This window comes from Ochotona princeps, chromosome 20 (genome assembly GCF_030435755.1).
Source record: "Ochotona princeps isolate mOchPri1 chromosome 20, mOchPri1.hap1, whole genome shotgun sequence".
Lineage (NCBI taxonomy): Eukaryota > Metazoa > Chordata > Mammalia > Lagomorpha > Ochotonidae > Ochotona > Ochotona princeps.
The window spans coordinates 8,207,793-8,261,847 of record NC_080851.1 but is presented as its reverse complement, the minus strand read 5'-3'; the positions used below and the strand labels follow the sequence as shown (position 1 = coordinate 8,261,847).

The 54,055-nt window shown below is 39.7% G+C and overlaps 1 protein-coding gene across 1 annotated transcript; it reads right to left on the bottom strand.

Annotated features, from left to right (window-relative positions):
• Window positions 1-18,368: 18,368 nt before the first annotated feature.
• On the bottom strand, window positions 18,369-49,056 carry PTTG1IP2 (PTTG1IP family member 2). Its single transcript, XM_058678158.1, has 8 exons — window positions 48,740-49,056; window positions 39,380-39,426; window positions 32,484-32,577; window positions 31,133-31,226; window positions 27,834-27,892; window positions 25,799-25,864; window positions 20,681-20,729; window positions 18,369-18,386 (listed from the first exon to the last, which is right to left on the bottom strand). The coding sequence occupies exons 1-6, from the start codon at window positions 48,888-48,890 to the stop codon at window positions 25,851-25,853; spliced, it is 459 nt and encodes a 152-aa protein (XP_058534141.1). The 5' UTR covers window positions 48,891-49,056; the 3' UTR covers window positions 18,369-18,386; window positions 20,681-20,729; window positions 25,799-25,850.
• Between the last annotated feature and the right edge of the window lie 4,999 nt (window positions 49,057-54,055).

The following is a 54,055-nucleotide window of genomic DNA, read 5'->3' as shown; positions in this document are numbered from 1 at the left end:
AAAGAGAATTTAAATAATATCCATTGTTCCTGAGAATGTAAGAAAAGAGGCATTCTCAGAAATTTTGGGTTGGAATTGCTCAAAACAATTTAACCAGATATAATATTAAACAAAAACCTTTTAAAATATGTGTACTATTTGATCTGGAAACGCCACATCAAGGAATTTGGTTTAAAGAAATTAAGTTAAAGTCCATAATGATGTATGCATAGGGCTGTCCATTTTTTCTTGCTATTAATACTCTTAAAATAGGAAATAATCTGAATATTATTTTTAATAAGCGGTTAGGTACCTTTCCAAACAGCCATATAGTCAGTTATCATACTACTGTTACACAACACAACCTAACACAAAAATTGGTTGGCACTTATACAAAATAGAATTACTAACACATTTGTAAAATTTATGGTAAGGTGAAAGTTCTTAGAATAAACTTTGTGTAGGTGATAATAACTTCAGAACCACAGCTCCCAGACATAGAAAGACTACCTTATTACTACACATACAGCCTGATTTGCTTTGAGATCATAGTTTCTCTTACAGTAAAAATAATCCTGTGAATTATAAATGGCTCAGTTAATTTTGGCAAAAAAAAGAATAAGTGCTCCCTTTGGAAATAACCAGTCCATAAGGGCTTATGATTTTATTATTTTAGAAGTGAACTCTGTCCTGATTTTACAAGATCTTGTCTCTTCTTCCCTTACTGAGATCTCTAGGGAGGGGGCACTTTGCAGGGCATGATGGCTTTGGGGATAGAACTCTGGTTCCAAGTCCTTTTTTGTTGGTCCCTACCCACCCTGGGGGAGGGGGTGCCTTGTGGGCTCTGTCCACTACAAGTGTATTGCTATTCAGAATGAAGACATTATAGTTATGCGCAGATGTCCCTTGTGGATGAGTTCATCAGGATGATTTGTCAAGACAGCAAAAATGTCAGAAGCAAGGGGAAGCATTCAGCTCTTAAGGTACAGATTTGGAAGACATCACCTCAGAGGAGATGCAGAAGCTTTGGGGCCTGTGACAATAAATCATGATCCCAAGTAGAGTTCCAGGGTCATATTTTGTTCAGAAGTCACATGAGTAACAGGATTTTCTTGAAAAATCATAGCACATGACAAGATACAGAACATAAATTCTGCAAAATGCAGTCCCTAAAAACTTAAAAAAAAAAAAAAAAGTACTGCTAACCAGCAACCACAGCGTTAAGGTAATGAGCCTCATGTTATCTTTCACTAGTGAATTGGCCAAGGGGGAATTCAAGAAGGCTGGACGCCTTTGAAACTGGGCTGTTCCTATGGCAAAAACTGCTCAATTACATGTATTCTTGAAGGAAACTCTGTGAACCAGGAATTCCTTCACTGAGAGCATTTCCCCTCAATGAAAGAGAAAGGAACACTCTCTGAAGATTGGTTTGACCTGTGTCTGTGGGGATGGAAGAATGAATGAACTGATCATTGAATGAGCTGATGACTGGTTGGGTGGGCGGAAGACATCTTCACTGACTGTGAAAATGAGGAAAGGCCTCCAGAAAAGTTACTCCCTTAGGAATATACAGTTAATTATTCACTATAGGGAACAAAAACTTCTTGAAAGCCAACTGCTAGTCACTGTTAGGCAGTGTTCCTGAAGTAAATGTCCTTGACTTCATCAGGTTTTCAAACTAGAGGAAGAAAGATAAAGAATTAATACATTATTACAGTCAATACAAATTTTTGAAAAATTATTTTTGAAGAGAATAAGCATTATCTAAAGTTTTATTTTAGATTCCATTAAGTTAGAGATAAGTTAGTGTTGTTCATTTTTTTTCTTATATGAAGAACATTAGCCCCTACCCACAAAGTAGAGAGAACAAGATCATATTTAAAATTATTTAGTACTGGTTACACTGCTTAACCGATTGGCCAATTTTGCTGTCAAAAAGTGAGAAACCATGACTTGCATTTGAGGATCAAATAAAAATGTGCACTGGTTTTAAAAAAATAATGTAAACATTTTCCCCTCTATATAAAGCATCTGATCTACTGGAAATACCTGTACTGTAAAATTCAGCATCAACCGTGCTGTTTTGAATAGTCTATCACTACTGTATTAAGCTGCCCTCTGGTGGATTTTAACATCTGATATATATTATACTGAATGCACCATAATTTGCTTAATATCACATTCAGTCCCATTTTAAAATTCATTTATTTATTTGGGAAGTATACAGAGACAGAGAAAGCTCTATACCTCTGGTCCTCTCTACAAACGCTTGCAACAACTAGGGCTGGGCTGAAGCCAGGAGCTGGGAATTCAGCCTCAGTCTCCCACATCGCGGCAGTAACCCAACCACTTGAGCCATCATCACTACTACCCAGGGTATACAGTAGCAGGAAGCTGGGGTGGGGAGCAGGGCTGGTATTGAATACAGGTACACTGATGTGGGACACAGAATTCTTCACTGCTCTCCTACTGATTGATATGAACTAGGCTGAACCTAACTGGCCGTGAGTCGTTCTGGGATTACATTAAACCGTTGAATGCATATAGATAATGGTTTGCATCTTTCTCTACTATAAAGATATCAATGATAGAATTGTTTAATCTTTTAAATGTAAAGAATGTTTGAAAGTATGATTAATGTATATATGAAATGTTATCACATACCACCCAGTAAATACGCTCAATTTCTACATGTCTGTTAGATTTTAAAACTGGAAAAAGAATAAAATGTGCAGTGTGTAAAAAATACATGGGTTTTAAATTTTTTTGTATCAAAATAAACTTGTCTTTTAATCTCCCCAGTATCTAGTTGTCCCAGCACTGATGAAATGACTTTGTTCAAGTTTAATTTTGCCAAAATTATGTCAAGAAACAGGAAATGTTTGAAAGATTACTTCAAAAGTAAATCGAGAGTATGAAAGGGTACTTGACTCATACTTGAGTCATTCTTTGTATTCACATAACAAGCATACAAAGTGACCATTAGTATTTCTTTTAAAAACAGAACCATCATAAGTATGAGTTTATGACTGTAAGTTATATTATCTGAATGAATCAACAAACTATTTCATATGGAAAAGGTACTGCAGTAGATCCTAACTATTTTTGGAAAGTTTACACAACATCTCTGTTTCACAATAAGTGCCTTTAAAGGCAAGCAAAAAAAATTTTTTTTCCATTTTGAGGTAGTGATTGGAAAATTTGAGTAGGCCTTTTGACTATGCTAAGACAAAGTTAAAATCTCTTTTAAATTGGAGAGTTTTAAGGATGTCAAGGAGTTCAACTGCAAGCAATGACATACATTGGACTGAAGCAGGTTTAGGAAAGGGTGATGGGACAGAAGCTAGATGTTTTCCTGTCTATATTCCTCAGGGGACATAGGGCTTTGTTGGAACAGCAGGCAGGCACTTAGAAGAAGGCATAACCTGGGGTAGAAGGCATGAGCCCGTGGTTGGGCAGATGAACTGCACCTGGGCAACATCAAGGAACAAAGTTAAGGTGAACACACTCTCATCTCTTAAAGTCTCCACTCCAATGCCTGCTTTTTGACATGTGTTTCTGTATCATAGAGCCAAACTATGGCCAGGCTGCACTTTGAAAATTAAGAGAGGCTGTGTTTAAATGTTGCATGAAAATCAAAGGTTAAAAGTCAGTTATCTCTAAAGGAAACCCATGACAAGCCTAAACAAAGATCAGAAAGGGCCCGGCGAGGTGGCATAGTCGTTCAAGTTCTCACCTTGTATGTACGGGATCCCATATGGGTGCCGGTGGCCCTGCTTCCCATCCAGCATCCTGCTTATGGCATGAGAAAGCAGCAGAGGATGACCCAAAGCTTTGGGCCCCTGCACCCACATGGGAGACCTGGAAGAAGATCTTGTCTCCTGGCTTCAGATCAACTCAGCTCTGGCCATTGCGGTCACTTGGGGAGTGAACCATTGGCTGGAAAATCTTCCTTTCTGTCTCTCCCCATCTCTATATATCTGACTTTGCAATAAAAATTTAAATAAATCTTAAAAAAAAGAATAACTCCACAGACATGAAGCACTAAGTGGTTGGTTCAGAGGTCAAGTTATAATCCCACTTGTGTGAAGTACCATTATTGATTAGGATTTCTATTTTCAAGGAGAAAATTCAAATCTAAAGAGGAATTAATTAATTAGACAAAGAGTCAATTCACACACATGATTTAGCTCTTGGCAAAAAAAATCAAGGGAAAACTAAGTAAGAGCTTGACAATAATTCTCCAGCATGAAAAAGCATTCCTCATGGGGGTGAGTCATTTCAAAGAGTGCCTCTCTACCTTCAGCATTCATGCAGGCAACCTGGGGGTGTTGTTAAACGAAGACTCCAGTTGGGTAGAAGTAGCCTGGGACCAAAGAGGCTCCATCTTTAACATAGCCAGAGAAATCGTCCTCAAAGCCTTGCTCCTGGGTCAGCAGCATCAGTACCATTTGGGTGTAGGTTGGCATGCAGAGTCCCAGGTCTGTAGGTTAGAGCAAACATCCCCAGGCCAATGGGGTCAGAATGAAAATTCGTGAAGTCTATTTCCAAAGCATTAAATTAAGAGCTCTAGAGGAGGGAGCCAAAAATTCTTGACAACAAACCCTGCAGATCTTTCTGATGTACACTCAATTCTGATGTACACTTGTGAACTATACCTCTGTAACTACTTATACTGTCAATAGTCATGTGTGGCCATTTGTAAAATTAAAGCAAAACTCTATTCACCTACACAAGCCATATTTTAAATATTCAATAAAGAAGATCACTTAACAGCTCACAGATGAGGAAATTTTATATACCATTTCCTCAAATAGTCTTAGTTTATACAACTACCCCTTGCTAACTATTAATGATAATCACTTCTGACCTGGTGCAATGGCTCAATTGGCTACTCCTCACCTTACAAGTGCCAGTATCCCATATGGGTGCTGGTTCATGTCCCAGCTGCTCCACTTCCTATCCACCTCTCTGCTTGTGGCCTGGGAAAGCAGTGAAAGATGGCCCTATGCCTTCGGACCCTGTTCCCAAATGAGAGAATCAGAAAAAGCTCCTGGTTTCCAGTTTCAGATTGGCTCAGCTCTGGCCATTGCAGTCACTTGAGGAATGAACCAGCAGATGGAAGATCTTTCTGTCTCTCCTCTCTATAAATCTATTTTCTAGTAATAGCAAATACATCTTTTTTTTAATGATATTCAATGTCATTCTCAAAAAATGCACTAGATTATTAATTAATTCATCATGTCATACGTAAGCTTTGATACAAAATGTGATTTCTTGTAGAGGTCAGTGGGAAGATATTGAAGAATTTTCAGATGGGAACTGCCATTTTTAAAACTGTTTTAGAGCAACTGCTTATACTTCATAGAGGACAATGAATTTGACACTAGTTAGAAAGTTGTTATCTGCTTCCTAGGTAAGAGAGGACATGTCCTGGGCCACAATTTTAACATTGTAAACAGAGAGAAGTGGTCAGAACCATAAAGTATTAGGAAAGTAAAACTGATAATAACTAGGTCTATGAACAAATGGGAGGCAAGTTGGCCACTTTTCTGGCTTGAGCAAAAACAAAACCAGCCCAAATAGTAATGTAACTTGCTATGATAAGAAGGCAAGAGCAAAAAAAGAGGAAGATAAGTTGTGGTTAATTTTGTGTTTAGTTCTGTATTTGCTGAGGGAAACAGTTGGACATCTGTGTCTTGAGTTGAAGAAGGAGTTGAGGATGTCAGCTGAGATTCACTGAGAACTAAGATGCCCAGGTAGAGTGTAGAGAGTGAAAAGTGAGGAAAACCAGGCCCTGAGCCCTGGGAAATGACCGTAGTGGAGAAGGCCTGAACTGGTTCATGGCTGAGAAGGAGGCAAAGAGATCAGTTGGAACGCTTGGTGGGAGTGTCCATAAATTCAGAGGAAAGTCAGATGGCCCTGAGGGGGGGGAGGGTCCAGCACCATAGCATTACAGCCAAGAGCAAGTTCTCCAACGTGACTTTATAATGGTTGCCCATCACTTTCTTTATGGGCACATGAAAGCATGAAAAACTGCTGACTCATACCAGAATTCATGCGACCATAAAATTAGACAAAATACCACCAGCTTTGGAGTCTGAAAAACGAACATGCCACACACAGAGTTTCGTTTGCTGCAAAACTCACAGGTTAGCACAAAATAGGCTAAGCTACCAAGTTTTTTTCTTAGTTGCCTGCCCTGAAATTAACATTTTCAAACCAAACAAAATCCATCAGCCATAGGACAGGACAAGAAAGCAATTCACCAGTGATTCTGGAAAACTCTGCCTCAAAAAGTCCCTAAGATGAAATCTAAGGAAAAACTCATTTGCTCACTTCGGCAGCACGCATGCTGTGTAAGTGCCACATGCTAACTGATTGAGCCACTAGAGCTCTAGCAGCACACGTACTAAAATTGGAATGCAAAAAGTAAAACCAAATTAAAGCTCCACTGCGATAATTCTATCACATGCAATTTTGTGCCCTATCCTAAGAATAAGGTGACAGCTTTCCCAAACTGGGGACATCAGGAAGCTTAGGGATGCTGTGTGTCCTCTGCCAAGTGAGCCAATCATTAAATCAGCTGTCTGGATGTCACTGACCTGAGTTTTCAGTGAGTGGGAGATGACTGCCTCCCAAATAGGCCTGGATGATCGCTTGATATGACAAATGAGGGAGCTTTAGTTTCTCACAGGTGAAAATCCATCCTAACACAGGATTGCTCTCAAAGCAACATATCCTTTCCCTATCATAAAAGGAAAGGAATTTCATCACAGAACATTTTTAAATCTATTCGTTCAGTTTAAACAGCGGGCCTTTGTAGCTTTGTTAGAGTCAGAGAGACACAAAAACAAATATGACAGATAAGGACCTTGCCCTGGGTGGGTGGGGAGAGTAGAAGAGCGGAGGCTATTTCCTGGTGAAAGACACTATTAAGTGAAAAAGCGTAATTTTAGTTAATGAAAGAATGAACAGGGTCATGAGTTGGAGAATGACTCCTGCATTTGGTGGGGAATGGGAAAGGATTATTCCATGCTCAGAGAAGGGTCTACATGAGGTTTCATTTAAGCTGAGAACGGAACAATAAGATGTGCGGAAGACCATTCTAAGCAACAGTAATAACTGCTGCTAGACTCTGAGCAAAGGAGTGATCTCAACCTATGTTAGAGACTGAACAAATCTTTTTTTTTTTTTAAAAAAGATTTATTCAGTTTATTACAAAGTCAGATATACAGAGAGGAGGAGAGACAGAGAGGAAGATCTTCCATCCGATGTTTCACTCCCCAAGTGAGCCGCAACGGGCCGGTGCGCGCCGATCCGAAGCCGGGAACCTGGAACCTGCTCCAGGTCTCCCACGCGGGTGCAGGGTCCCAATGCATTGGGCCATTCTCGACTGCTTTCCCAGGCCACAAGCAGGGAGCTGGATGGGAAGTGGAGCTGCCAGGATTAGAACCGGCGCCCATATGGGATCCCGGGGCGTTCAAGGCGAGGACTTTAGCTGCTAGGCCACGAGGCCCAGAGACTGAACAAATCTTGCATGTCCTCTCTGATGTGCAAAATACAAGATCAACAGATATGTAGATAAACATGTATATACATATATTCATGTAGACAAACTGTATCACGTAGGCCAGCACATCGAGCAGTGAGGAGACACTACACTCTGCATCTCTATTCCAGAACGAAAGATGGTCTCCCAATGAACCGCTACATGTTTATGGACAATAGGATGCTGAATTTTCTATTCATTTCTATAGCTACAGTGTTGTGTTACACTTTAATATCAGAATGATGGACTTGTGACTGTTGTTGAAGGGTTATACTTTTGTAATAATACAGGGGAAAGCAGTAAGAGAGAGATGGGGAGTGTGAAAAGGGAAATCCCTGAACCTAAGGAACTGTATCATGAAAAAAAAGTTAAGAAATAAATATAAAAAAGAAATAAATCTAGAAAGCATATAAATTAAATGAATTCCCCTTTTAAACATTTGTAAGATTACCTTGCTTTATGGATTTTAGAACAGGCAGATCAATACCCTTGATCATAACGCCTTAATTGTATTTATCATACTTCATAGCAATATGCTATTGCCAGAGAACCATATAATCCTTGTGGTAGCAAGTTCCAAGGCATATTAAGAACTTTATTAATGACTATTCTTCTTAAAACGTTTATTGTAAAATAGAAGTGCTCAACAAATTTGGGAGACACTATCAATAACTTTTTAGCACTTTTTATACATGACCCCTTGTTTTTTAATATGCCTCCTCTTTTGTGATAAGACAATTAAAACACACGATATTATCAGGCAATTGCACAGCTGACAAATTACACAGAGAGAAAGAAAAGGAGGGGGGAAAGAGAGGTCATCCATCCTATGGTTAACTCCCAAAATGACCACAAAGGCAAGAGTTGGTGCAGTTGAAGCCAGGATCCAGGGGCTTCACCTAAAAACCCTCATGGATGTGGTGGCTCAAGTAGTTAAGCCATCTTCTGCTGCTTTGCCAGAGGCACAAATGGGGAGTAGGATTGGAAGTTACATAGTCGGAACTCAAACCAGAGCCCGTATGGGATGTCACCCTCGCAGGAAGCAGTTTAACTTACTATGCTACAACACCAACCCTAAACACTCACTTCTAATGGAAACTAAAACTGGCATTTATAAATAATTTAGGACTCTTAAAAAGAAATAACCCAGTGCTGCCATAATGTGAGGAATTGGAGTCAGACTGAAGCGCTTCAGGGAGCATGGTTGCTTCTACCTGGTTTGCTCTGCCTCTGGTCTCTTACTCGTTGGTATCCACTTTCCTGTTTCCTTCTCTCTCTCTATGTCAATCTTTGCTGCTTCTGTGCATAGCACCCTTCTCTCACCACACTACACAGAGCACTTGCTGTTATGGTTTCTGTGGCCACTAATTAACCATGCATCCATTTGCCCTCTACTCACAGAAAACTGTGCTTTCCCTGGCTCCATGACTACCTTGTCTGTAAAGACTACATTCTGGGGCATTAATCGTGGATTTGTGAACTTTTCACCAGACAGATGTGAAAAGAAAAAAAAATAGTGCGACTTTCAGGCCGTGTAGAATGTCCATTTCCCATTGCTCTTTCCTGTTGGTTGTAAGGTGGAGGAGTTGCTATGATGACGGAAGCTGCCCTGGTGACAGCAGATGATGGCCAACCACCCAGGTAGAAGATCCAACTGGAGTTCCTGGATACTGGCTTCAGCCGGCTCCAGTCCCACTGAGGACTCTCTCTGCCACTCTATCTCTATCATCCTACCATTCAAATACATAAGTGAATACATTTAAAATATATACATATATGTATTGATAGAATGATTGATAGATGGAATATTGTTAGGACTGAACTGCGGTCCATTAAACTCAATTGTCGAAGTCCTAATCCCTAGTACCCAAGAAAGTGACTACACATGAAGGTTAAGTGAGGTGACGGGGGTGTGTCTTGATGCAATATAACTGGATATTCATAAAGGACACCTGGACATAGCCAAGCACCAAGGAAGCTCATGTGAAGACCAAGGAGAAGACAGCCGTGTGGAACCCAAGCAGAGAGGCTTCAAAATAAAGCAATGCTGCCAACACTTCGGCTTGTTGTCTTCAAAACCACTCAAAAATAAATTTCTATGGTTTCCATCACTATAGCCTATGGTTCTTTGTAAAGGCAGCCCTTGTAAGCTAACACAATGACACAAATGATGGAGAGAGTTTAATAGGAAGTTTTTTCTCTTTAATAATAAAAGAACTGGGAGATTAACCATCAGGGAAAAACAGGCAGATAGAAAATCTTTTATTCAAGAACATGCCTGCTGTAATCACATAAACATAAACTTCATGGAAATCAAAGGGTAAAAACTCAATGCTTTTGAGTGTGCTGATGAAAGTGAATCACTGTAGACTTTGGCAATTGATCAGAAATCTAATTGTCACTGAGAAATTCAGGGGAAGGATTTGTTTTCTGAATCCCAAGAACTTGCAAATTGCACCACTCACATTTCCCACAATAAAATGATTGCTTTAAATAGAACATTCTAATGGAGCAGACAAGCAAGTTCTTGTTCAATCACAGAATTTGACGGTATGCTCACACCAAAAACACAAAGTTTAATGAGGTAAAAACCCATAGTTGATTATAAGTTAGAAGTGTTCAACAAGTATAACTTTTCATCAGGAATTTTATTTAAAATAACAAAAGCCTACTTTAAAGAGAAAAATATCCATGTGTTACTGGAAAGCTAAACGGATCCTCTGTCATAACCATAGACAGGAAGTGAGGCTAGAGCCAGGAACTGCAAATCTGTCCAAGTCCCTGGCTACCCTTGTGTGTGGAGTGGAGGTCAGGGGGAGGGTTGTGCTCTGAACACTTCTCCTTCTTTAATTGTCTCTTTGCTCATTGGCTTTATGCTTGTCCCCAACCACTTCCTTCTCTTCCTTGTCTTTCTTCTCTGTGGCCAAATGTGGATGCAGTGGTACATGGTGTATGAGCAGAGCAGACACAGCCTCATCAACCAAAGCTGGGGAAGGCATTTACTAGAGAACTATGGAAGGCGTTTACTAGAAAACTACTTCTATGCCCTCAAAAAGTTAATTTCTGAGACTTACGGTATCTGTTACAGAACTAGAATTCTATGTTGAACCTTTTTAACTGATATGAGACAGGCCATTTGGAATAGCAAATAAGACTGTTTATATGCATACGTATACCTTTCAAATTTTGAATACAACCTTCTCAATTGAAAGAATTATTTTGCAAAGTTGGAGTATTTAGATCCCTCTTGAACACTTAAACTGCCTTTACTGAAGAAACTGATGATGAATTATACTTTCAAGACTACACAGTTCACTAAGTTATGTAAGTCTTTTCTTTGTGGTTTGTCCTGACACAGCATATTTTCAACTGGCTCAACTCTCGGGTGTTGTAAATTTAGCAATATTTTCATGAATAAATGATAGCTTGGATATTTATAACTCCTGTTTTAAACTAGGAAGGCACAGGAATGGTACGTAGGCAAAACAAAACTGACAGGGACGGGAATTAGCACTAGAACTATAGCTCCCCATTTCCACCAGAGAACCGGGGAGGAAGACTTGAGAACTCTCATATGCCAAGGTTGGTAGGTTTAGGCCAAGGGAAACCCCACAGTATTAGGAACTACTGTGTAGCCCAGACATGACTCATTCGCACACCATCCAAAGGCTGCCGAATGTGATTCCTCCAGCTTGCAAATGACAGAAACCTCAACCCCAACTGACTTCAGGAAAAAAAGACAAATGAATTAGCTCATATAATTGGAACATTTAAGAATAGCATCGACTTTAGGAGTGGCTTATGTAAAGACCCACATGATTTAACCATAACCAGGTATCTCCATTTTTAAATTTTGCTTAGCTCTCTTCTGCTATCTTGGGTTTACTCTAAGAACATACCCTAACTAGGGCCGGTGGCGTGGCCTAGTGGCTAAGGTCCTCGCCTTGATCCCATATGGCTGCTGGTTCTAATCCCGGCAGCTCCACTTCCTCTCTATCTCTCCTCCTCTCAGTATATCTGACTTTGTAATAAAAATAAAATAAATCTTAAAAAAAAAAAAAAAAAAAAAAGAACATACCCTAACTTCACCACTGAGAGATGAATGACCACAAGTGATACCCTCCCCGGGCCCTGCAACATTTAAGGCTGCTCTTCGGCTCTCCTTCAGCCAGGTCTCTTGCTATAGGGAAAGAGCCTCAGGGACCAAAGGGTCATATATCCCCTTGGAACCTTCTCACACATTCTTCTAGACCACACTGAAGAATTTACTGCCTAATGTCTTCAAGCAAGATCTAGGACCTGTGTGAGCTTTTTTTTTTCTGGAATCTGTTATCTTAGATTTAGACAAAACTGCCACTGTGTCTACTTTTGGATCTCAGGGTTAGTTGTTGAGGGTGTGGACAGAATTTGGATGAACAAGCTGGATGTTGTATGAGTCTTTCTATGGTGCTAAACTGAGGCAAGAACGAAAAGAGGAGATAGGCTAAGGCATGTGTGATCTTTTCATCAGTCATGTTCTAGAACGCAGCATGAGGACTTGAACATGACCTTCAAGGTCATTATGAGATCATATTTGTCCAGATAAAAAGAAAACAATTTGTTTAATGTCTTAGGATTTTTACGTATTTGGATATATGGTTCTATGTTTAGGACATAAGCCTCCATTTATTCTCTTGCTGTGTGAGCTGAAATATCAGGGTCAAACCTGATTCAATTACAATTTTTTAGGTTAAAATTTGACCAAGCACAAGGTAACAGCTATCCTAGAATTTCCAGGGTAAGTCTTGCTATTTTCTCTGGGTAATTTAAGGTTATATTCTTATCTCTAAATCAATCATTATGCAAATAGGCTCAAGCACACTTGGGAATCAAGTACACTTGATATGGTTTGGGATGGAAACTGACTCAGACTAAAATGAAGGGTTAGAAGAAGAGATGGATTTTTACATCAGGTGGTCAGATACAATATTGGAGAATTTTGTCTGGCACTAAGTTCTGGGATATTGTATGTCTTCTCTTACAAAATGACCTCATTAATCCTAGAAAGAGGGCCATCTCCACATCTCCATTAGGTAGAAAGGTGAGACTACAGACAGGGCACTTAAGGCAGACACCACATCCATGGATAAGTCATAGGTAATGGGAGGAGAGAGAAATGAATGTCATAACTCAGTAGGAGGGCCCACGTGTCTAAGGAACATCAGAGACTGAAGGCTTGTCAGACAGACACCTGTTGAAGTATTCCAGAAACTACATGTGATATAATGATCTTGTAGACAAGCTGCAGAACGTATGATTGGATAGAAACGGGGCTGGAGTATACGCTTCTGTCGGTACAGGGCAGTCACTAAAAACACAAAGGTGGAAGAGCTGAGGCAGAAAAGTAGAGGCCGGATGTCACTAACATTACTTCCGCAAATCCTGAGTGTAGACAGAGAGGAAGATCCTCTGTCCATTGATTCATTCCCCAAACGGCCACAATGGCAGGAGCTGTATCGATGTGAAGCCAGGACCCAGGAACCAGGAGCCAGAAGCCAAGAGCTTTTTTCGGGTCTCCCACGTGGGTGCAGGATCCCAAGGCTTTGGACCATCTTCAACTGCTTTCCCAGGCCACAAGCAGGGAGCTGGATGGGAAGCAGGACTGCGGGGATATGAACCAGTGCCCATATGGGACCCCGGTTCTTTCACCTCGAGGCTACTGTGCCAGGCCCAGATTTTTTTTTTTAACTATGAATTCTTTACATTCTTACACTTTTGGCTTCTTTCTCTGTCTTTATAATCAATGCTAAGTTGCTGTCTTTTAAAAATGCCTTGTCAGAGACCAGCCTTGTGGCATAGTAGTTTGAGTTGCCACCAGAGGTGCTAATATCCCATATGAATACCAGTTGGAGTCTTGGCTGCACCACTTCCAATCCAGGTTCCTTCTCATGTGCCTGAGAAAGCAGCAGAAGATGCCTGAAGTACTTGAGCCTCTGCCACCCATGTGGGACACAGACGGAGTTCCTGACTTCTGGCTTTTTTCAGGCCCACTAACACCTACTTTAGCCATCTGAGGAGTGAACCAAATCATGAAGGACCTCTTTATCTCCTGTGTCCTCCCCTGTCCCTCTAACTCTGACATTCAACTAAATAAACATTAAAAATAGCTTGTCATAATCAAAGTTTTTTGTTGTTGTTGTCCTCATGACACTGCAAAGAAAAACTACCGCAAACTAATCCAAATAAAAGAATAAGCAAGAAATAAAATTTCACTACTACAGAAAATCACTCAGCCTGAAAAGGAGATTATAAGAAACACAGACAAAAAGAAAGAAACTAATAAAATTAGAAAATAAGTATCAAAACAGCAATAGTAATCAACTGCTAATAATTACCTTAGGAATAAAGAAGTTACCCAATTAAAAAAAAATGAGTGAATGAGTACAATAAGCAAAACTCAACTATCTTATGCTTAAAATAAATTCACTTTATCTCTAAGAATATGTACACGTATAAATGAATAGACTGAAAGTAAGTGGATATAGTAAGATATCCCATGCCAAAATAGCCCTCTTCCTACAAAAGCTGAAATAGCCATACTTATAGCAAATAAAATTCTCTTTAAATCAAAGGAATTTTAAAAAGCCAAGTAAGATCATTATATAAAGAGGTCAACTCAGTAAGAGAAAATATCAGTTATAAATATAGACACAGCAAATGTTTGAGCACACAAATATATAAAGTAAATATTAATAGACTTAAAGGGAGAAACAGATTCTAATGTAAAAATAGCAGGGAGACTTTAACACTATAATTTCAGCAATGGGCAGATCACCCAGGCAGTAAATCAACAAAGAAACAGCAAGACTTCAACTGTACTCTAGGCCAATCAGAACTAGTACACCTCTATATACATTCCATTTTCACAGAAGAGAGCACACATTCTCCCGAGCAGTCCATGGCATATTCTCCAGGATAGATCACATAGTAGGTCACAAAATTATTCTTAATACATTTGTAAAATTGAAATAATATTGAGGGGTTGGCATGTAGCCTAATGGTTACAATGTTGTTTAGGCTACCTGTGTCCACACATCAGAGTGCCTGGGTTCAATTCCTGGCTCTGGCTTTCAGTTTACACGAGAAGACAGCAGGAACAGCCCAAGTACTTATGTTGCTGACACCCATGTGGGAGACCAGGATTGAGCTCCTGGCTGCCAGCTGCAGCCCTGGCCCAGTCCCAAGCACTGGGTAGGGGTGGCGTTTGGGGAGTGAACCAGGGAATGGGCACTCTGCCTATTTCTAGTTTTTCTCTCTCCCCTCCATCTCCCTTTCCCTTCCCTCCAGTTTCTAAAGCAATTACAATTTTTTTTCTTAAGTGCAACTAGGCAGAATGTGTAAGATTACAGAATGAAAAGCACTGCTTCGGCAATAACTTGCCAGGCATGTTTTGAGGAGGAACTGTAGGATTATGTACACTTGAGTAAGCAAGTGGATGTTTTGCTTTCCTGCTTTCTTCTTACAAAACCATGTTGGCAATTACAAATGTTTATGAACATTCATTGATTTTTTTCTTTCTATTGTAACGGTATTTTAAAATCAAATAACTTCTGTTTATAGACCAGAGCAACAAAACATCTTTCTTACCAGTTAGAATTTGTATCAATAGTGCATGATGTCCAATGGCATTGTGTTAATATTTTGCATACATTATCAGTCTGTTTTGAATAACCTGTAAGATTTTGTACATTATAGGCTTTCAAATGCTGTTAGTTAGGATTAAACACTGGATATATAAGATCACTCCCCAAAATTAAGCCAGATCCCCTAGAGTTTAGTATTTGCGTTCCAGATGACTAGAAGACTGCATTTAATATAACCCGATGTGCTTTGGGATTTCTCACAGTGCTGAACAAAGTAAACATCTGAACTGGAAATCATGGAAAGCATTTGAGCCAAACAAAAGGGTAATAAAAAGTAAACTTATCTTTAGCTTTAAAACCAAGCATAGATTTTTCTATACAGATGAGAAAGCATTCTTCTCCAGAACTGTACTGTTTCAATGATAGGGCAGTCTTTCTAATGTAATAGCCTCTTTCTTGAATGATTTTTTGACAAATTCAAAGGAAAGAGAGAGAGAGAGAGAGAGAGAGAGAGAGAGAGAGAGAGAGAGAGAGCGCGAGCTGTTTATCTGACAAAGTCAACAGCTTGCTAGGAGACAAAAACTGTGTGCTTTCAAACCTCAGCTCTACCTTTTAAAACCGCATGATCTGGAGCAGCTTATTTCAACTTGGATGGTTTTGTTTAAAAAAGCCTTATCTACATCTATATCTATCTAAGACATCTATAAGATATAGATACAGATCTACACATATATTCTGTATGTATCTATATATAGAATAAATATAATATACAAATAAAACATACATTTTTAGAATATAGATATATATAGAGGTCTTAGTATTTGTCTATCTCAAAAGATTCGTTTTTAAAGAATAAGTAAAGCTTCATTTTCTTGAAATAACTTGACAAGATCATCAATAAGTTAGCATCTGAGCTGAACTAGCACTGTCTCCTAAATCTAAAACTTGTTCAACATAGTGCTCACTCTCGCAGTAAGTCATGAAGAAGTTTGGATAATCAATATGAACTTTTGGCTAGCAGCTACTATTAAGTTGCTCGTTTGTGTTCTGTCATCATTTCTTCTCCTAGGGAAAGAAAAAAACCAAATAGCCCAAAGTTTGGGTTAAAAAATAACTGTGTCCCTGAACCTGAGCATCTTTCCCTCTTATCTAAGTTTACTTTGCCCCTTCTAGCCGGACAGTGTTTACTAGTGCCGTTTTGACTGAGTATTATCTGTGCAACTGAAGAATTTTCAGAAACTCAAGAGAGCTAAGAAAATGTTTCCCTGGTGAGCCTCAAACAGGATGGTATAAGGAGCAGAGGAAGGCCTCTGGTCAGATTGATGCTAAGCATCTGGAAGAGCCTTAGGAAGAGCTAACGACATTCAACTTCAATTTGTATAGTGTCCCCTTTAAATCCCAATACAAACGAGCTCACACATGTAAGTGAATATCTACAAAATCTCGGTGCTTAACCTAGTTGCCTACACTTTCAGCATAATCACTCATCTTCCAAAACACTCCACATGGAAAGCTCTATGCTCTTTTTACATCAACTGCTGAAACCATTTCAAGCTTTGCTTTTCAAACTGCCACCAGGGTTTGGGCTCCTACCATTCTCCTCTCTTTTTCCATTCTTACACACAAACATGCACCTATACATGCACACTCCAGCTTTTACAGCCTATTTCTGACTTGGATTATCTGAAACAATAATGGCTCTGAATGCCTTTCTGCCATTTCAGAAACAAATTCTTTGTCCCAGACCTCAGCCACTCTTGAAGAATGATGATGACTAGTGCCAGAGATGTACACATCTAAAGTTTTGTGTGGTTTTCAAGGGCATTACGAAGAGAAAGAGTCAACACTTCTTAAATGATAGCAGCAGCACTGAAATAAGTGAATGATCTCAAGGTAGAAAGCCACTCTGGGGGGCATCAATCTAGTATTTTTCTTAAAAGATGAGTTACATGAAATTACATGCCCCATTCATGTGAATTTCCACTTTGATATCTGGGTGGGAGGGACTTCTAAATATATGGATTCAAGTTTCACTCATCTACAAAGGCAGTGGGTCATTTTCTTCCATAATTTGTGATTATCATATGCCCATATTCCCAAGTCAAAATGAAGCCGTATTGGTTTTGTGTCAAAAATCAACAGCAATAATATCAAACACGTTCATAATATCAAATACATATTTATATACTCCATTTCCAAATTTTGCCTAGGTGGAAGTTTAGAAAGTTGCTTAGCAAAAGGTTGGTGGTATAGGTTGGTGTTATGGCAGAGTGGAAAACACTGGTGTCCCATATGGATTCTAAATCATGTTCCATTTACTCCATTTTCAATCTAGCTCCCTGCTAAGTATGGGGAAATTGACAGGAGATGGCCAACTGCTCCCAGGTGAGGAGGCCAGATGAAGCTCCTGGCTCCTAGTTTCAGCCTTTCCCAGCCCTGGCCATTGTAGTCATATGGAGAATGGATTTGAGAATGGAAGCTCGCGCTCTCTCTCTCTCTCTTTCTCTCCATACCTCTCTCTCTCTCCATACCTCTGACTTTCAAATAGCTAAATAAATCTCTTTGAAAAAGTGGTTAAAACAATTAATAATGAATATTTCAGAACATCATTGAATTTAAGAACTCAGTATTGAAACAAGTTGGCACATTCTATTAAAACATTTGCTAATATTCTTCTTAAATTGTAAAGGATCTTTTTTCCTGTTACTTGAGAATTAAAAATATCTATATATTTGAAAATACTGACTCCATTGAAATCTGATCAGCAGATTTTAGTAATATCAGTCATTGCCTTGAATTTACTGCTCTGGAGGGGGTTTTTAATTCTAGAGCATTTTTATGATGACATATGTAAAGAAAAGTAGAAATAAAAGGCTGAAATACTGGTGAGAAACTAACAATGTCAGACATTGTCATAGAGTAGAACCTCCAATTTTCAAGACATATATATGCTTATATGCCAGTGCTTGAACATGGTCCCACTTCATGTTCAAAGGGAAAAATATTAAGATTGCTAAATCAGCGGACAAGAGATTTTTCAGAAGCTTTTTTTAATTTAACCAAAAATCTTCTTTAAAGAGCCTTTTTCCAACCCTTATACTCTCGAATTACTGCAAAAATTATGCAAAAGTAACAAATACTCTACAAAAATGTCCACTTGAATTAAAATTTTTAGCTTGAGAGAAGTTGGAAGTTGAGTCACTCTCAAAGAGGCTGTGAGGATGATTAATAACCTGAGAGAAGCCTGAAAGAAAAAGGACAGAGTCATTACTGGAAACGGAAAACAATGTTAACTCTCAAGTTTCACATTCAGGCTAGAAAGCTTACGTTTAAGGCCATTACATCAACTTTTATAGAAACATTATGTTTTCCAACTCCTGGTTCATCCCCTGGAAGAGCTGTCCATGTGTAATAATGATTATAAACTCAAATTAGTCACACACACAGCAGAGCAAATTGGAAATGAAAAGCTTCTTCAATCACCCAAGCTAACATAAATGATTTATGTCCTTCCTCTGACATGAAAGAGAACGAGATGAAACCACTCAGCACCGAGGTTGGAGAGCTCACTGCACACAAATATCCCAGAAGGGCTCAACGTGGCAGTAAGGGAATCGTCTATTCCAAAAGGTCACCAAGTCTGTCTGAATTGAGACGAATCTTGTCAAAGTCCATTACTGCAAAGCAGCAGCTGTTCCACAGAGTGACACTTTCCAAAGGAAAATAGTTTCTCATATTCCCTAAGGCAACTCCTCAACTTCATCAGGCTCGCTCTTGTTTCCTGACACACTCTTAGTCACAACTGCATTGTCTCTGCTTTTTCATCTAAAATGTCTACTTTCAAATCTTTCTCCACATCTCACAGAGTTCTAATTACACTCTCTCATCAGGTCTAGTGCTGCCCAGGTTCTCTGAAGTAGCCTACCAGCCCCTACTCAGATGATCCCTTTGTGTCTCCACTGCCCGTGTCCTTGTCACCCAAGCTCCATGTCATCATGGAACCTCTGCCCAGCATGCTCCACACTGCCTCTTCTCGTGGCTGACTCCTTGCCCTACTGATTAAGCTCTGCTCTCAGGGAGACCTCTCCCATCTGTCTTCAGTAGATCCCCCAACCTTGTTTCCCACAACTTGAGTCCCTTACTTCCCAGCACTGTCACGATTATTATTTTCCTTTGCCCCTCACTTTTTCATATACACACTGGAATATAAGCTCCCTCAGGGCAGAGAACATTATTCTTGTTCATATTGTGTCCCTAATGCCTGACATGCAGTAAAAATCTAATACATGCTTATTCATCAACTCCATCTAGCTCGATCTGTCCCTTTCTGCCTCCCTTTACTTCTGTTGGATTCAGACCAGCTGAAGGATGATTGCAATTGATCACGACTATACAAGTCCATGTGCGTGCCACTATCTGCCAGGAATGGTGAGACACTACCATGGCCAGTGGCATTTACTAGGTGCGAGGCATTTTCATTTGTGCTGTGCATGTTATCTCATTATATTGCAACATGTGAATGAGTCATTCTGTTACTTATTTTACAGATAAGGAAACTGAGACAGGGAAAGATGAATGTAATATATTGAAGGCAGGCAGTGTTGAGCTGGGTTCCTACACTCTAAGTAGAGCACATTTCTACATTCAGGAGAGAAAATAAAACAGAGAACAGGAGGCCACTGCTTAAGAGACCTAGAGAAGGCAGTTAAGATGATCTTTTAAAAACAGTTAGGGTTTAGAGAGATGAATGTTAGGACTTGATACAAAAGTCCCTTTTCAGAAAGAAAGCAAACCTATAGAGAAAAATACTTAAGTCTGTGTGCCAGAAATAGCCTTCATTCTGCTACAACATGCTGCTTCGTCCCTTCAGTCCGAATAGTGAAGGTCCTTGCTTATCAGAAAAGGTGTCAGTATTCAACCAAAGGGCTAGTGCCGGGGTATTGCGAGTTAAGCCACTGCTTACCATGCCAGTATCCCACATGGATATCAGTTTATAGTCGGACTACTGCACTTCTGGTCCAGGTCTCTGTTAATGGCCTCGGAGAAGCAACCAAAATGGCCCAAGTGTTTGGGGCCCTGACAATCGCAACGGAATCCCGGAGAAGTTCTGGGTCTGTTTGGTTGTCTGGGAGTGAGCTGGTAGATGTAGGTTCTCTCTCTGTCTCCCTTTCTCACTATAGCTTTGACTTTCAAACAGATCTTTTCTTTGAAAAAAAAGTATGTAATCAAGTTGTAAAAAATGTTATATTAATTTTCATAGATCTATCGCCTAAGCCATTACTAGCACTTCATTCATTATCTATTTCTAGTAGCTGTTCTCTCAGCAATTGGAGAGAGCAATCTCTCATATGACAAATTCTAAAAGTTGACCCTTGAAAATATCAGTGGGTGAGACACAGAACACTCCCCAGCAGAGACTGGACTGGCGAGTGATGGCTCAGGCAGTGTCTTCAGCGCAGTGAGAAAATCCTGCCTCTCCAGGAGTGCGGAAGCTCTCCCAGAGACCATGACTGCTTGAGATACTTATGATGGAGCAAAGCACTAGCAGAAACACGAGAGGTTACGCCCCTCAAATTCTGTAAAACAAAGTTATTTAAAAATTATCCTGATAGCTATTTAAGTTGCAATAACATTTTCCAGAAGTGTTATATATAACTTTTTAAGGTTAAAAATAGTTTATTTCTTTGTTAATGAGTACTTATTAATTAATGAGAGCTGCAACACAGTTATTTAAATATAACTATGGAGAATCTCAGCTGAAATTTTATTAATGACTTGACTGTGAAGTCCCCTTGGTGAATTTTTTATTTCAGTGTCTGCTTGTTATGGTCCCGGCCCACAGTTTTCCTTAATCGAACTTCTTGCACTGAAGAAATTTAAAAATTAATTTCCTTTCCCAATGATATTCCCTTTAGAGTATTTATCTAAACACACACACACAGCTTAAGCCTTATATTAGCACAGGGCCGACTGAAGAGCGTGTGCAGATGCTTCTTTGTGTCACTAAAGGCATGTGATTTGTTTGCTTGATTCACTCATTCAGTCTAGAGAGTGACATTTTCTAGATCAAGGCACTGGAAAATGAGACACATACAAAATCATGAGTAATTACTTATCTCTTCCTCTTTTTTCCTCTTGATGATATCCAAAGGGAGGGAAAGGTCAACAGCAGTTCGGGAAGGCCAGTTTCAGTGTGGGAGTCCCAGGTCCTTCGCACTGGGTGCATACGCCTAATGGCTCTTGGTGTGCTTTCCTGCTAGAGCCTGGCCATTGCCCAGATTCTGTCTGGACAGCGTGCTCGAGGAACCACTGTCTTGCAGCTTGTGCGTTTGCATGACCCTTTTCCTGGTATAAAATGTATCCTGCAATTCAAGGCATTTTGGGGGAAATCTACAAGCTAATTTTCAGCTCTCAGAAGATTCATTATGTAGCAAAATACTTAATACCTTGAAACATCCCAACAGTTTAGAAGCACTACTGTGGTTTTTAGCAAAGACTATGCATATCAACAACTCCTGCTTGCGCCATGCGTTCAGCGCTCCTGACTGCTCCTATCCACAGCTCAGCACTGTGTCCCTCACCCTCCTGTGAGTCCCTCCTGCCACTCGCGGGAACCCCAGGGCTATAAGTACACCACAGAGGAAGGCCACCCTAATGAATCACCTCTCTGCACATATCGCAATCACTCTCACTCATTCCATGGCTTTGTGTTCCCTCCTTCATATCGATCTCCGGTCCACCAGCGTCCAGCTCCAGACACAACACTACCTTGCAAGTACAAGTTCAATCTCTAAACTTCTTCCTCCCCACCAAAATGTTTGCCTTTCCTTTCACACTTCCTCTTTATATTAATAGCATCACTATCTTCAAGTCAGCCAGGCTGGAAACTTGAAGCCCTCCCCAGTGGATTGACTATCTGGAATGTCATTCAAGGCTGTCACCTTCCAGTTTACAGTACCTCTACACTTTGGGGAGCTTTCATTTGGGCTCATTTTAATGGCGTCTTTTTAACTGATCTTCCTGCCTGCGTATCTCTTCTCTAATCCATCTATTCCACTTCTCAGTTTCTCCTATTAACTCAATCAAAGCATGTTTCCATACATGCACAAAATAGGAAGATATTTCTTGTTTGTGGATTAGAAAAATTATTAATAAAATGTCCCCATTACCTAAAGCAGTCTACAGATTTAATGCAATACTTATCAAAATACCAATGACATTCTTTCAGAATTCAACCCTCCCAAAAAAGAAAAAAAGAGTCCCCAAATTCATATGAAATCACAAAAGACCCAGAACAGCCAAAGATATGCAAACAGAAAGAAGTCAAACTCAAGTCATCATTATGCCTGATTTCAAAGAATACTGTAATGCTATGATAATGCAAAATCATGGTAGTGGCATAAAATTCAACACATAACAACAGAACAGAATAAAAAGCCCAAAAACGAATTCATAACTGTATAACCAATTGGTTTTTAGTAAAAGTGCTAAGAACATTCACTGGAGAAAGGATAGTATTTTTAATAAATGGTACTGGCAAAACTGGACATTTACAGAAGAGTAAATTTAGATTCCTAAACTCTACTATATATAAAAATCAATTCAACTTTGAACTAAGATCTAGGGCCCGACGTGGTAGCCAGGTGGCTAAAGTCCTTGCCTTGAACGCACCGGGATCCTAAATGGGTGCCAGTTCTAATCCCGGCAGCTCCGCTTTCCATCCAGCTCCCTGCCTGTGGCCTGGGAAAGTAGTTGAGGACAGCCCAAAGCCTTGGGACCCTGCATCCACATGGGAGACCTGGAAGAGGATCTGGGCTCCTGGCTTCAGATTGGCGCAGCACTGGCCATTGCAATCACTTGGGGAGTGAATTGTCGGACAAAAGATATTTCTCTCTGTCTCTCCTTCTCTCTGTATATATCTGACTTTGCAATAAAAATAAACAAATATTTAAAAAAAACATTGAACTAAGATCTAAATGTAAGACCTGAAATTATAAAACAAACAAAAAAGGAGGAATACTTCAGAATACAAATGTATGTAATGATTTTTTCAGATAAGATCCCCAAAGCACAGGAGAAAAAGCAAAACTAGACAAATTGGGGGGCAGTGCTGTGTCACAGCAAGTAAAGCTGCTGCCTGCAGTGCTGGCATCCCATACAGTTGCCAGTTTGAGCACTTGCTGCTCCACTTCCGATCCAGTTCTCTGACTGTGTACACAGACAGGCTGGTATAATGGCTCAATTGGTTAATTGTCTACCTGCAAGCACCAGCATCCCATATGAGTCCCTGTACACGTCCTGGCTGCCCCACTTCCAAATCTGCACTCCACTAATGGCCTAGGAAAGTAGTGGAGGATGGACCAAAGCTTTGGCATCCTGCACCCACATGGGATCCGGCGAAGGCTCTTGGATCCTGGATCCTGGTTTTGGGTTCGTGCAGCTCTGACTGTTGTGGCCATTTGGGGAGTGAGCCAGCAGATAGAAGACTCAGCCCTGGCTACTGTGAGCAATTAATGAGTTAATCAGCAGATAGGAGATTTCTGTATGTCTGTCTTTCAAATTAAAAAATAAATATTTTTAAAATTAATAAGAAGGAGAAGCAAGAATGAGGAGGAAAAGGATGTGAGGCTATCACTAGGATGAAACAAATCACAGAAATTTTTCATAAATACATTAACTGCTTCACATGCAGTACCTTTGACATTTTCTTAAATGGTTATTTTTCTGGAAACCAGATGTTTCATTTTGTGTAATTTCTGGTACTGGCATAGTTTAGAGTGAACAACTGATATTTATTCTGCTTGAATTTAAAATTAACAGAAATGTAAATATGAAAAGTAATTGAGGTGTGGGAGAAATGAATACCATCACAACATATTAAACCAATTCATATATCCTTCACACTTAACTATGGAATTGAGGATAATTAGCCAGACAGACCAACAGCAGTGAATAGATGCACACAAACTTTTTCAGTGTGAATTTAAATTTTATCTATGAAAAATGCTACATCATCTATCACTGGTATGTAAATGAACTTTCAAAATTGAATTTTTCATATTGAACTTTCATATTGAATTTTTGTTGTTACATATTGACCTTGTCTCTTTGTACAGCTTTTGACCAAAAGTGTACTTCGTCTGATACAAGTATACTCACTTTTGTACTGTTTTGGGTCCCTTTTACATGGATTATCTTTTCTTATACCTTCACTTGCAATCTTTGTGTCTTTAAGAAGTGAGTCCCTTGGCAGCAGGCGTATAGTTGGGTCTTTGCTTTTTATCCATTTAGCTGCTATATGTCACTGGATTGAAAAATTCAATCCATATACATTAAGGTGACTAACTGCCACATTATGGTCAACATACGGAGAAAAAGTGGTTGATTTACCAAGAAAAATCATTATAAATATGCTCTCAATCATGGCAGCTTAACATGTACAGCAAATATCAATAATTTGAAGGAAGAAAAAGATAACACACAAAAGTAGGGAACTTTAATAGCCTACTATCAACAATTGATGGATTATCCGCATAGAAAATCAATGAAAAAATTTTTATGTGAACTACACTTTATACCAAATGGGCCTACAGAAATCTTACCCAAAAGCAGTAGAATACATACTACTCTCAAGTGCATGTGAAACATTATCTCACATGTTAGAAAATGAATCAAGTTATACAAATTTAACAAGGTGCAAATCATAGCAACTATCCTCTTTTCTGATATAATGGCATGCCATTAAAAACAACAGCAGGAAATTTGAAAATTAGCAAGCATGTGGGAATTAAACGACAGGATCCTAAACAACCAATAGGTTAAAAGAGAAACCAAAAGAAAGAAAAAATTTCTAAGACAGCATACCAAGATTCATGTGATACAGCAAAATTAGTTTTTAACAGGCACTCTGATATGATGCCAACATCACATATGGAAAAGTAACAATAAACCTCCAACACCATGCGACCCCATGATGCTGCTTCGGAGGCCACTGAAAGGCACAGAATTGGCCTAGAGAAGAGACCCCTGTGCTTTCATGTTAATCACAGCATTATTCACAACAGCCAAGACAAGAATCAGTCTAGGGGCTACCAAAGGATGAATGGACAAATAAAATGTGATATATATGTATTTTTATATATTATACCACCATAAAAAATGACACCCCTCACTCTTAAAATTCTCCCAGTTTGGATGATGTATGGTGACACTGGAGTTACTTGTAAGGTCAGTAAGGGTTGTCTCATCCTGGGAGATCATTCTAGCTTTGGGTGCTTTCTCGTCTTCTGGAAGCCGCCTGCACTCACCATTCCTTCCTGGACTATTAACCTGCAGTGCCTATCTCCGAATCCACATGATTATGGAGCATGACTCTAGATAGTATGACTAGCACAGGTGAATGCAGAAAGTGGCAGTGAAGTACACCTTGCTTTTTAACTTGTCGAAACACACACACACACACAACCAAATTTGTAATCTAAGTGACTGTTGCTAACTGCCCAATATGCCAAAGATGGTGACAGAAGGTCCTAGCATAACAAGATGCATTGGGCAGTTAATAACTCTGATTACTCTCTCAAAAAGCTACTCAATAGGAAGGGGAAAATGAACACAAAAAATCATACATGGTAATTACAAAACTTACCATAGAGGAAACTTCCTCCTCCTCTCTCTGGAAGACTTGTCTTTTTAATTTTCTATTCCTCGAATCCTTTGGAAAAAGAAAATACATTTACCTTCTCAGATTCTTTCAAGAAATGGCAATGTTTTATCAAGATAGTTGATTTGTAAGTAGTGCATTAGCTCCTCTTTTCAGTTTATTAAAAAAATATACTTTTTGAAACCGTAAAGCCTATCACATTTGTATAAAGAATACATATAGTATTCTTTTACTCTAGAAAAGATCAATGAAAATTTACCTAAATTTCGTAAAATGTTAGACATAAAAATTGTCATGAATAAATGATGACTATTCTGATATATTAATATTATTGCTATTTTTAAATTTAGTGCTGTTGTGACTTAGGGTAACATTAAGTGGAATTAAGAGGAAAATGGTCAAGTATTTGATGATAACTGTAACAGTAGTCATCTCCAGTGACAGAAAACTTGACTCGTATTAGCAAAACATCTTCTGAACTCATTTTTCAAGAAAAAAGTGTGGATGAAGGGTTATCGTCCCCTTCCTGGGTGAGCAGCATCGTGGTTAAACAACACCCAATGTGTATAACCTTTTTTAGGCTTTAGATTTTCCTATTCCCCAAGTCAAAAATCTGCCTATTCTATGTTTTGCATGAACATTTGTAAGACTTCTGTCTGCCAAGAGGTTACCAATAATCCCCAGTTTCTAAGTCCAAAGGATACTTGTAAATTTCCCTCCTGACTCAGACCCTCCTCTCCTGAGCCCTGTGTCATCACTGTCTCACTTTCCCATTCGCCTCTCAATTTCTTTTGCATGATTCAGTTTCCCTAACTCAATCCTTTAATGGAGGTGTCCCCGACTGGGCACTCTCATGGATGGAAAATAATCTTGCCTTGTGAATTTTGTTACATTTTACTTCCTATGGTGAATCTGACATAATGAGTTATTCTCAACCTGTGAATATATAACTGCTTCTACCTAAAATAAATACTCAACCTTGTGTTCTTTTCAAAAAATTTCTCCTAGAACACCAAGCAGTGGAATTTAAAACAGAAGGAGAAAAATTGAAATGCAGCATCACTCTGAGTAGTCCTCTGGTCTGATTTCAAACTTGGGAAGCAGCAGCAATCACCCTGCACTTCAGCTCCCTCTGAAATAGCTTGGTGAAACACCTCATGATCCCATTACCAGGGAAGCAGTATCTACAAAACAAGAACTACAGAGTTGGCAATGAGTCTGCCCTGTATGTGCTTAACATTTCCCACTTGCCCCTGGGACTTAGGCTGCTCCTTTTTCAGATATTAGTGCCTGAAGGTTTGACTTTCAGGCTTTGTCACATCCTCTTGCTCTGTCGCCACAGGCCTAAGCACTAGATAATCTGTCCCCAAATCCTCAAAGTTATTTTTAACAATAATTATAAAGAATCTTCTAGTACCCCTTCCCCAGCCATATTATTCTAATCTATCATTTTAGAGCCCCAATTATTCATTAAGCAAGGGGCCATGGTGTGACTCTCACTTGGGTTCCAGGATTCAATCCTGGGCAGAACAGTGGGGAAGAAAAAAAACTCCTAGAAATTATGGATGAGGAGCTAAAGGAAATCAAGATATGAGCATTGGTAAGTGGAACCCTTGTAAAATAAGGAACATTTCAAAAGTCAAGGTAACAAGACTGGAGATAGAGGTCACCCAAGTAACGAGGAAATTAATTTGGGAAAAGCCTGCAAGGGTTTCTTAAAGCAATGGCCACTTTTTGTTGAGTTCAGTTTATGGAATGGGAATGGGGAGAACAGGGTAAGCTGTTAAATCCCTAACTGGGTTGAAAATTTTTAACTCTTCTCTACCAGAAGTGTGATTTATCATTCCTAGTACAGCTATTGAGGCTACAAAAGTGTATCTTAGAAACAAAAATGAAGTCTGTTGTTGTGTTTCCCACCTGATCTTCAGTTGTGATGCTTGCAATAAGTAAGGGAAAGATTTCCATCTGTTAATCGCTGAAAAAACATGAGACAACTTATCAAATAAATGAAAACACTTGCCAGCATCCCAGTTGTGAACATGAATTGGTTCATTTCTTCCATATAAATAGGCTTGACGTCTGTTCAAAATGATGATGAATATAGAATTAGGTGTATTTTCAGAATAGTTAAGATTATACTTAGAATTATTTTTATTTCACTAAACAGAACATATTAGTGCATTATTTTACTATTCTTCACTTAAGTTTTCATTTTATCTACTCACTAGAATTAAAGCTTTTGATTAAGAAAAATGCAACCGAGGCATTTGTGATGTATCATATAAAGCTACTGTCTGCAGTGCCACACGGATGCCAGTCAGTTCTGGTTACTTCACTCCCAATCCAGCTCCTTGCAAATGGTTTGGGAAAAGCAACATATGACCCAAGCGCCGACATGGGAGACCTAAGGAAGCTCCTGCAGCTTTGGCCTGGCCAAGCCCTGATCCCTGCAGCCATCTGGAGAGAGAAACAGTAGATGGGAGAGCTCCTTCTCTCTGTAACTCTGACTTTTACATTAACAAATAAAATCTCTTAAAAAAAAGAAACAACTACAGTAAATTGCATATCATTTAAACTATTAATAAGTTATCAATAGATTTAATAACTGCTGCTTGACTTGACTGTGTCTAGTTAGTAGGACGGTAAGCTTCATGAAGGCAAGGATTTGATCTTTCTTGTTTACCTTGATATACTTAGAGCATAACAAACAATAAACACTTGCCAAAAGAATAGCGGAGAGGGAAGGAGTTGGTGAAGACAACAGGACACTAAACATTTCTAACATTTACCACTTTAAAATGTATTTTACTTTTTATAGTCATATCCACAGGATAACTAGAATATTGGGCCAAAAGTAACAGTCAGCAATAAGATGCTTCACTGGCCGTATGATATCTTTAAAAAGAAATCCTGATGTTTCTATAACCCAACATGGATTGTTAGATTGTGAATACAGTAAGTCCCTAGGACAAATTCCTCTGCCAGAATATGGCACTCACTGAATTAACAAGCTCAAGAAGATCTCAAGAAGTATTATTTCAAAAAGAGATGATGGTTGAAAAGCTCAGTTAAAACATAACTGATTTGGGCCTGGTGCGGTGGCCTAGTGGCTAAAGTCTTGAATGTGCCGGGATCCCATATGGGTGCCGGTTCTAGTCCTGTCGGCTCCACTTCCCATCCAATTCCCTGCTTGTGCAGTCAAGGATGGCCCAAAGTTGGTACCTGGGGAGTGAATCATCGGGCGGAAGATTTTCCTCTCTGTCTCTCCTCCTCTCTGTGTATCTGACTTTCCAGGAAAAATAAAAAATCTTCAAAAAAAAAAATATAACTGATTAGAATTATATTTGTACACAGCGTTCAAAGATTCTTTTTAAAATTACAGATAAAATAGGGCCCAGTGTGGTAGCTTAACAGCTAAAGTCCTTTTCCTTGCATGCACCAAGATCCCATATGGGTGACCGTTCTAATCCCGGTGGCCCCGCTTCCCATCCAGCTGCCTGTTGCCTGGAAAAGCCGTCAAAGAAGGCCCAAAGCCTTGGGACCCTGCACCCAGGTGGGAGCCCAGAAGAGGTTTCGAGCTCCTGGCTCCTGACTTCAGATCAGCTCAGCTCTGGCTCAGCTCTGGCCATTGCAGCCACTTGGACAGTGAACCAGCTGACTGAAGATCTGTCTGTCCTTCTCTCTGTAAATCTCACTTTCCAACAAAAGTAAATGAATCTTTAAAAAAATAAAAAGATGAGTGAACAGTGATGAGAGTAAATATGCCTGTGTATTTATTAGCAAAAATAATGGGGATAATTAAATCTTTAGTGCAAAGTCTAGATAGCAAAATGATAAATGTAAAATGAGTTGCCATACAGCATGGTTTTTGGTAATGGAGGTTAACGAAAGAATCCAAGTGATCTTGACACTGAATTCTCTTCCAAGAAACACAGTTAGGGATGTGGACTTAAACCTTCCACTTCCATCCTGGTTCTTAGGTGAGCAGTAGTCACAGTCATGACACGCTTTAGTCTCTTCAGCAGTTGAACAATTTTATTTTATTTTTTTAAGAGATTTATTTATTTTTATTGGAAAGTCAGATATACAGAGAGTAGGAGAGGAGGATAGGAAGAACTTCCATCCAATGATTCACTCCCCAAGTGACCACAACAGCCGGTGCTGTGCTGATCCGAAGCCAGGAACCTGGAACCTCCTCCGGGTCTCCCACACGGGTGCAGGGTCCCAAAGCTTTGGGCTGTCCTCAACTGCTTTCCCAGGTCACAAGCAGGGAGCTGGATGGGAAGTGGAGCTGCTGGAATTAGAACCGGCTCCCATATGGGATCCCGGGGCATTCAAGGCGAGGACTTTAGCCACTAGGCCACGTCGCCAGGCCTCAGTTGAACAATTTTAGACCCATACTACAGAATTAGCATTTTAGAACGTAATTATAGTCATGGCACTGAATATAAATGTTACCCACTTGGTAAGGTCAAATTAATGAGAAAGATTACGGAGTTTATGAAACAGAGGGAAGAGAGAGCAGATGGAAGGGAAGAGAAGGATTTGAATTTTCTGTTTTTAAAATAACAGAAAAAATGCACAGCAGAAGAAAAATGTCCAGCTTTCATGACGGGCAGTCAGTAAAAAATGTCTAATGCTAATTAATCTTCAAGAGAAGAGCTGAGGTTAATTTAAAAGTTCATGAAACCATGGAATTAAAGTTTGTGGCAAAAAAGTTTTGAAATCCACATATAGCTTTTCCATAATACATCTTTTCCATAAAATTATTATAGATTCTTCATGTATGTAGCTTTTAAAATCTTTGTGCCAAAATAAGCTTATCTTTTGATTCTTAAAATTGTAATAATTATAACATTATCTGTATTGTATCAACACTAATATATATTCATATCAATATATTATACCACAATTTTATTATTAATGGAAATTGATTATATACAACTAAGTAATAACACTGTTATCTCAACTTTCAAAAAACTTTTAAAAACTTCTTTCTCAAGCATTTTCTTTGTACCTTCATACAGCCATCTGGTTTAATTACAATGGAGGTAGCCAAAAGAGTGACAAACAAAATCAGACCGACAAGATTACTTCTGGGAGGCAAGTAGCAGAGGTTGGGGGCGGGGGGAGGGTAGGGAGAGGAATGTTAAACCTTTCCATTTTTTATAATTGTCTGTGCCTTTTTGACTTTTTCTCCTTAACATGTAAGTATCTTTTATTACATAAAGAGGCAAGCATTTTCTACTAACTAGCTTAGCACTCTTGCTACTGACATTATTGCCAAGTACATTCTTATTAAGAATAAGATGAACTTACTGTTGCATATAAAGGTGATAGGCACAGCAGTACCACAGGAGCATTACAACTAATACTGCAATAAGGGCAAGCATCAGGATTCCAAACACATCAACTGAAACGGGAAAGGAAATATGCAGATCATTAATGCTGTCTTATAGTTTTAATTTTTCTAGTATCATGCAGTTTGATTTTTAAATGCACACTCACACATCATTACTAAGAATGATACAATAGCATCCATCATTTATTCCAGCAGAATCATCATTAAATAACTACCACCAGCATCTGGGTTCACTCTCACTATCACTGGTAATCCGGGTTACTGGAAGCAAGTACTATTGAGTCCTTTGTCTCCAAGGGGCACACTCTTGGATCACTGGCTTATTTTTTCCCCCAAGTCCCTAAATGCATACTTTTCTCAAAAATAAAACCCCAGATCCCTTAAGTTGCCATTTCTTCGAGGACACATATAGGTACCAGGAAATGGTTTGATGTTGTATTTCAGAAGTTGATTATCAAACAGAGAACCCAGAGCTTGCTGGGAAGGCAGATTTCTGAGACATTCTCCCTCAGAATATCCTGGAATATTATCAAATGAAACCAAAAGGGAAAAACACGAGCTAAGGGCACAGTTTCTTCCCTGCTTTCTAAACTGCAAAAACAGACAACTTAAATAACTGACACTAAATGAAGCAAACAGGAATTTGAAGGCAAATCGTATCTTTTCACTTCAAGGAAGAAATAAAAATCAACTAATGGTTCTAGATTGGGTTTTCTCATACAGGTCAAGTTCAGCTGGAAAGCCTTTTGCTTCCACTTTTTGGGAAATCTCCTTAAAATATGAGTACATTTACCCACCTTGGTAAGTAAAGCAGAGCATGCCAAAAGTCTATTACAAATACAGTTAACTCAAAGATAAGTTAATGTTTTGTCCTGTCCTCGGTACGTGTCATTTGGAATGCCAGTTCTCAGGCTGGTAGATGTTAGCTGAGGAGATGCATGTTGAGTAGAGCTACTGAATTCAGTATGTCCCCAGCCAGGACTAGTGCAGAAGAACCTCTAGGACTTCTAAAGCCACGGAAGAACATACACATGTATAACCTGAGTTATGGAGAGTCTAACCAAGAGAATGTTATAGATGAAATTAAAGGTATTTTAACAAGTAGAATGGCAAAGCATGTGCTACTCAGAAAGAATGCGGATTTGATGTGAACCAGTTCTGCCTGCAAGCACGCAGATAATCCTGAACTTGCTACAGTTGTGTAGAGTAAATATAATACTTTCCAATCCTTCAAATAGCTCAAATAATTATTTTCTAGTCCTAGTCAACTGAAATAAAGCACAACAAAATTCAAATTAAAAAACTCACTTTTACAGTTTGTCCAATAGGCAGCACTGATTCGACAATGAAGATGTGGAAAACAATATTTTTTGCAGATCCTGTCTTCATTGCACCAAACACACTATATTTGAAAATAAAAAAATAAAAGTAGTGTTCAAGCATAACAATAAAACCTCAGTACATTTTCAGTGCTTCTGTAACTATTTGTAAGCAAAAGCGGTTATCAACATCACCATTTTTTATTGTTATCTGAAGTAGATAACATTGGTGGCCAGCCCAACCCTTAACCAGGCCCATGTGCCCAACCCTGACACACAGTGGTTGTTGGCCACCAATGGCTCATTCCCCTCTTCTTGAATGACTGTTGTCAGGGCCACCTTCCCGTTCTGCTACTACCCATTAGGTCAGTGACTGGTACAGATTTCCAAAACAGATGCACCTTTGACTCAAGGGCTACCCCTGGTTCAGGCCATGGGTAGCTTGAGCCAAGACCTAACCTTTTTTTTTTTTTTTTTTTTTGGCTCTTGTCCTTTATTTTCCCTGGATCCCTCGTTCCTTTGTGAGATATTGAAGAACAGCCACTCAAAAAACACATGCATCTGAACCCCTTTCTCAGTCTCTGCATTTAGCAAACAAAACTCAAAACCTTTCAGCTCCCTACACTACCAGTAGTCCATATGGGCGCTGTTGCTAAATTCTGTTACCTTCACTATATAGGCAAGGACAGTGAAGCATAGGACAGTTCAATGGTTTATATGATATGGTCACATATCTACGCAATAGGGAGCCTGTGTTCTAACCAAAGCAGCCTGGTTCTGTGTTGGTCATAAATCCCATAAGGTAGATCTCAGATACCCGCCAATCACTTCTTGAGATGTATCCTGAAAAAAAGCAGCGGTAGTGACCACCCCTTTGACCTTACCTAAGAACAGCTTTTTGTTTTCACATTAGCCAAGGTCAAAGGCCACCAGAAGCTGAATGGTTTATTTGCTGCCTGACTGCTGCTGGAGAACTGGAATTACAAAGGTAAGGCTGAGATCCAAGGACTACAACCCAGAGACGTCTGTCCTTGGTTATTCATTCTCAGAGTTGCTGTGAATTAGGTTCACAGCAGCTGGAAGGATTTTAAGGGAGATAAATTGCCAGAATCCAGCAGAGACAGGTTGCTGTTTGCTCAGTTGCTAAGCTGGCTCCCAGGCCCCAGCGACCACGTCCAAACAGATCATCTCCTAAAGCCATGCAGTCCCCAGAAGGTATTCTCTCCTATGCCTCTTCTTGCTACAGGCTGAGAGAGCCATGGAAAAGGGAGGTATTCCGTTGGCCCAGCCCGAGACAGCCAGATCGGCAACCAACAGCTCATTGCTTAGTCAGGGAAACTCAACATAATATATTATAGACACATAATACATTACAGCACTGTGGGCTACCCTATTCTTTCCTAAATGGGAATGTTAGATGCTGTTATACCGCTTTCTCTCTTCTGTTGAATAATGGGTCTTTGGGGATTGCTTTAATTGACTATACAGCTGACCTGAAGGAGTGTGAGGAGCTACATTCAAACACACACACACACACACACACGCACACGCACTAATGCTCATTTGTGTGAGACTTTAGACTTAGAGCCCAGGGCAAGAGCTGACACTGACATTACATCAGTACAATTTCAGCTAAGGGCTACTTGCATTATTTTGGCAGAAGCTTTTTTAAAATGTTGGGATGAGGAAACAGAATACACATGCCAATGGTAAAGTGAAGTACACCGACAGAGGTAATTTTAGAATGTCTACCTGTGTGTCTTACATCATCATTTTCTTCTTTTGTGGATCCATTCCACCAACTCTGTGCAGCTTTGCAGACATCAGTCAGCTTCCCCACACCCCTCTCCTGCTGCTGGAGTGCTCATTTGATTCAGGCATTGGCAGCTGGGTAGCCTATCTTCCTGGCCCAGTAACAAGTACTGAATTAGAGCCCAGTAGGGCCAATCTGAATCTTTTTTGGAGTGGTGCGCTCAATCTCTTGGCAGTCAGCTCTTTCCACAGTGTGTGGAGAATGCTCACTTACTTGAGGAGAAAATGAGGTCAGTACACAGAGAAAGGCAGAGTTAGGAGATGAAAGAGAGAAATGAGAACATGACATCCTGGGAGAGTCTGCTGCGCATGGAGCCAAGACCACCCTGACTTCCTCATTTTTTCAGCTAATGAATTTCTCTCTCTTTTTTTTTATTGCATTAGAGTTGGATTTCTATTCTTTAACCACAAGATGTGACTAATATCTTAAATAGGTCTAAAAAGTCTTCAAAGACCAGAACTTCACATTGCCCAAAAGAACAGTATAATATATTCAGCATCCCCAAGTTGGTAATACATGATCTAAGACAAATTACATGGAGTTTTTTTTTTCTTATAGCAAAGAAAGATGACATATAAAAATATAAAGTCTTACTAACTTCAGCCTCAGGAGTGTGACAACTGAGAAGCCAACTACAGGCTTCAAGGGGATGGTCACCTTTGCTCTGTGGGAAAGCCTGAGTATACATTTTTAGGATAAAACTCAGTTTTAGTAAGCTTATATCAACATCACGTTACTACTTTAATAAGAAAATGCCATGAAAATGGGGAAATGCAGAGTACAGGTACATGATAATATTTCATGGTTTGCTAGCATTCTATAGAATGATTTAATCTTGTGTTGGCATAAAAGTAGAAAATGAATGCTGCTGTGCAAAGGGGCTTTTGGAAAGTAGCGAGAAATGAGAACAGAGGAGCATTTATTTCATTTATTTCATTATGTCCATTTATTTTATGGACACAGACTAGATGAAGCAGCTCATGCAGACGTTTAAAGCACTGCTTGTGCTTTCTGGAGGCTGAGAATTTAGTAGACACATATAGAAACAACAATGTAGATCTTCAAATGGAAGATGATCATAACATGAAAATTAGTGGGAGAGATACAAAATGTAATAGCAGCCAAAAAATATCAAATCTAGTGGGAATAAATCTGTAAGAGTTCTTTCATGAAATGACAGGTTTTGGTTATCTTAAGAAATGTGCAACATCTATGCAGAAAAAAAGGGAAGTCCCTAGACAGAGCATCTAAGGCAGAGTGAGAGGGAACACATTCACATGGCAAAAATGGAAACATGTCATGGTGGAGCTCTGTAGAATAGTCTGGAAGGTAAACTTCTCTTGGATTACAATGGGCTTTGGAATTGCAGCCCAAGTAAGGAGTTTATATTTTGTGTTTTGTCTTGACAACTTGGAGTCAAAAAATTAATCGATAACATGATAAAAGTGCTAGTTTAAAATAATGAAAAAGGCATCAGGAGAGACTTGAGGAAAAGACTAGAAAAGTAAGCAGAGGAAAGTATATAAAGTTAATTGTTTCAGTTGAAACAATGGACACCAGATGGGGAGAAGGGAAGAGAAAGGAATCAAAAATTTTTAGATTTGTGGGTCTGAGAAAATGGGACAGAATAAATAAAGAAGTAAAGAAAAAGAACTTTTTCAGGAAAAGCAAAATAATAAGTCTAGCTTTTTTTTTTAGCTTGATATGCATAATGGGATTGGCACTGTAGTATAGCATGTAAAGCTACCACCTGCAGTTCCAGTATCCCATATGGACACTGATTCAAGTCCTGGCTGCTCCATTTCTGATCTAGCTGCCTTCTAACACACTTGAACTGTAGATGAGATAACACCTGGTTGAGGTCACTGTATTAAAAATATTTTTGAGTGCCATTTACAAGCCCAGCTGTTTCATTTCCAACTTAGCTCCCTGCTAATATGCCTGGGAAAGCAGCCAAGGATGGCTTAAGTGCTTGATCCATGAGAGAGACCAGGAATATTTAAAAAGTTAGCAAAGAAAACAGAAATGATAAGGGAAGAAGGAAGGTAGAATATAAAGTCAAGATCACCAAGGAAGGAGTAAATTTCCAGAAGCGCTGAGTGGTTAATTGCAAAAGTCATTACATTAATTATGGAGAGTCTTTCCTACCTCCAAATCAGTTTGCTAAGAATTAAACAGCACTCTGAGACAAGAAAGCAACATAATTCTTGAATAAACCTGCAAATAAAAATAAGGTTTTTGGGTTTTTTCCACCCCACATTATGTGAACTCAAAATGAAAGAAGTCAAGGAAAAAAAACAGAGAGAGAGAGAGAGAGAGAGAATACTGAGTTTGAGTTTGTGACTGTGCAGGTATTTCTGAATATGATGCATGATGGGATATCCTTGCAATGAAAATAGACTTCTGAAAAAAGAGAATATAAGTGAAAAGACAGTATGCGGGTTCAGAAGAAAAGAGAGGGAACTAGAACTTGACTGTTGGTCTTACACTTCTCAAAGAAAATTTGATTCTTCAAGTCATGCCAATATGCAGGTCAGATGTTGGGAAAGGCTGCTATGAAAAATGACCCATGATAAGCATTCTCCATATTTTTAAAAAAAGAAAAACATGAAAGCATAATGAGACAGAAATAGGAGAATGTATCTAATAAATATATCAAAATCTTGGCTTTGCAATAAAAAAACCCCTACAATACAAGAAAATTTCAAAAAGCTCATGAAAAGAGAAACTCTCAAAACTCAATAGTATAAAAGCAAATAATACAACTAAAAAATTTGCACAGTATATTTAAACGTTTTTCAAAGGGCTACTTACAAATGGATGCTACATACATGAAGAAATGCTCCCCCCCCCCCTCACTACCAGGGAAATGCAACACAAAAATTACAAGGTGATACCATCATACCAGTTAGAGTAAATACTACCAAAGGACAACACAGTGAGTCTGAGGAGGATGTGGACAAAAGGGAACATGTGCAGACTGCTGAAACAGAAGTGCAGTCACTGTGGAAAATATTACGGAAGTTCCTCAAGAAGCCAAAAACAGAGCTACCATGTGATCCAACCATCCCACCAGTGGGTAGACACCAAGAGAAATGACATCAGTCTACTCAAGAACATGTTGTCTGCAACCTTACCCACAATAACTAAGAAATGAAAAAACTCAAATGTCCATGAACCAATGGATGGATAAAGACAATGGAAGACTTATCAGCCATAAAAAGCAAAGGATGAAAGCTTGTCATTTGCAACAGTGTGGATGTACTAGAAGCACAGAAAGACAAGTGTCACAGAGTCTCTCTCATGATAAGAGATGATGATCTTACAGAAGTTAAAAATACAAAGGTGATTACCAGAAAGCAGGGAGGGCAAAAGGGATGAGGCAAGGTTGATTAACAGCTATTACATTAGACTTAGAGTAAGAAGTCTGGGATTCTAATGCATAGTAAGATAACTACAGCTAATATTAATGTACTGTATGTTTCCTTGTCTAAAAACAAAAACAAAAACAAAACAAACAAGCAGCAGTAGGTACTGGCCAGCAGTAGGCACTGGCCAGCAGTAGGCACTGGCCAGCAGTTAAGACACCAGCTGAGATGCCTGTGTTTGATACCTGCTTCAGGCTCCTCATTCTAGCTTCCTGTTAATAAGTACCTTGGCAGGCAGCAGTGAAAACTCAGATGACTGGATTCTGACACCAACATGGGAGATCTGGATGGAGTTTCTGACTCTTCGCTTTGCCCTGGCCCAACCCAAGCCCTGTGGGCACATGAAGAGTAAACCAGCAGATGGGAAGTTTTTCTATCATGCGTGTTTGTCTATCTCTACAAAGTAATTTTTAAAAATTCACAAAGATCGGGCCCGGCGGCATGGCCTAGTGGCTAAAGTCCTTGCCTTGAAAGCCCGGGGATCCCATATGGGCGCCGGTTCTAATCCTGGCAGCTCCACTTCCCATCCAGCTCCCTGCTTGTGGCCTGGGAAAGCAGTTGAGGACAGCCCAATGCATTGGGACCCTGCATCCACGTGGGAGACCCGGAAGAGGTTCCAGGTTCCCGGCTTCGGATCAGCGCGCATCAGCCCGTTGCGGTTCACTTGGGGAGTGAATCATCGGACGGAAGATCTTCCTCTCTGTCTCTCCTCCTCTGTGTATATCTGGCTGTAATAAAATGAATAAATCTTTAAAAAAAATTCACAAAGATCATAATGGCACTTTCTAAATATGTAACATCTTCAGCATCCTTTAATTTTTTTAAAAGTCAGACTATTAAAATGGTCAATTTTTTTTTCAATTTTCAAGGTAAAGAATTTTCCATGGTACTGATAGACAACAGCCCTGATTTGCCTCCTAAGGAAAGGGCTCAACATGAAGTATTCTTGCCACCCAAATTTACACTGAATCTGATCACATCTCTATATGTAATTACCTGTTTACAATAACAGAACACGATAATTGTCATTACAGACATGTGGATATGACCATTGTTCATTTTAAGGTATAATCATGAATGTGTGGTATTTGAGGCACATTAAATATGTAAAATATATTTTCAAACAAAATGAATGGGTTTATAAGGATTATGCAAAGCTCTCTGCCCTCAGTCCTTATGGTACTCCCCTTTGCTTCCAAATCTCAAGTGAAGAATAAGGAAGTCAGATACTAAATCACCAGAGGGGGGACCCCAACTAGACGGTGGCTGAGCAACAGTGAGTCGCTCTTCCCAGCCAGCAGGGATGAGAAGTGACACAGAAACACTCTTTGCATCTCGGGGAGCATATATTTTTCTTACAAACATTCCTTCTAAGACTTCAGTGTAATTTTTCAAGCAAAGAGTTTTTCTTTTTTAAGCATAGTTTTCTAGAAGGAAGTACATATCTGTACAAAATTATTTCCATTATTAATTTCCAGATCCTCAAAATTGGTTTGAAATGCTAAAATAGATCTTAACCATGTCACTCGTTCCGATTATTTAAGATGGTGTTAGCTAAGTTTGGCATATCTTTTGAATGACATTGTACATTGTGTGATTTTATAACATCTCTGAAACAATTTCCTCACAAGAAAGTTAACTTACTTTCTTATCCTGTGTGCACGACTGACAATTTTTCTGTTGAGAACATGCTACAAGAAAAAAAATTACAAAAATGTAAAACCAAAGCTCAATTTTATATAAAAATGAGCTTAACTGCTCACTTTTATACAAAAATCCATTTCATCTAGTCATTCCTGACACAAGTCATATTCACCCATCCCCCAGCATTTTGCTTTATTGTTTTCGTATATCTACTTTCCCCAGAGATAGTGTTTACATCCCAACTCTTAATTTTCTCCTGTTACTTGGAAATACATGGAATGACATCATTCAACTTGGATAACGCAAGTTCTAAATAAGAATATGGAAAAAATTGGCAATATCTCCATATGTTTAAAACAACATTATTTGTTATTCAGCCTGGAGTGCCAAGAAATTCCTAGTTAATTAATTAGTCCTTTAAATATAAAATAAGAAAAGCAATTCCTTTGCCTGTTTTACCACAAAATCTTGAAAACTTCCTCGAAATGTTTTCAATTTCAACTTCATTATTTTGCTTTGTAAAATGAATGGAAATAGTACCATTTGTATATAAATGTTCTAGATTGAAAACTGAGTTTGTGGGGGAAAACATTTGGATGGATTAACATCTTCTTGAATAAATTAATGGGGTTAATGGCCTGGTTGTTTTGTGATACAGTAACAATAAAATCACTTTATTAATTTGGGGAGAGAGTCCACAAGCTCTGTGGGAAAGGTCAGACCTTTCTGTTTAGTTTCAAATTGTTTGACTGGATGTGGATCTGATTTGGCTATGAAAAGAAACTCACAATTCAGTTTTCAAATTCGGTCCTATTGAGTGTTACTTCAAATGTCCTTGAAGTCTCCATGGGAAACTTGAGTGGAAGAAAAGGAAAGGGAATGCTTCTCACGCGTCCTGCGCCTGCTGCAGGCTCATCTCAAGAGGCAGGAGCAGAGAAACAAACGGCCCAGCTTTGGTCCTCCTGCTCCAAACCCTACTTGCCTCCCATAGCTTATTTCCTGTGAACTAACATTTTTGATTTGGATAAATTCCAGATTTATAGAAACATTGCAAGCATTATACAAGACATTCCCGTTTACGTCTCACTCAGTTCCTTGTGAAGATCTTATAACAACAGTCTGTGGTACTCTTGTCAAGACTAAGAAACCAACCCTGGTGTATTACTTTTTTTTTATTGTGATTTTACAGTTTTTATACTAATCCTGTGTTCCAAAATCCCATTATATTGCATTTACTTGTCATGTCTCATCTGATCTGAAGCAGTTTTTTGGCTTCTTTGCTTTGCATGACCTTGACAATCATGAGAAATACTGGTCAGTTATTTTGTAGGATATTCCTCAATTTGGATTTGTTTGATGTTTTTCCCATAACTGTAATGGATAGATGTATTTTTTTGAGGGAAAAAAAACCCACTGTGGAAATGAAGTTCTCTTCGCAACACATCGTTTCTGTGAATTGCTAGATTTGCTTTCATACCATTAGGTTGGATTGAGCATCTATATAATTAGGTCAATATGCTTTCTCATGAGCTATTTCCACAGTATCGTCAAGTACCAAATTTCTCACCCTAATGGCCTAATGTTTTCATATTTGCTTTTTTTTTGTCTTGATTACATTTTTGTGACTTTTACAATGCTGTTCTCTCCGTGTTTTCTTGAATTACTTATTCTACTTCCTCCACCAATGCTCAAAAAACTGCTCTGCCATTCATTCATCCTTCATCTTATGTTCGCTTCTCTTCTCCCATGAAAGATCACAATTTCAAAGGTCTACACATGCCCAACATCAATAATATGTTATGCCACATAGCAAAGCAAAATATTGTTTAGATTGCATTATAATGGGTTAATAATAAGTCTTTTTCAAGAACAGTTAAGGGGAACCCTCTTTTCAAGTACAGTTAAGGGGGAAAATCTTAGATTTTATCTGTTCTAATATGTATCTTTATATTCTATTTATTTAATCTCTTGATTTTTATATAGGCATGTGAAGTGAATTCATGTTCTCTTGAATCTGTCCGCTTTTAAATTTTTATCAGCTTTAAGATTTTCTATTTCAAACCTACAATGGATGAATAAATGTTCACAAAACATCATTTTGGCATACTGCATTATATGTTAATATGAAATATAATTCTCCTATTTAAAAGTTTATAACTTAGTCACACTTTATACAATATTAATGTTTTTGCCTTTATTTTTCAACTTGAAAGGAGAATCTTTCTGCACTTGTACATTTGTTGTTTCTTTATTTCCTCCCCTAGTGAAATTATTTCTAGTCTAAAGGTGTTACCTTAAAATTTTAAAGATAGTCTATGTACATCTTTCTATCAAAGTTTAATCATTTCTACATTCTCCACTTTCATAATATTCCTAATATGTTTTACTCTCCCCACTTTCTCCCAATGTTACATCTTAGGAAGTAGTCATATGAAATTATAATTACAATTATACAGTTATTAATGACTTAATGACTATTACACTGTTATTATTTTAAGTTGCTATTAACATAGTTATTTAGCATTAACTCTAAGCTTTACTAGTTTCTTTGCTTACCAATCTTTTTTGAAGCACATATTTACTTTTTAGTTTCATCTTTCATTTTGCTGGATAATATTTTTTTAGTATCTTTTTCAGACATAGTCTATGTTAAACTCTTCAAGATGTTTTTGTCTTAGCTTTTGTAGCACAGCTTTTTTAGTCTGTCTATATGTTCTAGTTTTAAACCTTTAAAGATTTTCTTTAAAATTTTCTGTCATTTTCTTTCTTTTGCCTCCTCTTTCCTTCTGAAACTTTTCTGTTTTAAAAGTTAATATTGGCAGGGGCTGGCACAAAGATTCAACTGGCTAATCCTCCATCTTGCCACAGGAGCATCCCATATGGCAGCAGTGTGTGTACTGGCTGCTCCACTTCTAATCCAGCTCCCTGCAATGACCCAGGAAAGCAGATGAGTTTGGCCCAAAGCCTTGGGATCCTGCACCCATGTGGGAGACCTGAAGAAGCTTCAGGCTCATGGCTTCAGATTGGTTCAGCCCTGGCTATTGTAGCCATTTGGGAAGTTAACCAGCAGATGGAAGATCTTCATCTATGTCTTTCCTTCTCTCTGTAAAATCTGTCTTTCCAATAATAACAAATAAAAATTGATGCTGGCATAAACTCATTCTCATTTTTTTCTTTGTGTTCTACATCTCATAGTTTTATACTGTATTCCCTAAGAATTTGGTAATTCAGTCATTCAGCTTGCTGATTCACTCTTTTGAAATAAAGATTTGTTTGTTTATTTGAAAGTCAGAGTGGCAGGGAGAGGCACATATGGAAAGAAAGCTACCATTTATTGGCTCATTCACCAAAGGCCCACAACAACCAAGGATAGGCCAGACCAAAAGCAGGAGTCCAAAGCTCCACTTGGATCTCCCATGAGGTAGCAGAAGACCCAGCAATTGAGTATTTATTTTCTGCCTCCCAGGGTGCATACTAGCAGGAAACTGGATTGAAAGAGGAATAACCTAGATTTGAACTGGCACGCTAATATGAATATGGGTATCCCAAGCGGTGGCTTAATTTGTTTTGAAAAATACCTGCCTATTTCACTCTATCTTTGTCCATATTAGTTATGTTTTTAGTTTCCAAGACATCTACGTTTTTTCTTAAGAGTACATGATTGCTACAGGATGTCTTCCACAGAATATGAATTGTGGTGTTGGGAGAGGGCATCCACCCCAGCCCTCAACATCCTGCATTTTCGTGCTGAATCTGCCAAACTTCTTAGCCCAACCAGCCTCTGGTCCTGCACTTACTTTACTTTTGGTGATACAATCAATTAAATAGTGTGACCACAGTGTGACTATGGCTACAACTCCTCACTCTCCAGATTTTTCATTGCTCACCACGCTCCAGACCTTAGGTTGTTTAGCTACTAGCTGTGTTCACAGCCATGGGCCTTGGAAGAAAGAGACACCTTGTTGTTTTCTGTGCTGGCAGTAATGAACTGTCTCATTCTGCTCCAAGGAGTTTCACTGTCTGTGGCTAGCACCATGGAGTTCTGGTAAGCTAACCTGCTTATTGTCTTCATCATTTCCTTCAGTGTTTTGTTAGTTCTTGTTATCCTCTGTGTTGGGTACACAACTGTAAAATGTCTAGTACATGTTCCTTAATGTACTGGTTTTTTTAATGTATGCATATTTATGTATATTCATTTATTTCACTTACAACGCAGAGATAAAGACACAGGGACAGATACCCTATCTGCTAATTCACTCTCAAAATGCCCAGCAGCCATGGCTGAGGAGCCCAAAGTTGAGATCCTGGTAGCGGTGTCACCAAGTACTGCTGTCATCACGTGAGGCCTCTCAGGGTGTGCGTCAGCAGGAAGTACACTCAGGACCAGGGCTGCGACTAAACCCAGACACTCCCAGACACTCCGCTCTACCAAATGCCCACCCCAAATCGATTTTTTTTCTTTTTTCTTTTTTGTAAGATTTATTTTATTTATTTATTTTTTAATTAGAAAGTCAAATATACAGAAAGGAGGAGAGACAGAAAGATCTTCCATCTGATGATTCACTCCCCAAGTGAGCGCAACGGCTGGTGCTATGCCGATCTGAAGCCAGGATCCAGGAGCTTCTTCCGGGTCTCCCACGTGGGTGCAGGGTCCCAAGGCTTTGGGCTGTCCTCAACTGCTTTCCCAGGCCACAAGCAGGGAGCTGGATGGGAAGGGAAGCTGCCAGGATTAGAACTGGCGTCCATATGGGATCCCGGTGTGTTCAAGGCGAGGACTTTAGCCACCGGGCCCAGATTTTGATTATTTATTCATTTGCTAGGTTTAATGGCTCTTAATATGCATTTGTGTTTTTTTAAGTCTATGTGTAAGTGGCATTTTAGCCTTCACAGTGTGAGAGATGGCTAGGACATGATACCAGGTTTAGTGTGCTGGTATTATGTCTGTTATCTGCCTTAATAGGCTAAGAACGTACATTCTTAGTAGCCTGGGTCAACTGCCCCTGCTACTTCTTCTGCTTCCTGAAACGCTGAGAAGCTGGAGGGCCACGGAGTAGTCAACAACTCCACACGCCTTCATTTTTTTGGTATTTCTTCCTGCCTTTAACAATTGTCCTCTCCAATGTCCATTTTGAACTGAGATTTTTCTGCATCATTATCACGTCAACTATTTTCTGTTTTCAGGCATTCTTAGCATTTTCTGGCTCTTTTTTCCCAACACATACATTATTATTAAGGAAATATATATATATACAAAATTATTCAACATTATGTTACAGGGCAGTGTTTTTGAGTACATAATATTAACTCATTTGCTTCTCATGATCATCATTTGAGGGAGACATAATCTTATTCTCACTTTACTGATAAGGAAGTTGAGGCAGCACAGGTAAACGCCTGCTCAGTGGCAGAGGTCGGGGTGAGTCCAAGCCATGCAAGCTGCTGCTGCCGATCTCCACCCTCTCTGGCTTCTCACAAGGAAGTAGTCCCTGAAGCACCTAATCCCTCAGACTGCGTGCACTGATGGAGGGATCATAAGGAGGTAGAATTTGACCCAGGCATCTATTTCAATAGCAGAGTTCAGTTTTGTATTACAATTCAGGGTACCTCCAAATCTCCATTTCTGCAGGTGGCAGGAAGACGTAAATGTCTAAATCCAAGATCAGTCAATAAACTCAACCTCTTATGACTACATAGCGAGCTATACTTATTCCCTTTTCCTAGGGGCAAAAGCTGTCTGCTGCCCTGGCACCACAGGACGCCTGCCCTGAGTCCTCTCCTCCTTTCTTGCTAGCCTCTGCTGTGCCTAGTCCCATCCTGTCCCTTTGTCTTCCTCAATTCCGTCAGCTCTCAGCAACTCGCTCTACCTGTAACCCAGCTCCCTCAGGGATTTTGAAGCACAGCGTTCCTTTCCCTATGTAATGGTCATGTCCAAGGGATTCTGTGAAGCAGTCCCTGATCTGTTTTCTTGCTACTCTTACTACTTGGGAGCTGTGTTAGCCTTGTGTTATCTAGGACCCCGGTGGGCTCTTAGAATAAGAATATATTCAGATTCACCTTCGACCTGTCATGGTTTCATTGGCTCACCTCCCTCACCCTTTCAGACAGAAATGGAGCAGAACATTCTCCTCTAATTCCTCAGCACTCCTAATTCTCCTAGTAATTGCCAGCTTGTCAAGACCCTATTGTGTGCTCTGCCTTCATGGTGGTTGCATCCGAAACCAAACCAGGAAAACAGAAATCACTCCGAGTAAAGATTACACTGGGAGCTTAGTACTGAGAATTTGGTGTTTGAGTGACAGAAGAACCTGCAAGCAGATCCCATCTCCCCTCCATTAACAGAATCCAGGCTGGAGGAGAGAGGAAAGAGGTACATACGAGAGCCCGATACAGTGAGTTATGTAGGCCTTGTGTGACAAATATTCCTGATGTGTTCACTGTTAGCAGAAATAAACAAATCAAACAGAAAAGTTGGAAACTTCACCTCATATTGAAATTATTGGGCCTTCGATGTATTTCTCTAGAGCAATCTGCCTTTTCATCTCAGTGTAATAGCTTACCATCTTGACTTTGAGATTTATCTCATTGAATCTATATCTCATTTACTTCTCAATGCAGCTGTTAGAAAATGTTCACCTATCTTTGAGTTAGGTTTTCTTCTCAGTATTCTTCCATATGCTCTTATTTCATGATTCGCTTGTGGTATCTGCGTAGTTGCTGTATTGTTAATTTTCATGCTGTGTATGCGTGGACAGCTCTCTTCAGACTTCCCACTTGCTCTGACACAATGGTGATGAGCTCATGATCACTTTGCCAGTCACCACTCCCCAGGAGATTTTTCTTGTGCTCGAGGAAGATACAGCTCTGTGACATTCATTTGGTTCTTTTCAGCATCTGACAAGGAAGAAGAACTCAGGTGGGCCACATTTTGCTAGAATAACTGGCTCTACTGTCTCTTTTTGAGATTTTTTGTCACTTTCGAATGCCAGGTTCTGCCCTAGGCGATTAGAGGTGCTTCCCCTTTCCATGAAGCTAGTCTCTTGGAACTCCAGATCTGCCCTCAAACTCAGCTCAGGACCTGCATTTGCATCAAGCCCTCTATTTGGAATCTCGTTTCACTCACTCCTCCTTGGGGGCCATTTTCCCTGCTCAATCAGACTAGGAAACCCACTCAATTGTTCCTCTCCAGAGTGGGAATATTAGAGAATATTAGAGAATAATGCTTGGACTTCGGTGGCTCAGTAGCTATTTTCAGGGGCAGTGGTTGCATTTGGAGCTGTGTTACACTCTGTTATTTCATTTGGATCCAGCATTATCCATTTCTTTCTTTGGTTGCCATCTGCTTTTTGGACTATGCTGCTTTGTTGCCTGGTTCCTTCTGGTGAAAAAAATTTCTCTAGGTTTCAGTATTTTTTTATTCGTTTATTAGATATTTGAAAAGACTTAACTGAAACTCCTATTGAAGTTGGAGACATATCCCTTGAGTGTTTATGACTAAGCTCTCAAATGTCAGTGAATATCAGAGTTCAAAGCCGTGCATACGGAAGAGACTCACTTAGGAGGGGGTTCCACTTGATGTGCCACACTTTGCAAAGTCCCGTGTGTCATTGCCCCTCAGCACAAGCAAGGATTCGGGGAAGGATCTCAGGGAAGGGTCAGAAATCATATTCTTGTTAGATGGGAAAGTTGAATGCAAGCACAAAAGGGAATCTACCGTCAGTGACAAGTGACCAGCAAGCTTCCCATGCAAAAATAAGCTGCTTCTTCAGAAACAGGCATCACGGTCAGTGAGCCCAAGGTGGAACAGTCTTTCAATACTTGCTCACATTGCTGATGATTCTTGAGATTTGCTTTTGCTAATTGTGTTTTTCTTTGGTATTTTAATACAGCCCATGGAAAAAATTCCAATCTAGCTCCATTTTGCTAAGGAACAAGAAGAAGGATTTATTTTTGTGCTTGGCTGTGTGTTTTAGGTGATGCTTCAGGGAACACAGTGGCCAGGATGGCACTGCAGCATTATCTTGAAGTATGTACTGGGGTGACCAAGCACTTAGAGCAGGAGAAACCTGAGCTGGGCATCTGGCAGAGCAATTAAGGTATCACTTGGGACAATCACACCCATGTTAAAGTACCTGGGTTCGAGTCCCACCTTCTCCTTCATTTCCAGCTTCCTACTATTGCATACCGTGGGAGGCAGCAGGTAGAGGTGCGGGGACTTTGGGTCTCTGCAATCCATGTGGGAGACTCAGAATCCACTCCAGTTACTGACTTCAGTCTGGCTGAACCCTGGCTGTTGAAGGCATTTAGGGAGTGAACCAACACATGAGAGACCCCTTTGTCTATCTTCCTTTCAAACAAATTAAAAACTTGAAAGAATAAAAAAAACTTGAAAGAATAATCGATGGGGGTGGGAGAATGAAACCAGAGGAAACAACCTAGATGTTTTGACTCAATCCCCTATCACCACTCCTCGAAGGAGATTCTTATTTCAGGGAAAAGCTGAGAGTTGCGGGTCTGGATTTAATCAAGAAGATTAGTTTGCTTATAAAAACTAACATTCTTTATGCTCTGGAAACCAGATAGCATTCACAACCGTGTGCTTTACAGAGCATTGTCCACATAATTCAGTGTCTATCTGTATTCTGCCTCTATAGTTTCCATTTAGGATACCATAACACATAGTTCAAAGATCATGAATTCAACTCAGCAAGATTTAACATTTCAACATTTCTTTTTTTAAAAAGATATTTTTACTTATTTGAATCACAGGGTTACAGAGAGAGGGAGAGCAGAGTGTTGGGGAGAGATCATCTATCCCCGGGTTCACTCCCCAAATGGCTTCAGTGGCTACAACTGGGCCAGGCCAAAGTTAGGAGCAAGGAATTCCATCCAAGTCTCCCATGCAGGTGCAGCAGCTAAGTACTTGGGTTATCTTCTGCTGCCTGTACGCACAGCAGCAGTGAGCTGGATTGCACAGTGGACCAGTCAGTGATACTTGTTCCAGGGCTCCTAAGGAATAATGGCTTAACCAACCATTATACCACAACACTGGTCCCCATTTCTAAATTCCCTAGTCAGGTAAGATATCCAAGTGAAACCTCCATGCTGAAACATTTAGTTACTAAGAAAAAAGCATAATTAATAATTTATTAACTAAGACCTTAAAACACCAAGAAAAAGGAGCTATGACAATTAGGATTTCATTAGGATTTTACGCAACAGCTTATACAAGGTAAGAAGCTCATATGCTATAAGTCATGCAAAAAGTAAGGAGGAAAATATCTGAAAACTCTCTTAATTCACTTTTCCTATTTCAAATAAAAGAATTTGAGAAGAAAATTCCAGCATGTACAAATCACTCACCATCTTCGACTGAATATTGTTTTTCTTTCCAGTTCCTGTGGCTGTGGAAGTGGGGAAATCCCTTATCTGAAACGTTGCTAAGAAGTTGGATGAGAAAAAGGGAGAGAAAAATTGGCAGGAATATCTGGCCCCATGCCCGCAACCAGCACATTGCCCTTCAGGCCCTGTCGCTCTGGCCAGGGAGGATGTGATAGGGACTGGCTATTATGTAGAACTGGAGGACTCCACTCAGGGACCATAATCCATTGCAGACCTGAGTCCTAAGAAGACTCCTTCTCAGCCCTGGACTCCAGCATAATCCATAGAACTTTAGAATTCCTAATGTTCTGGCCAGAATGCAGAATGTTGGTGAAGCACTCCTGGCCTACATTGTGTTTCCTTGGCTGCAAACACCTTGCACTGTTAGTCCTTCGGACTTGATCACAGTGTTTGTACTTCCCTCCAAAGTTGATTTCTTTTCCCTGCCACTCTACTGCTGTTGGAGGAAAGCCTGGAATACAATTTCTAACACTTGACAGCATGTAAGCAGTTGCAGCTCTTCGTTCTACCTTTCTTTAGTTAAAAATGAGTCTCTGCATAGGGGGCGACGTTGTGGAAGCCTCAGCTCTGTAAAGCCTTGACTTCGTACTTGCCTAGTATATTTTCAAAATTATGAATTTATTTTAGTATATATTGGAAAACACCTTATGAACTTATGAACTTATTTTAACACGCATTATAAAAACACAGCTAGTAGTTAAGATGGTATTATGACAATATAAGCTTTTTAAAAAAAATCTGTATTACAAATCAAGTAACACAGTTTAAAGAATATGACAAAATTTGGGGAGGCAGTTTGAAAATGAACGAAATTTGAGCACTCTTGCTCCAATGCATATTTGGGGAGGTGAAGACTTGCCCTTACTCACAGTCTATCTTGTGTTTTTTCAAAAATGAATGATCGAGAGTGCTCTCCTGCACTCCTGGCATACAGATCTAGAATGTTCCCTAAGAACTACAGACCTATTACTACAAATAAACATACAGAAAAGGAAGAGATGTGCAGAGATCTATGCAAGTTTTTCCTCGTCAGCGAACAGGAACTATGCATGAAAAGTGTCCCAAAATAAAAACAATAGGAAAATGGGCTCTAGGAAAGCAAGTAGGCAATGGATACATGGGGGAAATTTTTTCAATGTTAGAACCAGGAAAAATAAGTAAAAATAAGCTATTGTTTTGTAAACACCAGGAAGACTAACTTTAAAAAGAAAGCTAATACATACTTTTGATGAATAGTTGGGAAAAGGGTATGGTGGAATGTGAACTGTTATGGCATCTGTGGAAAGTAACCTGGCAATAGCTCTTAAAATTAAAAATGCATACATTCTTTGAATATTTTTGCTTGGGAATATGTCCTTTACAGCTTCTTAGTTTGTATAATATGGGTAGGGTTCCAGCTCCCACCCTAGAAATGAAGCACTGAAAAGCAGGCTTCAGCAAACCCGAGCATGGAATTTCCCCAGTCCCTACAATTGGGTCATGGGTGGGCACATGACTTCAACTGGTCCAACTCAAGTCAGTTGGGGCTTAGGCTAGCAAATCTGGGACAAAGATTCCTGTGTTCTTCTGGATTTAAACTTGGAAGGCTTTAGTCCACCACAGCTGTTAAAAGCTGTCTTGAGACTTACAGAGTATGGCCATGAAAATGCCCATAGCAAAACAAAACTGATTGATGGCTTCAGCTGCTAACTCTCAGCTTTCTCTAGAATATTCATACCCAAGCCGTGAGTCCTGTAATCCACTCTTAGTGAAAACTAGATGAGACAGGCTCACTAATATGAGCTGTCTCCCACGGAACATTTTGGTTTGAGGACGTCTAGTTAATCTGGTTAAAAGTAACTTGGAACTCTGAAACTACCAAGCAAACTCTCCCTCCTTCCTCTCTCCTCACAACTGAGTCTTGCTTTGATTCTTGAAGAGACCCCTTACCTTGGTTAGCCTAGTTCCCTTGGTTTTCCCAGGGTTTCCTCCAATAAATCTCTTGCACTTCTCAATCACATTTTAAATGATTCTGAAAGGACTTAGATGAGCACAAATGCTGCTGAGAGGGTGCTGATAAAACCATGGTTAAGATAAAGATTTGCTGGTTCTCTTACTATTCAATGGGTAAGGAAGAGGCCAGTGAGCAGTATGAGTAGTAATATGGAGGGTCCCTAGAAAGGGATGACAACTAAACTGCCTAAAAGTTTACTGGGTGTGAAATGTTTTCCAGCTGGTGGGGGGAAGCCGCTCAAGGAGAATGCCCTGGTAGATACAATAATTCAAGCATTTTTAAGATATAAGTGATAGTACTGCCAAGATAACAGAGTTGGTTACCGAGTTGTTCTTTTTATGCCTCACAGAGGGACAATGACAAAGGAAGAACTGTTTACTAGCAGTTAAAGTTTAGTTGTGGTGGCCAGGATTGCGGACACATTAACCCACCACTTGCAATATGAACGTTGGTTGAAACACCAGCTGTTGGGGCCAGTGCAGTGACGCAGTAGGCTAAGCCTCTGCCTGCAGCACTGGCATCTAATATGGGTGTCAGTTCATGTCCCGACTGTTCCACTTTCGATCCAAGTCCCGGCTTATAGCCTGGAAAGGCAGCAGAGGATGGCCCAAGTCCTTGTGCCCTTGCACCCATGTAAGGATCCAGAAGAAACTCCTGGCTCTTGGCTTCAGATTGGTTCAGCTTCAGCTGTTGCAGCCATCTGGGGAGTGAACCAGAAGACTGAAAACCTCTCTCTGCGTCTCTTCTCTGTAATTCTGCCTTTCAAATAAAAAAACAAGTTTATTTTGTTTTTAGATCTATTTTTTTATTGGAAAGATATATTTACAGAGAGAAGGAAAGACAGAGAGAAAGCTCTTCCATCTGCTGACTCACTCCCCAAGTGGCCGCAATGGCCAGAGTTGAGCTGATCCAAAGCCAGGAGTAAGGCGCTTCTTCCAGGTCTCCCACACAGATACAGGATTCCAAGACTTTGTACAATCTTCCACTGCTTTCCCAGGCTATAAGCAGGGAGCTGGATGGGAAGTAGAGCAGTTGACACAAACTAGTGTCCATGTGGGATGCCAGAATTTGCAGGCAGATTTGCCAATAAAACCACTGTGTCAGTGTCAAAATAAGATAAACTTTAAAAACAAAAACAAAATTGGACCCAACACAATGGCTCAATTGGCTAATTCTCCCCTTACTAGCACTGGGATCCCATATGGGCACCAGTTTGTGTTCCATCCAGCTCCTCACTTATAGCCTGGGAAAGCAGCAGATGGTGGCTCAGATCCTAGAAAAGGTTCCTGGCTCTGGATTGGCTCAGCTCTGGACAGCGCAGCCATTTGAGTAATGAACCAGTGGATGGATGAAAATTTTCTCTCTGTATCTGTCTTCCTTCCCTCCCATCCTCCCTCCCTCACTCCCTCTCTCTTTTTCTCCTTTTCTCTGTAACTCAGCCTTTCAAATAAAGACAAACTAAATCTTTTTAAAAACTGGACAGGAAAAAAATGATGGTAGAGCTAGTCATAGAACTTGGTTTAGTATTATAAAAAGGGAATGAATGATGGGACCCTTCTAGAGCAGCACTGAGCATGTAGTGGTTCTTAAATGCTAGAATCGAGACTCTAACAGCCATCAAGATAAGATGGACATTAAATGAGGTCTTAGTCCATATTGGGGTATGGAAATGGGTAACAGTGCACTGCCTTGAGGCTACAGTCATGCTGGATCTTGGCTGCCTCTCGCTGTACCAGGTTTGATACCACCCGTAGGGCCTTTACAGTGGAACACACTTCCTTCGGTCTCCGACTAAATCTCACCTGTGAATATTTGCTCAAAAGGTGTCTTCTCTGTGAGGCCTAACCTGACAGCTTTTGAGGATTGCAAACTCCTCGCCCACTCCTCATACTACCAAGCATCTGTAATTAATGCTGATCTCTTAACCACACACTCTGCCACAGTCACTAATCTCAGTCCCCTGTGGATTACTGTCATATATTCGTCTGCTAGGGCTGCCACATAAGACGTCAATGCATTGTGTAACTTCCACAAAGACAGAAATTTATTTCTCAGAGTTCTGAAGACTGAAGACCCAGATCTGCATGCCGCGTGCTGGTCTCTCCTGAAACCTGTGTCCTGCGGGTGTGGTTGGTCCCCTTCTCACTTGGTACTCGCATGAGCTTTTGTAAGTACACGCAGTCCTCCTGTGCTTTCTCTTCAGGGCTGGACATCAGTCCTACTGGGATCTCATTTGGCTTTACCTCCTGAGAGGCCGTATCTCCAAACAGGCTAATTAAGGACTTAGAGGTTTAATGTTTGGACTTAGGTAAAGGGAGGAGGACATAATTCAGTGTAGAACAGGCTTAAAGCACTCTTCCATCATCATCCTAATGTGATGTGCTCTTTGTGCTTCATAATTACCCTTGTCAAGAAAAACTCGTTCCTTGTGCACAGGTAAACTACGTGATTTTCTATTTTCCCTTGTTTTAAAATAATCTCTATTCTTTTCTCATAATATATACTTCTATTAAAGTATTTTTAACACATCCACTGCTTTTGCAGTTATCACCTGTGGCTTATATTTGCAAAGCATTAAAATAAAATAGGAAAAACGAGCCAACAGAGGTGACAATTAAACCACTGCCTTAAATGACTGAGCGTGACTACTGATGCCACCTGCTGGTGGCAACACAAATGGCATATTAGTCAACATTACCTTTGTTCAGGGCTGTTTCAAAGTGCATATGAGGATTTTTGTGAATGGATATGCTTTTTGCCTTTTAAAAGTATTCATTTTATTTATTTTAGAGGTAAAGACAGAGGGAGAGACAGACCAACAGAGGGAGAGAGATGGAGAGTATAAGCATGAGAAAGAATACACTCCCAGGCTCTATTTCACCCCTCAAATGCCTGATCAGTCAAGGTTGGGTCAGGTCAAAACCAGGAGCCTGAAACAACATCCAGGTCCCTCACATGGGTGGCAGGAATTCCATGATTCAAGCAGCCCTTGGTGCCTCTCAGGATGCACATTAGCCCCAAACAGGAATCTGAAGTCCAGGCAGAACTCAAATCCAAGCACTCGTACATAGGGAGTGGGCATCGGCTGCCACACGCAGCACCTGCCACAAGTGGGCTGAAATCTTGAAGATAAATGGCACCACTGTATTATTTTCCTTGGCTTTCTGGATTCCTCTCTGTGCCAGTCAGTGACACAGCAAGTAGGTTATTTAAGAGAATTCGATAAAAGAACTAAATATATGGGTGTGGTAGGAACAATAATACAGGATATACGGCACCCAGCG

What these genes read in the sequence shown, in the direction of transcription:
- PTTG1IP2 (XM_058678158.1), bottom strand. Translation starts at nt 48,890, where the DNA reads ATGTGCTGGTTGCGGGCATGGGGCCAGATATTCCTGCCAATTTTTCTC. An exon ending in CTATTGGACAAACTGTAAAA is followed by an intron (nt 31,227 to 32,483) that starts GTGAGTTTTTTA and finishes TTCCCGTTTCAG; the next exon opens with TTGATGTGTTTGGAATCCTG. An exon ending in TATCACCTTTATATGCAACA is followed by an intron (nt 27,893 to 31,132) that starts GTAAGTTCATCT and finishes CATTTTGAACAG; the next exon opens with ACGTCAAGCCTATTTATATG.